Source organism: Hypanus sabinus, chromosome 16 (genome assembly GCF_030144855.1).
Source record: "Hypanus sabinus isolate sHypSab1 chromosome 16, sHypSab1.hap1, whole genome shotgun sequence".
In the NCBI taxonomy this organism is placed as follows: Eukaryota; Metazoa; Chordata; class Chondrichthyes; order Myliobatiformes; family Dasyatidae; genus Hypanus; species Hypanus sabinus.
Genome location: NC_082721.1, coordinates 28489692 through 28561780, shown reverse-complemented (window position 1 = coordinate 28561780; position 72089 = coordinate 28489692). Strand labels below are relative to the sequence as shown.

Here is a 72089-nt window from a genome sequence, read left to right as displayed (position 1 = left end):
ACACACTCAACAACCCCACACCTCACACACTCAACAAACCCACACCTCACACACACAACAACCCCACACCTCACACACTCAACAACACAAAACCACACACACTCAACATCCCAAAACCTCCCACACTCAACAACCCCACACCTCACACACTCAACAAACCCACACCTCACACACTCAACAAACCCACACCTCACACACTCAACAAACCCACACCTCACACACTCAACAACCCCACACCTCACACACTCAACAAACCCACACCTCACACACTCAACAACACAAAACCACACACACTCAACATCCCAAAACCTCCCAGACTCAGCAACCCCACACCTCACACACTCAACAACCCCACACCTCAACACTCAAGAACACAAAACCACACACACTCAACATCCCAAAACCTCCCACACTCAACAACCCCACACCTCACACACTCAACAACACCACACCTCACACACTCAACAAACCCACACCTCACACACTCAACAACACCACACCTCACACACTCAACAACCCCACACCTCACACACTCAACAAACCCACACCTCACACACTCAACAACACAAAACCACACACACTCAACATCCCAAAACCTCCCACACTCAACAACCCCACACCTCACACACTCAACAAACCCACACCTCACACACTCAACAAACCCACACCTCACACTCTGAAAAACCCAAAACCTCCCACACTCAACAACACAAAAACTCACACACTCAACAACACACACCTCTCACACTCAACGACACAAATACTCACACACACAACACACACCTCACACACTCAACAACCCCACACATCACACACACAACAACCCCACACCTCACACACTCAACAACACATAACCACACACACTCAACATCCCAAAACCTCCCACACTCAACAAACCCACACCTCACACACTCAACAACCCCACACCTCACACACTCAACAAACGCACACCTCACACACTCAACAACACCACACCTGACACACTCAACAACACCACACCTCACACACACAACAACCCCACAGCTCACACACTCAACAACACAAAACCACACACACTCAACATCCGAAAACCTCCCACACTCAACAACCCCACACATCACACACTCAACAAACCCACACCTCACACACTCAACATCCCGACACCTCACACACTCAACAACCCCACACCTCACACACTCAACAAACCCACACCTCCCACACTCAACAACACCACACCTCACACACACAACCCCACACCTCACACACTCAACAACACAAAACCACACACACTCAACATCCCAAAACCTCCCACACTCAACAACCCCACACCTCACACACTCAACAAACCCACACCTCACACACTCAACAAAACCACACCTCACACACTCAAAAACCCAAAACCTCCCACACTCAACAACACAAAAACTCACACACTCAACAACACACACCTCTCACACTCAACGACATAAAATCTCACACACAACACACACCTCACACACTCAACAACCCCACACCTCACACACTCAAAAACCCAAAACCTCCCACACTCAACAACACAAAAACTCACACACTCAACAACACACACCTCACACACTCAACAAACCCACACCTCACACACTCAACAACACCACACCTCACACACTCAACAACACCACACCTCACACACTCAATAACCCCAGACCTCACACACTCAACAAACCCACACCTCACACACTCAACAACACCACACGTCACACACTCAACAACCCCACACCTGAGACACTCAACAAACCCACAGCTCACACAGTCAAAAACCCACACCTCACACAATCAACAACCCAAAATCTCCCACACTCAACAACCCCACAACTTACACACTCAACAACACCACACCTCACACACTCAACAAACCCACACCTCACACAATCAACAACCCAAAATCTCCCACACTCAACAACCCCACAACTTACACACTCAACAACCCCACACCTCACACACTCAACAACCCCACACCTCACACACTCAACAACCCAAAACCTCTCACACTCAACGACACAAAAACTCACACACACAATACACACCTCCCACACTCAACAACAGAAAAACTCACACACACAACAACACCACACCTCACGCAGTCAACAACCCCACACCTCACACACTCAACAACACAAAACCTCACATACTCAACATCCCAAAACCTCCCACACTCAACAACCCCACACCTCACACAGTCAACAACCACACACCTCACACACTCAACAACACAAAACCTCACAGACTCAACATCCCAAAACCTCCCACACTCAACAACCCCACACCTCACACAGTCAACAAACCCACACCTCACACAGTCAACAAACCCACACCTCACACACTCAACAACCCCACACCTCACACACTCAACAAACCCAAAACCTCCCACACTCAACAAACCCACACCACTCACACTCAACAACCCCACACCTCACACACTCAACAAACCCACACCTCACACACTCAACAACCCGACACCTCACACACTCAACAACCCCACACCTCACACACTCAACAAACCCACACCTCCCACACTCAACAACCCCACACCTCACACGTCCAACACACACCTCTCACACTCAACAAATCCAAAACCTCCCACACTCAACAACACAAATCTCACACACACAACACACACCTCTCACACTCAACAAAACAATAACTCACACACACAACACAAACCACCCACACTCAACAACACCACACCTCACTAACTCAACAAACCCACACGTCACACACTCAACAACCACGCACCTCACACACTCAACAACCCCACACCTCACACACTCAACAAACCCAAAACCTCCCACACTCAACAACACAAAAACTCACACACACAACACAAACCTCCCACAGTCAACAACACAAAAACTCACACACACAACACACACCTCCCACACTCAACAACACAAAAACTCGCTCACTCAACAACACACACCTCTCACACTCAACGACACAAAAACTCACACACACAACACACACCTCACACACTCAACAACCCCACACCTCACACACTCAACAACCCAAAACCTCCCACACTCAACAACACAAAATCTTACACACTCAACAACACACACCTCTCACACTCAACGACACAAAAACTCACACATACTATACACACCTCCCACACTGAACAACACAAAAACTCACACACTCAACAACCCCACACCTCACACACTCAACAACCCAAAACCTCTCACACTCAACGACACAAAAACTCACACACACAATACACACCTCCCACACTCAACAACAGAAAAACTCACACACACAACAACACCACACCTCACGCAGTCAACAACCCCACACCTCACACACTCAACAACACAAAACCTCACATACTCAACATCCCAAAACCTCCCACACTCAACAACCCCACACCTCACACAGTCAACAACCACACACCTCACACACTCAACAACACAAAACCTCACAGACTCAACATCCCAAAACCTCCCACACTCAACAACCCCACACCTCACACAGTCAACAAACCCACACCTCACACACTCAACAACCCCACACCTCACACACTCAACAAACCCAAAACCTCCCACACTCAACAAACCCACACCACTCACACTCAACAACCCCACACCTCACACACTCAACAAACCCACACCTCACACACTCAACAACCCGACACCTCACACACTCAACAACCCCACACCTCACACACTCAACAAACCCACACCTCCCACACTCAACAACCCCACACCTCACAGGTCCAACACACACCTCTCACACTCAACAACACAAATCTCACACACACAACACACACCTCTCACACTCAACAAAACAATAACTCACACACACAACACAAACCCACACTCAACAACACCACACCTCACTAACTCAACAAACCCACACCTCACACACTCAACAACCACGCACCTCACACACTCAACAACCCCACACCTCACACACTCAACAAACCCAAAACCTCCCACACTCAACAACACAAAAACTCACACACACAACACAAACCTCCCACAGTCAACAACACAAAAACTCACACACACAACACACACCTCCCACACTCAACAACACAAAAACTCGCTCACTCAACAACACACACCTCTCACACTCAACGACACAAAAACTCACACACACAACACACACCTCACACACTCAACAACCCCACACCTCACACACTCAACAACCCAAAACCTCCCACACTCAACAACACAAAATCTTACACACTCAACAACACACACCTCTCACACTCAACGACACAAAAACTCACACATACAATACACACCTCCCACACTGAACAACACAAAAACTCACACACACAACAACACCACACCTCACTAACTCAACAACACTAAACCTCCAACACTCAACATCCCCACACCTCACACACACAACACACACCTCACACACACAACATCCCCACACCTCACACACTCAACAAACCCCACACCTCACACACTCAAGAACACACACCTCTCACACTCAACAACCCCACACCTCACACACACAACACACACCTCCCACACTCAACAACCCCACACCTCACACACACAACACACACCTCCCACACTCAACAACACACACCTCACACACACAACACACACCTCTCACACTGAACAGCCCCACACCTCACACACTCAACAACCCTACACCTCACACACTCAACAACCCCACACCTCACACACTCAACAAACCCACACATCACACACTGAACAACCCCACACCTCACACACTCAACAACACCACACCTCACACACTCAACAAACCCACACCTCACACACTCAACAACCCCACACCTCACACACTCAACAAACCCACACCTCACACACTCAACAACCCCACACCTCACACTCTCAACAACACCACACCTCACACACTCAACATCCCAAAACCTCCCACACTCAACAACCCCACACCTCACACACTCAACAAACCCACACCTCACACACTCAACAAACCCACACCTCACACACTCAAGAACACACACCTCACACACTCAACAAACCCACACCTCACACACTCACAACACCACACCTCACACACTCAACAAACCCACACCTCACACACTCAACAACACACACCTCTCACACTCAACAACACCACACCTTACACACTCAACAACACAAAAACTCACACACACTCAACAACACAAAAACTCACACACACAACACACACCTCCCACAATCAACAACCCCACACCTCCCACACTCAACAACACTAAACCTCCCACACTCAACAACACAAAATCTTACACACTCAACAACACACACCTCTCACACTCAACGACACAAAAACTCACACATACAATACACACCTCCCACACTGAACAACACAAAAACTCACACACTCAACAACCCCACACCTCACACACTCAACAACCCAAAACCTCTCACACTCAACGACACAAAAACTCACACTCACAATACACACCTCCCACACTCAACAACAGAAAAACTCACACACACAACAACACCACACCTCACGCAGTCAACAACCCCACACCTCACACACTCAACAACACAAAACCTCACATACTCAACATCCCAAAACCTCCCACACTCAACAACCCCACACCTCACACAGTCAACAACCACACACCTCACACACTCAACAACACAAAACCTCACAGACTCAACATCCCAAAACCTCCCACACTCAACAACCCCACACCTCACACAGTCAACAAACCCACACCTCACACACTCAACAACCCCACACCTCACACACTCAACAAACCCAAAACCTCCCACACTCAACAAACCCACACCACTCACACTCAACAACCCCACACCTCACACACTCAACAAACCCACACCTCACACACTCAACAACCCGACACCTCACACACTCAACAACCCCACACCTCACACACTCAACAAACCCACACCTCCCACACTCAACAACCCCACACCTCACACGTCCAACACACACCTCTCACACTCAACAAATCCAAAACCTCCCACACTCAACAACACAAATCTCACACACACAACACACACCTCTCACACTCAACAAAACAATAACTCACACACACAACACAAACCTCCCACACTCAACAACATCACACCTCACTAACTCAACAAACCCACACCTCACACACTCAACAACCACGCACCTCACACACTCAACAACCCCACACCTCACACACTCAACAAACCCAAAACCTCCCACACTCAACAACACAAAAACTCACACACACAACACAAACCTCCCACAGTCAACAACACAAAAACTCACACACACAACACACACCTCCCACACTCAACAACACAAAAACTCGCTCACTCAACAACACACACCTCTCACACTCAACGACACAAAAACTCACACACACAACACACACCTCACACACTCAACAACCCCACACCTCACACACTCAACAACCCAAAACCTCCCACACTCAACAACACAAAATCTTACACACTCAACAACACACACCTCTCACACTCAACGACACAAAAACTCACACATACAATACACACCTCCCACACTGAACAACACAAAAACTCACACACACAACAACACCACACCTCACTAACTCAACAACACTAAACCTCCAACACTCAACATCCCCACACCTCACACACACAACACACACCTCACACACACAACATCCCCACACCTCACACACTCAACAAACCCCACACCTCACACACTCAAGAACACACACCTCTCACACTCAACAACCCCACACCTCACACACACAACACACACCTCCCACACTCAACAACCCCACACCTCACACACACAATACACACCTCCCACACTCAACAACAGAAAAACTCACACACACAACAACACCACACCTCACGCAGTCAACAACCCCACACCTCACACACTCAACAACACAAAACCTCACATACTCAACATCCCAAAACCTCCCACACTCAACAACCCCACACCTCACACAGTCAACAACCACACACCTCACACACTCAACAACACAAAACCTCACAGACTCAACATCCCAAAACCTCCCACACTCAACAACCCCACACCTCACACAGTCAACAAACCCACACCTCACACACTCAACAACCCCACACCTCACACACTCAACAAACCCAAAACCTCCCACACTCAACAAACCCACACCACTCACACTCAAGAACCCCACACCTCACACACTCAACAAACCCACACCTCACACACTCAACAACCCGACACCTCACACACTCAACAACCCCACACCTCACACACTCAACAAACCCACACCTCCCACACTCAACAACCCCACACCTCACACGTCCAACACGCACCTCTCACACTCAACAAATCCAAAACCTCCCACACTCAACAACACAAATCTCACACACACAACACACACCTCTCACACTCAACAAAACAATAACTCACACACACAACACAAACCCACACTCAACAACACCACACCTCACTAACTCAACAAACCCACACCTCACACACTCAACAACCACGCACCTCACACACTCAACAACCCCACACCTCACACACTCAACAAACCCAAAACCTCCCACACTCAACAACACAAAAACTCACACACACAACACAAACCTTCCACAGTCAACAACACAAAAACTCACACACACAACACACACCTCCCACACTCAACAACACAAAAACTCGCTCACTCAACAACACACACCTCTCACACTCAACGACACAAAAACTCACACACACAACACACACCTCACACACTCAACAACCCCACACCTCACACACTCAACAACCCAAAACCTCCCACACTCAACAACACAAAATCTTACACACTCAACAACACACACCTCTCACACTCAACGACACAAAAACTCACACATACAATACACACCTCCCACACTGAACAACACAAAAACTCACACACACAACAACACCACACCTCACTAACTCAACAACACTAAACCTCCAACACTCAACATCCCCACACCTCACACACACAACACACACCTCACACACACAACATCCCCACACCTCACACACTCAACAAACCCCACACCTCACACACTCAAGAACACACACCTCTCACACTCAACAACCCCACACCTCACACACACAACACACACCTCCCACACTCAACAACCCCACACCTCACACACACAACACACACCTCCCACACTCAACAACACACACCTCACACACACAACACACACCTCTCACACTGAACAGCCCCACACCTCACACACTCAACAACCCCACACCTCACACACTCAACAACACCACACCTCACACACTCAACAAACCCACACCTCACACACTCAACAACCCCACACCTCACACACTCAACAAACCCACACCTCACACACTCAACAACCCCACACCTCACACTCTCAACAACACCACACCTCACACACTCAACATCCCAAAACCTCCCACACTCAACAACCCCACACCTCACACACTCAACAAACCCGCACCTCACACACTCAACAAACCCACACCTCACACACTCAAGAACACACACCTCACACACTCAACAAACCCACACCTCACACACTCACAACACCACACCTCACACACTCAACAAACCCACACCTCACACACTCAACAACACACACCTCTCACACTCAACAACACCACACCTTACACACTCAACAACACAAAAACTCACACACACTCAACAACACAAAAACTCACACACACAACACACACCTCCCACAATCAACAACCCCACACCTCCCACACTCAACAACACTAAACCTCCCACACTCAACAACACCACACCTCACACACTCAACAAACCCACACCTCACACACTCAACAAACCCACACCTCCCACACTCAACAACCCCACACCTCCCACACTCAACAACCCCACACCTCACACACTCAACAAACCCACACCTCACACACTCAACAAACCCACACCTCCCACACTCAACAACCCCACACCTCACACACTCAATAACCCCACACCTCACACACTCAACAACCCCACACCTCACACACTCAACATCCCAAAACCTCCCACACTCAACAACACAAAAACTCACACACACAACACACACCTCACACACTCAACAACCCCACACCTCACACACTCAACAACCCCACACCTCACACACTCAACATCCCAAAACCTCCCACACTCAACAACACAATAACTCACACACAGAACACACACCTCTCACACTCAACAGACCCACACCTCACCCACTCAACAACCCTACACCTCACACACTCAACAACACAAAACCTCACACACTCAACAACCGCACACCTCACACACCCAACAACTCCACACCTCACTCAGTCAAGTTCCCTCCCCTCCTGTATCCTCAGTATTAACTGAACAGCTGTTTTCCAGTGGCGCTCTGTGGTTTAATATCAGATCATTTCTCCAGTTAACATCGTGAAATTTTTACTTGTCACAGACATCCACAAAACTGAAGAAAATACCCCAAAGAACGGATGAAAGAAGACATTAAAGCCCCAATGCCCCCTCGCTGCCCGTGTCAGCCTGGGTGTGGTTGGTGCTGTGCTCGGACTCTGCCCTGTCAGTGCTGTTGTTACCATGGAGCGCCTGGATTCCTCTGTGTCACCGGAGCGGCAGTGAGCACCACGGTGACCTGTCCATTGCTGATCAGCTGGCGGGCATTCTCTCCAGTGGTGTGGCACATTTCACTCCTGGCCACGTTCTCTCTGTGACTGTGGGGTCCTCTGGTTTTCCCCAAAAAACGTACTGATTGATCAGCAAATTTGCCACTGGAGCTGACCTCTAACATAGTTGGGTGAGAGGAAAATGAGGCTGGAGAGTTGATTGGCAAGTGAGAGGCCATGTTCTGGAGAAACAAACAGGGAAATGGGATGGATGGGAAGTCCTGAGAAAGGGTAGCTGACTCCCCTTCACGTCGTAAGAAAACGTGGGAAATTCTTAAACTCCCTAGTCCAGTTCTGCAACAACAATTTGCGAGATTAGATTAAAAAACAATAAATACATATTTATGTTATAAGAAAAGTGAAACATTACACAGTCTGTTTGCACTTCTGAATTTGGCAAACTTCCTAACAACTTCAGAGTTTACATTCTGATCCACTGCTACTCTGTCTCAGATCTTCCCCTTAAGGTCTGATTTTCTCGTGAGCCCACTGAGGCCTGTAGTACATCCTGTAGTGAACCCCCCCCCCCCCCCCCACCAGATCCATAGTACATCCTGTACTCCTCCCACCGAGGCCTGTAGTACTGTACCTCCAACAAGGACTATTAGCTGTACAATATACCTCATTATGATCTTGTATATTTTCAATAGCTTTTACACTTTATTGGCTTGTTATTGTTTTTCCTTTTTCTTGTTCACCATCAGTGGAGAACCAAGTCTGGATGCTGCACAAGATGGCAACAGATGACATACTGATCTTTATGTGCTGAGGCTGTGCAAAAACTGTTTATACCTTGAATGGTTGATGATAAAATAATATACTACAGGTAGATGTTTCTAAAATGGGTGTTGGCACATTGGTTCTGCAGAAGGATCCGCCAAAGGCATTTGCAGGGAGACCCCTGACAAACACAAGGACACATGAAACCAAACTGAGAAGCAGCTGTGACCTTTGGACTCGAGTATTCCACCAATAGGCAACTGGACATGAATATTGTTACGCCTGTGCTCCCCCCCCTCCTTTTTGAGAATCGCAAGATCACTATTAAGTCAGGTCAGGAGATGCAGGAAATGAGAGAAAGACATGCAGAATCCACAAAGAGTTTGGAATGTGTCCTGGCCTCCGAAAGGCGGAAACATTGATAACGGCTATTGTCTCTTGGAGACGGAATTGTGTATTGAGCTCTGTGCTATTCATCGATGCCCTCAAGGAATCAGGCAACGTGGGCTGGTTGGGGGATGGCATCCTCCCCAACCTGATTGACATCTGAGACCCCTTGAGTGGGGATAAAAGAGGGTCTGTGGGAACAGCCCCTCAGACGCACCAGAAGAAACGCTCGAAATCCTGTAACAGCGTAATAGCGAAAGCCACATGCGTCCTTCTCCATTTGCCTTGGAATTGGTGGGCCTTGCCACGGAAGCACAGCTTTAGCTAACAACAAAGGGGAAATCAGCCCCCAATGACTCTCGAAGGATTGACATCATAAAAGGAATGGGCAAGTTAAACCTCCGTCTTTCTCTCCAACCAAAAGCTGCAGCTTGAATGAACTTGAGTGACTTTTATATTAACATCGGACAATACATTATCCCCTAGACAACGATAGAGCTATTTCTTATTGATGATTATTATACCTGCGCTTTTAGATTTAGTATTGACGACGTATATTATCTGTATGTTTGCATTGATATTATTTTTGTGTATTTTTATCAATAAGTACTGTTAAAAATAGTACCATCAGACTTCAACGGACCTCTCTATCTTTGCTGGTAAGTGACCCAGTTACGGGGTACGTAACAATATAATGATCAGAAGTCACTAGGGACCGATGCTGGTAAGTTCATCCCTAATGGCAAAAGAGTTGGCGGAGGAAGTTTGAGAAGATGAACAAAAGCTATGTGAAGATTCAGGCAAAGACAAGCAAGTAGTCAACATGCTTAGTTGAACCCAACCTGAAAGACAAGACTGGTGCCAGATGTGAATTTGGGACGAAGAACTGGAGTCCAGGCTTCCGCACTGCACCCAAAGCCCAGCCACGTGGACGGATGACGAAAGACATCTGCAGATTTTGGGCTGCCCCAAGCTAGTGGTTTCCGTGTGAGCAGGAGACATGAGGACAGTGAGCCTGTAAGTCTGGAGTTCGGGGTCCCATCATGAGCTAGTGGTTTCCGTGTGAGCAGGAGACATGAGGACAGTGAGCCTGCAAGTCTGGAGTTCGGGGTCCCATCATGAGCTAGTGGTTTCCGTGTGAGCAGGAGACGTGAGGACAGTGAGCCTGCAAGTCTGGAGTTCGGGGTCCCATCATGAGCTAGTGGTTTCCGTGTGAGCAGGAGACGTGAGGACAGTGAGCCTGCAAGTCTGGAGTTCGGGGTCCCATCATGAGCTAGTGGTTTCCGTGTGAGCAGGAGACATGAGGACAGTGAGCCTGCAAGTCATGAGCTAGCCCGGGGAAATACTGAAGATCGAAGCCCAAAGGTTGATTAGAAGTCCGGGGGATTGCTGAAGCCTAGAGACTGGAGACTGGGGGTCATGAGGTCAGGGGTTGGAGGTGTGTGGCTGGGTAGGAGGTAGGAGGAGGGGTTTGATTTGCAGTGCTGTTTATTCACTCGTTGGTGTTGTGGTTTGGTGTCTTCTGTGTTGTTTTGCCAAGTATAGTGGGGTGCTATGTTGGTGCTGGAGTGTGCAGCAGTACTCGTGGGCTGCCCCAGCACGTCCTTGGCTGTGTTGGTTGTTCACGCAAATGTTGCATTTCACTGTATGCTTCGATGTATATGTGATAAGTAAATGAACCCGATTACTTTTTCAGAATTTGAGATTGGCTCAACAACATAAAGAGACACATTCCAATCATTCAGCTACTGATGCCGGAGCCTCTGAACTTTGCAGATAAAAGGGTTATTGTTCCTAAGCTACAAAGGAATAAAACAAAACTGTAAGCACCTTCACGAACACCACCGCCCCTGATGAACTTGTGATTTCAGCCTCTGAGGCTGACATGCAAGCGGCCTTTGGGAGGGTGAACCTACAAAAAGCATCCGGCTATGTACTAAAGACCTGTGCTGATCAACTGGCTGGAGTGTTCACCTCTCGCTTCGGCAGTCTGAAGTACCCAGCTACTTCAAGCAGGCTGCAATTCCACCGGTGCCTAAGAAGAACATGGTAACCCGCCCCGGTGACTCTTGTTCAGTAGCAATTACATCCACTGTGATGAAGAGTTTTGAGACGTTGGTGATAACACATATCAACTTCTGCCAGAAAAACTGACTTGGATCCACTCCAATTTGCCTACTGTCGCAGCAGACAATAGCAGATGCCATTTCATTGGCTCTTCATTCAATCCTGGACAGTGAAACATCTAGAGAGTGAAGATCAGGATGCTCTTCATTGACTACTGCTTGGCATTCAATACTATCAAGCCCTGCAGACTAACCAATAAGCTTCAAGTCTGAGGCCCTGATTCCTCCATGTGCAACTGGATCCTCAATTTCCTCTCTTGCAGAATACAGTCAGTTCAGATTGGCAACAAGATCTCCTCTACAATCTCCATCACCAAAGCTGCACCACAAGGATGTGTGCTTAGCCCCCACTCTGTTCACTTCGTACTTATGACTGTAAGCCATGAACTCTTCAACAACAACCCTCTTAACAAGTCAGTAAGCCAAGTCAAAGTCAGCCATGAAGCTTCTCAAACTGTAGCTCCTCAATCCTTTGCCTCCTGTAGAAGACAAATTTTGGTTATAGACTTGTCCAGAGAACTGGTCTGGTCTTGATGTGCACCTACTGCATAAATCCTCTTCTGTTTGGAAAGACTTGAATGACTCTTCCCAAAATCCACGAGTTTCAAGATGCCATATCATCAACTATGATAATGTCTCCTGGGAGGAAATTTCGTTTTACACCTGACCATTTCTGACATTCCTGTAAATACTCCTTGACCTACTCTTTCCAAAACCAGTTTAACATGTATTGGGCCTCCTGAGCATAAATGTATTCCTTTTGGAACTCTCCTGGTGGTAAAGACAGTGAAGCCTTCAGAAAGTTTGGTGTTAGTGCTTCCAAATCATTGGGATCGGATGATGCTTTAGTAATTGGATGACCATTGATAATAGCTCCTACTTTGCAAAGGACTGTGTGGGAATCCTGTTTGTTACGATTCTGTACCTTCATGGAAGAATGGAGGATCTTTCACACTGACCTGATCAACCTTTCCCTTGTTCATCCATGATGTGAATCAGCCAAGGGTTAAAATCCACTTCATTCCTCTTTGAAGGACGTCACTGATCCGTGAACAATTTCACTTCTCAATTGCTTCTCGCAATTCATGTTCCAACAGAGTCTGTTGCACGAACCTGTCCTCCTCTCGCTATAAAGCGTTGGTGCATGAACAAAGGAATCTGTGTCTAAAGAAGATGCCACTTCAATGTGAACAGTTGGTATAGCTAGACAGGTAAGTGTGACCTTACACCTCTTCACTGTACTCCTGCTCTTCACCCCTAAAGGGCCTACACGTGTAAACTGAGGTCCATCTGGAGAGACCCGGTCCAGAGGTAGATTTGCCATGCACCAGCACCCTGGATCTGCGTGCAATGTCGACAAACAACACTCTCAGAAAGGATTCTTCTTACAGCTGTACTAGCACCGGGAATCTGGTATTTCTGGTGCAACCTGAACAACATGTGGTTATGGCCACCATATCCCACCTTTTGATGTATATGCCTCAGAATGATGTCTGACATATGGAGATAACAGAATGTTTAGACTCTTCAGCCATCCACCAACTCTCAAGGTACCATCTTCAAGTACTGTGTTGTTCTTCAAAATATGGCTGTTTCTTTTCACACTTTCTCCCCTTTGCAAACTTAACAATTCATCTGGAAATCCCTTTATTTGGCAAAACCCAATTATCTCCATTTCAGCTTTTCAGTGCTCCTCCACTGAGAGACAATCTCAGCCATTTTGACCTTTGGCCTCTCAATCTCTCTCTCTCCAAAGAATACCCTTGATCTTCATCCAGGACTGACTGAGCAAGAGCAATGTTCATCTGCTTCCTCTACTGATGAAGAAACAAGATCAGGTTCTTAAATCTAAGCCACTATCCATTGTCTTGCTCAAATGGGTCCGAGACGAGAAGTGATGTATTACCCATGTTATCACATGTATGGCATTCATTGTAGCACTGCTCTTGACATACGGATCATCTGGCAGAAGTTCTCCAGAACAGCTGGAATTCACAGGTCACTCCCTTTCAGGCTGAAGAAGATACTGAGATACTGATACCCCTATCTCATTCTTTGGGAATGATTTCACCTTCAACCCTCTAGAGGCCATATCTGTCAGTTTGTTTGAACTGTTTACATTCCTCCATTGAGATGATTGTGAGACCTTAAGAATTTCTGAAACTCTGTTTGCAAAGAAGGTTCAGAGCCTGGATGTTTCATTCTCAATATACTTCAACACAGAAGTACTATCAGTTCAAAACACTGAATCATGAAGTTGCATGTGCAACTCCTTCCTCCACAATGAGTCCATATGACTTGCCATTGTAGCAAAGTGAGCTCCATATGAGAGATGGAAACTGGTGTCAATGGAGCTACTCTAGATTTTCCAATGATAAACACACCGTGCACTTGACACCTCATGATGTGCAACAATAGCCATCTTCGCTTACATCTGCAAAGTGGTGTAAATGTGCAGTAGTAACTTCTCCAAAATCTAGGGGTTTCATGCATCTGACAAACTTGAAGTCTTCCAACAGGCAGAATTCTCCTAGACAGCTCTTCTACCCATAAGTAACTGATGTTAGTACTATGACATCCCAGCCAAACCCCTTCTTACATAGATCTCGTAGGATCTTCTGATCAGATTGCACCACCGGACTCAAGATTCCTGAAGGATCTCAGATGGAACTAACTGTGGGGAGCATCCCCCTTCTGGTGAGCGGTCTATCTTGGAGCCTGATCTTTGACTTGAAAGCATCAGACTGAATGAACCATTGCCTGTCCAGAACTCTCTCTACTGAAGATATACCTTGTCCTAAATCCAAATCCTTCATGTATTTCACTCTTTGCTCTTTTCTGATGTTACGTACCCTGTAACTGGATGTTTAACCAGCAGAGAAAGAAGAATCCGTTAGAGTCTGGTGGTACTATATTTGAAGGTGTTTATTAATAAAAATAAGCAAAACCATATCAATAATGCAAATATACATATAAAACAAGTTAGCAGTAATAAACCTAAAAGTGTAGGAATAGTAATAATCAATAATAAACAAGCTCTATCAATGTCTAGGGGTAAACGAATTGTCATAGAAAAGCATAAAGTTCAGTTCAGTTCATAAGTGCTGATGTAGTTATAGTTGTTGTATTGTAATCATTGGAGAGAGAGAGAGAAAGAGTGAGCGAGAGGTAACAGCTACAGCAGCCAAACCTTCCTTTGCTTTCTTAATCCGTCGTATCTTTGTAGTCATTCAGCTATGACCTCTTCGTCCTTCTGCTAGACCGTTCTTCTGCGGTGGACTCGTCACTCTGGCATGAGTGGACACGCACACCGGCCCTGCTTTAACACTGATAGCCTTAATGACCGACCTCCTGGTTTGGTCTTCGAAGCCCCCACCTTTCTTGTGGGTTCCAACACTCAATCGGTATCCACTGGCGTGTCTGGGGGGTGTCTCTCCAGACCTGTCTTTTATCCCTACTCACGGGGACTCAGCTATCCATCACTCCTGAATGACTGTGTCCATCAAATAAGGCCACTCCTACAGTCCACTGAAGAATGTTTATAAGCAAACTATTGTCCTTGCAGCAAAACAGTAAATAATTCAAAAAGGAGTCACAATACGGTTAATCAGCAATTTTTCCCCCTCTCTTATCTGTTGCCGATGTTCTTGCTTGTTTTTCCGTCTCTCTTTCTCATGGTCAGCATAGCAACAGTAATAGTTTGTGTTTCTCAGGAGGGAAATGGTTAACTCTGTACCCCATTGTCCATCAGGTCTGTTCATCACTCATAACACTGATATCACAGCTAGTGCAATATGTCTGTTGGTTATCCACTTTGTGAGTCAAATGCTACCTTTAGCGCAAATACATAGGGAGATACCCACCACTTCTTCCTCAGAGAACACTGAAACAACATAGAAACAATGCAAAACCTTATCTACCTTCTTGTAACTGTATTGTTCTTCATTGATTTCTGCACGTTTCCTAAGTTGGCGCAGCTCAGTGATGAAGTTGCTCTAAAGAGATGTACCACTATTCTAAAGTCCACCATCAGGCCTGCAGAGCAACCTCAGCAGATCTGCATCTTCCACTGATACTTTAACCTGTTGGAACGTTGATTCAATTCCTGCCATGATCACCACTGGTTCCTTTTGGAATCCGGTTATAACTCTAATCAGTGAGCTAGTAAGATTTGGTCCCTGTAAAAGCTGAGCATTAAGCAATGTTCCCTGAAAAGTCACACCACAGTCAAACACAACAGGAAGTTTCCCTTTTCTGGGGTGATAAACACTATGATGTGGAATATACCAGACTTTCCATTCACTGCATTCCAGATCCTCCGCTGGCACCCTTAGGGCACGACCTTTAGCGATGATGTCTTTCATGAAAGTTGTGTAGTCAGTGTGAAATTACAAATCCTTCTTAAACCTCTTCCTCACATTTAGAGCTTGCTGATCAGCAATCTTCCTATTACTTGACATGTTAACCTTTTTCTTTCTCAAAGGTAACCTAATCTGGTCGAGGCCATCCACCAGTTTTACGGAATTCAATGCCAACTCCTATAATTTGTTATCTTCTCCTGACTTCATCCTGGACGCATTCAGGGAAATCTGCCCTGAAATGCTGCTGCCAAGCTCATCCACCATCAAAACTGGGATCCTGTTAACTATCAACTCTGAATGTGCACCGTCTCTTCCATCACCATGGGCTCCTGTTAACTATCAACTCTGAATGTGCACAGTCTCTTCCATCACCATGGGCTCCTTTCAGTGGCCCACTCGCAGTCCAACCCAATGTTGTTCAAGTTGTATAGAGTCCATTATTAATGCTATGAATCACTGGCCATGGCTCCAGTGCTTTAGACACATTTGTCCCTGTCAGCAGCTCAGTTTCTGAATCAATCTCTGGCAAATGGACATGTTTCAGGTGAGACCATTCCTGGAGATCACTCTGTTGAGGAATGTTCCATTTGTGAACTGGTATACTTCCCTGCTGATAGATGTTAGGTAGTTCACAATAGTTTTCATTATCTAAGCCAGCCACTCCTGGAGCAATGTAGCTACTCACAATCTCCTTTTGACCCATGGTGTGTAAGAGTGGGCGCACCCTTCTTCCTGTGAGGTTGAGCTTGTTCACGAGGCCCCCTGCACAGAACACTGCTGTACTTCCTTGATCTAGGAAAGTGTAAGTAACTGCTGTCCTTTTACCCTTCTTAGGCTTCACTTGTACTGGGGCTGTGGGAAGTTTACAAGCATGATCGCTAACCTCGGTAAGGCCATTGGGTACAAGGTCACTACTCACTGCTGTGTCGGATTTCTTCACGGCTTGTTTTGAATCTGCACCCTTTTCATTAGAGTGAACACGAAGTACACTGGGATGCCTACCACTGCATTCCTTGCATGAAAGACGCTTCCTGTGATCCTTGCTGTCTTGTATACAAACAGCTGAAGCAGACACCATTTTCCTTGATTTGGAAGCACATCATACAGTGTTGATCTGCTGGCTTAGTCTCTCAGCAGTTTTGATTTGTTTTAAAGTAATTTTGTCAAGAAAAAAGTAAATTATACCAAGCAAACATCAGTCTATGGGTATAAGGTTGCCTTGGACTCATGGGCAAAATTGGAATCTCAGCACTGAGAACAAGTTAGGGACAGGAGCAGCTTGCGGTAGGATTGTGATTCATGCTGTGTGTTTGTGGTTTGAATACAGCTTTGAATGGACAGGGCTGCCTGTCCACTGGGGACTATTGCTTGATCATGTGAGTTGGCCCAAGGGTTCATTGCTTTGTTTTATTGAAGTGCTGAAATATTCCGATTGTGGACATTTGAATTGAAGACTGTTTGTTCGGTCTGGTTTAAGTGCCGTAGACACACAGACAGTTTGTTTGTTGATTACATTTATTGGATCAAATGTAGTTGGTGCTGCAGGCAAACAAAGAGATAATTGCAAGTTGTATAATTCACAAGGGAACGAAGGAAAGTAACATGAGTATATAGAAGAATGAAGTCGGTGCGAATGACCCCATGTTGGGGCTCGCAAAAGAGAAATTAAAGCTGAAGCTAAAGCAAATCTAATCAGAAAACTTCAAAAGAAGCATGAAACAAAGGTGAACAAAATTAAAGGTTTAATACAATCAATTAACGATTTTATGAAAATTAAAGAAAATGCCTTACAAGTGCAATCTCATCGTGAGGGCTTGAATCAATGTGAAGCTGTTGCTAAGCAACATAACATGCCAATCTCATTACTTCCCACGGCCAAACAAGAAAAGCAGAAGCAAAGTTTTCAAAAACATTAATCCCTATTGCAGTGAATTCATAGAGGATATGAAATGATCGTTGGCCCAAATATGCTATATTGAAAGTCACATTTCTGCTACAAGTAATCAAGTGTTTCATCTTTCAACAATGTTTCTCAAATTCCAAGGCATGTTTCGATTATGCATATAACTGGCAACCGACAAGATGATGTGAAACCAAATGACAGTGTGTCAGCTATCAGCACTCGAAGCTGTGTTACAGGAAGAAAATCTTCTGTATCTACTACCTCCTCTGCATACATTAAAACAGAGGCTGATTTAGCTGCATTAATAGAACATTAACGATTATTGAAGGACAAACATGCACTAAAAGAGCAAAAGGAAAGAAGAACATAAGTTGGTTGAAGAAATACTACAACCATATGGCTAAAGTTGATGTGCTAAGGGCTTCATGTGTGGTACATGCTAAAAGTGCTCTAGCAGGATAGTCTTATGGTGTGAATTCTTATATTGAAAAACGAAACCCCTCAATATCAATATTGATTCACTTATTCCTCAAGTGTTTGGGAAACATGAACTAAACCCCTAAGAGGTAGGTCAGAGTGTTTACTCCCAGTCTGCACTAACGTGTCACTCTGAATCTACGTCATTTCCCTCCGCTCAAAGTGCTCGTGCGGACATTCACTTCCAGCATGGAAACACTCTTGTTTCAGGTGACAGATGTCAGGATAGTATTATTGATATTAAGAGGAAGCAAAATGAAATAAAAATCTTAAAGAAACAGTGAAGGATTTCATCTTTACCTAAGAGAGAGATTCAAACCTTCGACTGAGATCTGAGCACGGGGGCCCCCCAGGGCTGTGTGCTCAGTCCACTGCTGTTCACTCTGCTGACCCACGACTGTGCTGCAACACACAGCTTGAACCACATCATCAAGTTCGCCGATGACACGACCGTGGTGGGTCTCATCAGCAAGAACGACGAGTCAGCTTACAGAGAGGAGGTGCAGCGGCTAACAGACTGGTGCAGAGCCAACAACCTGTCTCTGAATGTGAACAAAACAAAAGAGATGGCTGTTGACTTCAGGAGGGCACAGAGCGACCACTCCCCGTTGAACTTCGACGGCTCCTCAGTGGAGATCGTTAAGAGCACCAAATTTCTTGGTGTTCACCTGGCAAAAAATCTCACCTAGTCCCTCAACACCAGCTCCATAGCAAAGAAAGCCCAGCAGCGTCTCTACTTTCTGCGAAGGCTGAGGAAAGTCCATCTCCCACCACCCCCCCCCCATCCTCATCACATTCTACAGGGGTTGTATTGAGAGCATCCTGAGCAGCTGCATCACAGCCTGGTTCAGAAATTGCACCATCTCAGATCGCAAGACCCTGCAGCGGATAGTGAGGTCAGCTGAGAAGATCATCAGGGTCTCTCTTCCCGCCATTACAGACATTTACACTACACGCTGCATCCACAAAGCAAACAGCATTATGAAGGACCCCACGCACCCCTCATACAAACTCTTCTCCCTCCTGCCATCTGGGAAAAGGCGCTGAAGCATTCGGGCTCTCACGACCAGACTATGTAACAGTTTCTTCCCCCAAGCCATCAGACTCCTCAATACCAGGGCCTGAACTGACACCAACTTACTGCCCTCTACTGTGCCTATTGTCTTGTTTATTATTTATGCCATCCTGGGTAGGTCCATAGTCTAGTGTAGTTTTTTTCTGTGTTGTTTTTACGTAGTTCAGTGTAGTTTTTTGTACTGTTTCATGTAGCACCATGGTCCTGAAAAATGTTATCTCGTGTTTACTGTGTACTGTACCAACAGTTATGGTCGAAATGACAATAAAAAGCAACTTGACTTGACTCGACTCTGCAGTCTAATGCACTTGTGAATGCTTTTGAAATCAGTGCTGAAGGCAGGGCTGTCAGCTATAGTCACTGCCTCTGTTTCCTTGATTAGTACAATAGAGGTTGCTTTCAAAAGGGCACACTCACACCAGTGCCCAAGAAGAGCACGGTGAGTTGCCCAAACGAATATTGTCCAGTAGCACTCACATCTAACGCAATGAAGTGCGTTGAGAGGTTGGTCATGGCTAGAAACAACTCGGGTGTCTTTGCCTATCACCACAATAGGCCTACAAGATGCGATCTCATTGGCTCTTCACGCAGCCTTGGATCAGCTGGATAATACTAATTCTGTACTTATATTAACTCCAGCTCAGCATTTAACACACTCTGTAGTGTTCTCACTTGGCGTGTAAGATAACGCTGAACTAAACACCAAGTTAAACCTTTGTCAATGACGACAGGATCACAGTAAGATTAACCATTTACTGTTCACTCTTCCACATTAACGTATGGTGAAAACTGGTGATAAAACAATACAAGATTTGTACAGCATTTGTTTCCTTCTTGATACTACATTTACATCGTAAATACTTGCAAAAGTAAAACTACAACAACTACATTACATTAAAGTGCAGCATACAGTCAGAATCTACCTGCGCCATTGACTGCTTTAAATACACTTCAACACAAACTATCCGCAACTCTTTAACTAAAGAAAACATAAACCTTATTGACCGTCGTTACTTTTAACAGGATCGGCGTTAACATTTTAATTCAACATATCGATTATCTCGTGAGTTACAGCGTTGCTCTCACTATTTTTCTGGTGCATAGAAAGAAAACTTTGCTGGCACTTGTGCTGGACTCACACATGTCGGCCCCCACCTTTCCATTTCTCCCAAACCGGTATTTTCCCACAAGATGCGGCGAAACCGGATGTGACATCATCGCATGCCGTGATATATCACAGACAACGAATTTACTTTAAACAATCCTAGCTTTAACTAGAATGCTAACAAACAAATTATTAAGCGAAAATATTATAAACTAAATAACTGCCATAAAGGCAACACACTCCCCGCCTGACCTTCGTAAGGTCACAATGAACATAATATAAAACTTTAGTCTCTAATCAGTCCTTAGGTAGAAGTAGAATGACTTCTGTAACAGGCCTTTGGTAAATTTTCACATCACCTTGGTCGGTAGTTTTCAACTCAACCTTCCTGACATGTCCATTCCTGCTAGGGAATGTGGCAGTGATTCTGGCCATTGGCCAGCAGTTGCGGGTGATTTGCTTGTCCCTGAGCAGGACTAAATCTCCAACTTGAAGATTCCTGCAGGGTTCTGTCCACTTTTGTCTCTGTTGCAACAGAGGTAGATATTCCTGTCTCCAACGAGACCAGAACCGATTTGCCAGAGCCTGGACCTGTCTCCATTGCTTTGTGTACAGGTCGTTATCGGAGAGGTCCCCTGGTGGAGGGGGAGCTCCTGCCTTCTGCGTAAGGAGCATTGATGGTGAGAGTATGAAGGGGTTTTCTGGGTCAGAAGACACGGGTAGGAGTGGTTGTGCATTTATAATGGCTGTGACCTCTGCCATTAGTGTGCACAGTACCTCGCGGGTCAATCGGGTGCGTTGCTGCATCTCAGGTTTCCTTTTCAGGGTTTTTTGCAAGGACGTGAACCGCCTGACTGCCTGCTCTTTGTTGTTTGGCAAGCACTGGCGTGGTTCTCTGAAAGGCAGTGGGGCGACCCCATTATTTGCTTCATCTCTGAAGACCTTGGTGTCCTTTGTTTATAAGAAAATGGCATCTTGAGCTGATTGAGCAAGTTTATTATCATGCTCAGTTTGAGCGAAGACTGACTGACCCAGCGTCTTGTCAGTTACTTTACGTTTATCAAAGCCTTGTCGTGCTTCCTTAATACACGTGACACTTGTGCGGGGTTGAAAAATTGAATGGCGGCCACTCTCTAGCACATTGGTCTTGAGCATGCTAACTGTCGGTTTGTGTACATTGCCAGGACACATCTCTCCTATCACCACCCAGCCCAGAGGGGGCGTCGTGTGGTCCATTGACCTGCTGCCTAACCTTGTGCACCCGAAGAACATCTCTTCCTAATAGCAGGAGTATTTCTGCTTTTGGATTCAGTTCTGGGATGTGTTTGGCGATGTGGCGGAGACATGGCTGGTGTAGCACTGCACTTGGCGTCGGGATCTCAGTGTGGTTATTCAAAATTTCATTGCACTCTAAGAATGGAGGGAGACAGATGACGACTTTACCATCCAGGGACTCAAGCTGGAAGCCTTCTGCCTTCCTCCCATGAGTTTCCACGTTGCCTGAGCAGGTTCTAAGGTAGTAGAACTCTCAATGTTGAACAATTTAAAGAACTCTGGACTGACTAGTGAGCAATTGCTCTGATCATCCAGAATTACATAGGCTTTGATGGCCTTGTCTTTGGCTCCCTTAGGGTACACCTTAGTGAGGCAGATCTTTGAACAAGAATGGCTTGACTGAGCTTGACCACAAACTTCTGTACAGCTCGTGCTGACAACAGTTGTCCTGGAGTGAGCCTCTCCCTCCCCACCGTCCTGTTGTGGGGGTGAAGGAGCGTTGTCGGTTTGCGGTAACGGGCCGGGATGCATGGCCCCATCGTGATTAGTGCTATTACATTCCGGACACTTCATGGCAATCGTACACTCTCTAGCAAAGTGAGAGGTCGAGGAACAGCATTTAAAACATATTCTTTTCTCCTTGAGAAGGGCCATCCTCTCTTCAAGGGGGTTTTCTGAGGAGGCGGGGTTTGTTATGCAATGGACAATTCTTGCTAGGGTTGTGGTTAGTTGTAAAGACTTCAATCTTAAGCACTGAAACGGGTTTATCAAGGTTGAAATTATTCGAAGAGGATTTATCTGGCTTGGTGTAAATTGTACTGCTTCCTTGACCCATGAGGCTAGGGTCGTTTCGCTTCTTCGCCTCCCTGCACACAAACCTAGTGAAATACTCAAAGGGAGGAAATCGACCATTGTGGTCTTCTTTGTACTCTGAGGCAACAGACACCCACCTGTCCTGCAGCCCAAATGGAAGTTTGTCCACGATTTGTCTAATCCTGGATGGAGTATCTAGGTATACTAGACCAGTTGAGTAGCCATCTTCTTTGGCACCTTGAATCTCCATGAGTAAATCTCCGAGCTCCCTTAACTTAATGTGGTCCTTGGCTGACACCTTTGGAAAATTTTCCGGACATTGGTATAGCGCTGCTTCAATAATTTCAGGGGCCGCATAGCCCTCCCGAAGTCTCTCCCATGCTTTGCTTAAGGCTAGCTCGGGGTTGATGATGTACACTGAACGTATGCATCTCACCTGTTCGCATGATTCGTTCCCCAGCCATTTCGCCATGTTACGAACCCCGTAACTGGGTCACTTACCAGCAAAGATCGAGAGGTCTGTTGAAGTCTGATGGTACTATTTTTAAAAGTTTTTGTTTATAAAGGGGCACAAAAATAAGATTAATACAGACATTCAGATAATATACGTCGTCAATACTCAATCTAAAAACGCGGGTATAATAATAATCATCAATTAAGCAATAGCTCTATCGTTTGTCTAGGGGATATTGTATTGTCCGATGGAAAGATAAAAGTCACTGTCCTTTCAAGCTGCAGCTCTTTGGGTTTAAGAGAGACTGTTTTAAACTTGCCCGGGTCTTTTATGAGGCCAATCCGTTGCATCGGGGGAGTTGGTTTCCCCGTTGTTAGTTCCAAGTCGTTTTCCGTGGTACCAGCCACCAGCCCCCAGGCAAGGGAACCGAACGCACGTGGCTTCCTTCAAATGGCTTCCTGCTATTACAGGATCGCTAGCGTTTCTTCTGGTGCATCTGAGGGGTTGTTCCTACAGCCCCTCTTTTATCTTCCCTCGCAGGGTAGTAGATGTCAATCAGGTTGGGGAGAAGCAATCTCTCTCTCAACCAGCCCACTTTGCCCGAGGGCTTGCACGTAGCATAGTCCCCCAATCCACAAACGTGGTCTCCAGGAGACAATGGCCATGTCTCTCTCTCTCATTTCCTGGGTCCTCTGACCCAACCCAATAATGCTCTTGCGATTCTCACAAAGGAGGGGGCTACCCTGCACCCTTCGGCCCCTCAGAGCTGTGGTACATTCATAACACCCCTTTCTTCAAAGTGTTTTCACCAGCGGTGAAAGCGAAGTAGTACAGAGTCTTACAGGGTTTTAGAATCTAACACAATACAAAAGTTTTTTTTTCTCTACAGAGTAATACTGTGATACATTCAATTCAGTATCTAAACAGTTAACAATTTCAGTGTCACTTTCTTTAATATCTTAACATCTTGTACCGTACCAACGTCTTGTAGCATCAGACTTCAATTTAATAACCACCTATTTTATTATTTTTTTTCAGCAACAAAACTAAGGAGGTGTGCTCTTAGCTTATGTGCATCTACAAAAGTTTATGTAAATACTAGTCTTTCGGTCATTTTCAAACTGAACAGGCAGGCTTCCAAGGGAGTTGTCTATATTATTCACAGGCTTTGTCGAAATCCCGTACAACCGGTTTTGCTATTTAAAAATGGCGTCCCCCTTAACCGTCGCCTCTTTTCAGGGGAATTTGAGTAAGGTGGCGAGATAAACCCTCGCCCGCCTGTTCCATAGGAATTATTTTATCAACACCATGTCCCAAACTTAACCCATCTTCTGAATTTCCACCCACCTCTCTGTAATTTTACACAGGTGGCTAACCCTCTCGTCAGGCCCCTTCAGACTATGTGGTTTCAGTTCGACTTCCTTGCTCAAGCAGCATTTCAAATTCTGCCCTTTTACACCACACGCTGGAATAACAATAGTGGTGGTGGGGGGGGGGGGGGTGCCTGTCATATTCCGGCTTAATCTGTAAGCGATCTGCAGGGCTTAGAATTTCTTCATTCGATTTGGGAACTATAGATTTCCCGTTTCCTTCAATGATAATTCTTATCTCCCCATTCTTAAACTCTGCATTAACTTTGAACACACCTTCGAGCACAAACACCTGGGAACTCTCACTTCCCACAGTTACCAAGGTTAACCCTTTTCCCACTGAACCAAGTCTATCTGACCCACAAGGAGGGCCGTCCCGTTCAACTGAATCAAATACCTCAGACTTTTTCTGAGCTCCATTACTAGGTTCAGTACCAAGTGCATCCCCATCTTGGACACACTCAAACGGGACGTTGGCCTCTTCCAGGCTTTCAATACCCGTACCCTTTTCAAATTCTAAGTTCCCCCGATCCTCCCAGGTACTCTCCGGGCAACTCCCTTCCGGAGTAAACTCAACCCCGCGGGCTGAAACAACCTCATCTGCCAACCCAGCAGACTTCTTCGAGGTAATAGCATCCTTTTCCTTTAGGACTGCCCTCATTTCATTATTGGGAACACCTTTAGAATTTTCAACTTCTTCAAACAGTTCTGCCAAACCAGACAGATCATCCATGTCCAACTCCGCTCTAGCGGTTCCTCATCTTTATTTCCGGCCTCTAGGACCTTTCTCCTCGCTAAGGACAGATCTACCTCCGCTTCCTTACCCTCTTTTACTTTACTACTCTTCGTTTTACCACCCTCTAAACCCTCGTGGTACAAGGTCGGTAGAAACGTCTCGGCCAAATCGAAACTGGCCAGATTTAAACTGCTCTCGTTCTCAGCTGCCTTTCTCGACAGGCTGCGAGTGACCGCGCATGCGGGGTAGATCTGGGACTCTAGGGGCGGGGCCACCGCACTCACCGGTGGGCTGGCCATCGTCATGGCTGCCCAAACCTTACCACCTGCTAAATCGTTACTGAGAAGGACGTCCGCGTCCTTCTTCGGGAATTCCGATCGCACCCCTATTTCAACTGGTCCAGATACCAGCTCACAATCCATAATGACCTTATGCAAGGGCACCATTTCTGTTCCTTTACTTATCCCCTTTACAGCTACCATTCTCATCTTTCGACCAAACTCTAGTACCTTACTGCAGATCAACGACAGATCCTGTGTCTCTCCAGATCCGTACGGGAACTGGTGTGTCTCCCTCCCTCACAGACATGGTTCCGTGTGACAGACAAGTCTCCAACCCTTCTCGTACTCTGTCTACCCGGGGCTCTCTTGTCGATCTACTGATTACCACGGCACATCCGATAGGGACTGCTGCTTTCCCCTTTCCTGTTTCTTTCCTCAGAGCAAAGCACTGCGATGCAATATGTCCCACTTTTCCACAATTAAAACAGGTCAAGCCCGGAAATCTCTGGCCATCTGGCCTTTCCCCCTCGACCTTACCACTAGCTCCCGACAGGACCTCTGCCTCAGCCGGCGGACTTTCTTGATCGTTTCCACAGTCTCTCTGGGTACTTTTATTCGAGGAAAACTTTGTCTTGTGGGTTAGGGCATATTCATCTGCGAACCTAGCAAATTCCGAGATGGGCTTATCTGGCTTCTCATTCAGATACGTCCGGATATCCTCCGAAACACACCCTTTAAATTCCTCAATCAGAATTAACTCCCTGAGATGCCCATAATCTTCTCCCACTCTCTCTGCTGTGCACCACCGGTCCAAGAGCACACCCTTCTCATAGGCAAACTCGGTATGCGTCTGATTCCACCCTTTCTTTAAACTTCTAAACTTTTGTCTATAAGCCTCAGGTACTAGCTCATAACCCCGGAGAATGGCCGCCTTTGCTTTGTCATAACTCTCCTCCTCTCCTTCCTCCATGGCCAACGGCGTATATGCCCGCTGTGCCTTCCCCTTTAACACACTTTGTAACAGCGCCACCCACTGACCTCTGGGCCACTTCTGATTCACTGCCAGCTTTTCAAAAAGCAAGAAGTAACTATCGACGTCCGTTTCCTCGAACGGAGGTACTAGCCTCAATTCTTGACTAACATTGAAACGCTCCTCTCGGTCTGACCCCTTGCTCTTGCTTTAACTTCTCCATCTCCAAGTCATGTTTCCTCTGTCTCTCTGCCTCCCTCTCCTTCTCAGCCCTTTCCTTCTCCTTCTCAGCTGCTTCCAGCTTTTTTAACTGAAGTTCATGCTCTCTTTGCTTCTCAGCTCTTTCCTGCTCCCTTTTCACCTCTAATGCCCTTAGCTGGAGCTCCTGATCCCGTTTCACCTCTAACTCCTTTAGCTGGCGCGCCTGCTCCCTTTGTTTGTCGGCCCTTTCTCTCTCTCTCTCTTTCTCGGCTCTTTCTCTCTTTCTCGGCTCTTTCTCTCTCTCTCTCTTTCTTGGCTGCTTCCAGCTGCTTTAACTTAATTTCATGTTCCAACCTTAATTTCTCCAACTCTAACTGAGCCATCCCACTAGCTGGTACCTTTTCAGGGATATTTTCCAATACCTCAGCTGAAAACACATTCCTCACAATATAATACTGAGTTATAGCCCTTCGCACCTCCCGCTTTTTCATTGACAACCTCACCTCTGCGAGGTTTAACCCCTTCGCCAAATTTACCAAGTCCGATTTGGTGGCCACCTCTAGCGCCTCCAGAGTCGGGTTTTCTATAAATTCATCCACGTCCATCTTTGCTGGTTTCCCATCTGGCTACCTGCGTACCAGATCCAAGTTTGGACTTACAAGCCCGATTCACTGGCTCCCCAATTTGGTTTCAAATCTCGAGTCGAGAACCCCAATTTTTGTTACGAACCCCATAACTGGGTCACTTACCAGCAAAGATCGAGAGGTCCGTTGAAGTCTGATGGTACTATTTTTAAAAGTCTTTATTTATAAAGGGGCACTAAAATAAGATTAATACAGACATTCAGATAACATACGTCGTCAATACTCAATCTAAAAACGCAGGTATAATAATAATCATCAATTAAGCAATAGCTCTATCATTTGTCTAGGGGATATTGTATTGTCCAATGGAAAGATAAAAGTCACTGTCCTTTCAAGCTGCAGCTCTTTGGGTTTAAGAGAGACGGTCTTTTATGAGGCCAATCCGTTGCATCGGGGGAGTTGGTTTCCCCGTTATTAGTTCCAAGTCGTTTTCCGTGGTACCAGCCACCAGCCCCCAGGCAAGGGAACTGAACGCACGTGGCTTCCTTCAAATGGCTTCCCGCTATTACGGGATCGCTAGCGTTTCTTCTGGTGCATCTGAGGGGTTGTTCCTACAGCCCCTCTTTTATCTTACCTCGCAGGGTAGTAGATGTCAATCAGGTTGGGGTGATACAATCTCTCTCTCAACCAGCCCACTTTGCCCGAGGGCTTGCACGTAGCATAGTCCCCCAATCCACAAACGTGGTCTCCAGGAGACAATGGCCATGTCTCTCTCTCATTTCCTGGATCCTCTGACCCAACCCAATAATGTTCTTGCGATTCTCACAAAGGAGGGGGCTACCCCGCACCCTTCGGCCCCTCAGAGCTGTGGTACATTCATAACAGCCATAAGATTCAACTCTTGGGTTGCTCTGAGCTGGATTCCGTCGATAGTGTTGGTGAACGTGGAGTATCATGCACGGTAATTTTCAGGTTTGTCGTCGAACTGGTATAGTCCTGAAGTGACGAGATCTTGTCGTGCTAAATACTGTGCCGGGGTTCAATTGCAAGTGGCATGCGGCCTGGGGAAGTATGTCGGCGGGTATATGACCTAGGGCGTACCTCTGTTATGGACTTTGCTGTTCTGAATTCAGCCTTTGCCTCTCTTCTCGCCAAATCTGTGTAAGTTTGGTGTGGAGAAGTATTTGTCATCAGCCCTTTCATTCTTGACTTCATCGCGGAGTTGCAAGGGTAAATTGTCTTCCTCGGATGGATGTGATGCAATTGGATCTCTCTGAGACTCCTCATGACGTGGGGCGTTATCGTGTAAGTATGGAGAGGAAGAACAAATCTTCCAGTCTATTTGAGATTGGACATAGTCGCTTGTGCGTTCCAATCTGGTCTTTTCTGAAGTAGATTTTACGTCAACCAGATCATGCATTTCTTCAGCATCTTCTATGAACTCTGCTTCCACCCTGGCAGCTTCTTCTTCTCATTCCAGCGGCAGCACTTCTAACTCTGCCACTATCCTTGCCCTTTCCAACTGGTTTTGGACTTCTTTGGCAGCCGCTTCCATTTTCAATTTTGCTTCTCGTTTGGCGTAGCGCACTCGCACCTTGGCGGCTTCTGCCTTAGCTCTTGCATGGGCGGCCTTACTTGATGTCCTACTGCCCCTGTCGCTGGGTGACAACAACTTGAAGCTGGATCGAGTTGTCATTGCAGCACTTGAAACACCTGATAATGCCGCTTTTTCACTGGTGTGTTCTCGCTCGGCATGTAAGATCACGCTGAACTAAACACCGAGTTAAACCTTTGTCAATGACAACAAGATCACAGTAAGATTAACCATTTACTGTTCACTCTTCCACATTAACATATGGTGAAAACTGTTGATAAAACAATACAAGATTTGTACAGCATTTGTTTCCTTCTTGATATTACATTTACATCGTAAATACTTGCAAAAGTAAAACTACAACAACTACATTACATTAAAGTGCAGCATACAGTCAGAATCTACCTGCGCCATTGACTGCTTTAAATACACTTCAGCACAAACTATCCGCAACTCTTTAACTAACGAAAACATAATTCTTATTGATCGTCGTTACTTTTAACAGGATCGGCGTTAACATTTTAATTCAACATATTGATTATCTCATGACTTACAGTGTTGCTCTCACTATGTTTCTGGTGCATAGAAAGAAAACTTTGCTGGCGCTTGCGCAGGACTCGCACATGTCGGCCCCCACCTTTCCGTTTCTCCCAAACCGGTATTTTCCCACAAGACGCGGCGAAACCAGATGTGACGTCATCGCATGCCGCGATATATCACAGACAACGAATTTACTTTAAACAATCCTAACTTTAGCTAGAATGCTAACAAACGAATTACTAAGTGAAAATATTATAAACTAAATAACTGCCATAAAGGCAACACACACTCATTCCAACAATTCTGATCGAAAGGCTCCAGAACCTGGGCCTTTGTACCTCCCTCTGCAAATGAATGATAAACTTCCTCACCGGAAGACCACAGTCTGCTCAGATCAGACATAACATCTCCACCTTTCTGACAATCAGCATTGGCGCACCTCGAAGGTGTGTGCTTAGGCCACCACTCCACTCGCTCCATATCTAGGATAGTGTGGCTAGTGTTACGTACCTGTAACTGGGTGTCTAACCAGCAGAGAGAGAAGAATCCGTTGGTGTCTGGTGGTACTATTTTCAAACAGTGTTTATTAGTAAAATATACAAATCAATATCAATAATGCAAATATATAGATAATACATGATAGCAATAATAAACCTAAAAATGTGGTTATAATAATAATCAATAATAAACAAGCTCTATCGATGTCTAGGGGATAATGAATTGTCATTTATAAGTATGAAGTTCCGTTCAGTTCATAAGTGCTGAGGTAGATGTTGGTTGTTGTGTTGTAATTGTTGGAGAGAGAGAGAGAGAGAGAGAGAGAGAGAGTGAGCAGTAACAGCTACAGGCAGGCAAACCTTCCTTTACGTTCTTGATCCGTCGATATGTTGTTGTGGCCATTCAGGTATGACCCCTCTGTCCTTCAGCTGGACCGTTCTTCTATGGTGGACTCGTCACTCTGGCATGAGTGGACACGCACACAAGCCCCCACCAGCCCTGCTATAACACTGAGAGTTAAACTGACCGATCCCTTGTTCGGTCTCCGATGCCCCACACCTTCACGTGGGTTCCAACACTCAAGCAGTGCTCACTAGTGTGTCCCCTGGTGTGTCTGAGGGGTGTCTCCCCAGACCTCATTTTTATCCCTACTCACAGGGTCTCAGTTGTCACTCAATTTTGAATGGCTGTGTCCATCAAACCAGCCCACTCTGGCTGTCCACTGAGGAATTTTAATGAACAGAATGGTATAAGGTAAATAACCCTCTCAGAAGTCATAAGTCTTTCAGAAGTCATAATATGGTGAGTCAACAAGTCTCTCTCCCCTCCCTTATCTCTCTCTTATCTGTAGCAGATGTTCCAGTTCCAGCATGTTTTCTCTTATCTCTCTCTCTCTCATTAGCAGCATAGCAACAGTAACGGTTTGTGATTCTCCCGGGGGGGGGGGGGGGGAACATGGGCAACTCTGCACCCTTCTGCCCATCAGAGCTGTTCATCCTTTGTAACACTAGGCACAGTTCAAATGCCATCTTTAAAGCTGCTGGCAACAGAATTATTGCAGAATTTCAGATGGTGACGAGAAGACATCCAGGAGTGAGATATATCAGCTGGATGAGTGGTGTGGCAGCAACAACCTTGCACTCAATATCAACAAGAGCAAAGAAGTGATCATGGACATCAGGATGGCAAAGAAGAGGGAACACACACCAAGGATCAGAGTAAGCAATTTCAAGTTCTGGGTGTCAACATCTCTGAAGATCTATCCTGGGCCCAACATATCAAAGCAGTTACAAAGAAGGCATAACGGTGACTTTACTTCATTAGGAGTTTGAGGAGATTTGGCATGTCACCAATGCTACTTGCAAATTTCTAGATTTACCAAGGAGAGCATAGTAATTGGCCACATTACCATCTGATATGGGGAGGGGCGTTACTGCACAGTGAGGTGCAGAAATTTGTGAACTGAGTCAGCTCCATCATGGATACATACCCTCCTCCGTAGTATCCAGGATGTCTTCAAAGAGCAGTGTCTCAAAGAAGTGGCACCCATTATTAAGAACCCCATCACCCAGGACGTGACCTCTTCCCATTACTACCATCAGGGAGGAGGTACAAGAACCTGAAGGCACACACTCAATGATTCAGAAACAGCTTCTTCCTCTCTGCCATCCAATTTCTGAATGGACCTTGAACCCGTGAACACCACCCTACTGCTTCTTTTGCACTACTTATTTAACTTAACTAATTTATTTATATATTTAATATAATTCACAATTTTTATTATTATTATGTATTGCAATGTGCTACTGCTGCAAAAATAACAAATTTCATGACCTATGCCAGTGATATTAAACCTGTTTCTGATTCTGATTCCCTAGATAACTTGTCAGAAGGTGCCAGCATGTTGACAGTAAGGAAGGATATCTAAAGGCTAAGGCCTTACTACAGGAATATTTTCATATGGAACAGAAAATTGCATCTGCCTACATGCAAAACGTTCTCTCTTGGGTACTTATCAAATCTGAAGATGTGAAGGCTCTTAGAGGCTGGTGTAATGCCATGGAAGAAGTGCAGTACATGTGTGAATTGGACATGCCTACCAACATGTCGACTGTAAAGAAATTGCCCTGTATGCTCAGGGATAAATGGAGAATGGTGGTCTGTAAACTGCAAGAAAAGCACAACGGTAAGACTACTTTCACTGATGTTGTTGATTATATCGAAAGGCAAGTAAAGATTGCTACGCACCCAGTGTTTGGGAATACACAGGATGCTACATCCCTGTCAGTAAGCAAAGGTGTAAACAAAACTAAGTCACAGTTTTTTTCCCACTACTGGGGCCACTGTGAGAAGTAAAGCTAAAATGAACCAGGAAGTGAAATGGTCTTGTCAACCAAAAGGGTTTGTTTGTTCTGTGAAGGTGAAAACACATTGGATACTCAGAAGCTGAAAAGGATAGGACAATTTTCCCTGGAGCACAAAAGGCTGAACTTAAGTTGCTCAATAAAATCATGAGTGTCACCGACAATTTGAAAGTCTTTCCCCAGGATAAAGGAGTCCAAAACTAAACAGCGTTGGTTTAAAATGAAAGGGGAAAGTGTTAAGAGGACTTGAGGGGCTAACCTTTCCACATAGATAGTGGTCGGTAAATGGAACAAGCTCCCAGAAGAAAAGATAGCACATAAATTTTGGGACACCTGTTAAAGGTAATGAAAATGTCCTGAGCCACCAGCAAGGTTTCCAGAGGACTGTAGGACAGCTAATGTTCTTCTGTTCTTCAAGAATAAGATGGAAAATTATAAGCCATGAACCTGACGTCACTAGTGGGTAAATTATTGGAAGGTATTCTAAGGGACTGGATATATAAGTCTTTGTATAGACAGCGCCTCATTAGAGATCATCAGCATGGCTTTGTACGTGGTTGGTCATGTTGACCAAACTTTTACAGTTTTTTGAGTAGGTTACAAGGAAAGCTGATGAAGGAAAGGCAATGGATGTTATCTACATGGGCTTTAGCAAGGTCTTTGACAAAGTCCCGCATAGGAGGCTGGTCAAGAAGGTTCAGTTGCTTGGCCTTGGGGGAGAGGTAGTTGATTGGATTGAAGATTGGCTTCACAGGAGAAATTAGACAGTAGCAGTATATAGTTGCCTTTCTGGCTGGAGGCCTGTGACTCATGGTGTGCTGCAGGGATTGGTGCTGTGTCCGCTGTCGTTTATCATCCATACTGATGATCTGGAGGATAATGCGGTAAAAAGGATCAGTAAATTTGCAGATGACATCAAGACTGTGGGCATTATGGACAGCAAGGAATGATATCAAAGTGAGCTGGAAAATGGGCTGAAAAATGGCAACTGAAATGTAATGCAGACAAGTGTGAGGTGGTTTACTTTGGGAGGACAAACCAGTGTAGAACATAGCCAGTAATGGTGAGGCAAAGAGGAGGGCGATAGGACAGAGAGATCTGAGAATATAGATTCATAATTCCTTGAACGTGCACTCACAGGTAAATAGCATTGTAGAAAGAGTTCTTGGCACATTACCTTTCATAAATCAGTGTACAGAGTTATGAGTTAAGATATTAAATTGTATAAGATGATGGTGAGGCTGACAGTTCTGGTCACCTACCTGCAGGAAAGTTATCAATTAGACTGAACGAGTACAGAGAAAATTTACATGGACTTTATTCCCTAGAGTGTAGAAGAATGAGCGAAGATTTGAGAGAGATAAATGAAATTATGAAGGGTATTAATGCTGTAAATGCAAGCAGGCTTTTCCCACTGAGTTTGGATAAGGCAAGATCTGCAGGTCAGAGGTTAAGTGTGAAAGCTGAAATATTTAAGGGGAATCTGAGGGATTTTTTCATTCAGAGGATGGTGTGAGTATGCCATGAGCTGTCGGTGGAAGTGGTGGATGTGGGTTTGATTGCAATATTTAGGAGAAGTTTGGATTAGTAGCACACACAAAATACTGGAGGAACTCAGCTGGTCAGACAGCATCCATGGAAATTAATACAATCAACATTTGGGGCTGAGAGCCTTCATCAGGATTGGAAAGGAAGGGGGAAAAGCCAGGAAAAGAAGGTGGGGGAGAGGAATAGTACAAGCTAGAAGGTGAAGGTGAAGCCTGGTGTGTGGGGAAGTGGGGATGAAGTAGGTGATAGGTGGAAGAGCTGAAGTAAAAAGGAATATGAAAGGAGAGGAAGGGGACCATGGGAGAAAGAGAGGGAAAGGGAGGCACCCGGGAGAGATTATAGGCAGGTGAGATGGAGAAAAGGTAAGGTGGGGGGCTGAGTGAGAAATTGAAGAAGAAAGGAGGAGAAAGGGGGTACAGTAACCAGAGGTTAGAGAAATTGATGTTCATGCCATCAGGTTGGCTGCCATCCAGGCTGAAGATCAGGTGTTTCTCCTCCAACCTGGCAGTAGAGGAGGCCATGAACCAAAGTGTCAGAATGGTCACTGGGAAATCCTACTTCCTGCAGTCAAGTGGAGGTGCACGATAAAGCAATCACTAGTCTCCATTGGGTCTCACCAGTGTAAAGGAGGCTACATCGAGCACCTGATACCATCGAAGACCCCAGCAGATTTGCAGATGAAGTGTTGCCTCAGTTGGAAGGGCTGACTGAGGCCCTGGGTGGAGGAGGTGAGTGGACAGGTGTAACACTTTTTCCACTTGCAGAGATAACTGCCAGGAGGGAGATCAGTGGGGAGGGACTAAAGAACAAATGAATGATTAGTAGGGAAGGAAAAATGGACAAGAGGATGAGTGCGGAGGGACAAAAGGACAAGAGGATTAGTAAGGAGGGTCAAAGGGGCAAGTGAATCATTAGTAGAGAGGAACAAATGGACAAGTTTGGATAAGTACGTGGATGGATTGAGAATGGAGGGCATTAATCCAGGTGCATGTTGATGGGTCTATCCAGAATAACAGTTAAACACAGACTAGATGGGCCAAAGGGCATGATTCTGCTCTCAATTACTCTACAACCAAATACAATTACGATATCTAAGTCTTTTGGACAATTATATGCATAAGAATGGTTCAGGTGGATATGGGCCAAATGCAGACAAATGGGATTAGCTCAGTCATGCAACTTGGTTGGCACAGATTGTTTTGTAAACTCACAGAAATCCAAAAATGCAGGCGTAACTTTGAACTTACTTTAAGTGAGGCGTGCACGTATCACATTGGTAGCGTGATGATGTTTGCATTTCACATATCTGTATGCTCAACCCATAATGAATTATTTAAAAACAACAATGCTTAATCAATTTATATATATACATATACATACAATATAGTACAACTATGAGGGATGATTGATAAGTTTGTGGCCTAAGGTAGAAGGAGTCAATTTTAGAAAACCTAGTACATTTATTTTTCAACATAGTCCCCTCCTACACTTACACACTTAGTCCAGCAGTCGTGGAGCATACGGATCTTGGGCCTCTAGAAAGTGTCCACATATGGGTGATTGATAAGCTCGTGGCCTAAGGTAGAAGGAGATGAGTTATACAGCTCTCGTTACATGCACATGCAAGTCAATTCTGATTAATTATGCAGACAGTTTGAAGTTAATAACTCATCTTTTACCCAAGGCCACAAACTTATCAATCACTCTTGATGAGTTATTAATGCTTTTTAAAGCATTTAAAACTTTTAAAATTGAGGCATTGCTTAACTGGACAACAGTAAACGTCACTGAGCACAGAATCATGGATTTATGAGACCGTGCAAGAGAAGCTGTTTAAAATTGGATGATTATCTATTCCTCAGATGCTAGAGACAGGGGAACAAGGGAGACTCGGTAGCGGAACCTATGGTGAAAAGACCAATGCTGGAAGAACTCAGTAAGTTGGTTGTTGGGGAGGCTTGGGAGTGTGAGGGGTGGCCAAGTCATTGGGCATATTTAAGGCAAAGATAGATAGGTTCCTGATTAGCCAGGGCATCAAAGGGTATGGGGAGAAGGCAGGGTGTGGGAAGAATTGGATCAGCCCATGATTGAATGGTGGAGCAGACTCGATGGGCTGAATGGCCTACTTCTACTCCTGTATCTTATGGTCTTATGGTCCCAGCTATGCTACTACCTGGTCAGCTGGAACTGCTCTCGGACCCAGGGCCCGAGGTACCTCTCTGGAGAGTGTCTGTCCCACATAACGTGAGCCGTTTGCAGCGCTGCCCACCCTGCCTTTCCATGACACACTGAGACCGCTGTTGTTCTGCTCGTGCACACCTTTCACTTCCTTGCTTTCGGCTGCTGACCAGACTCACCACGGCGGCAGGGCAGCTCCGCAGTGGAACTCTCTTTATGCAGGGGTCCTTCCTATGTCCATCGGGAACCTGGGCGGAGGGGGTGGGCAGTACTGTGCAACAGGATTTTAAATTGGTTCACTGACACACCGTCCATTCGGCGGCCGGGAGGACTCAGTGTGTCACGTTGATATGGAGTGTGAGAGGTTGCTGCCCCTGTCTGCATATCTGAAAGGACTGCTAATCAGAGCTTGTTTACACTTCAGCCCCACGCTCCTGATCCTGTATATGGGCACGCGGTACAGAAGGGCATGGGTCACTCAGAGGATCTACTGGTAGGCTTGGTCCTAGGCATGGCCATGGTGATCAGGTGATGGGCAGTCGAGGACTCTGCCCTGGCCGACTGCCTGCCCTTCTTCTGGGAATACGTTTGTGCCTGGGTGTCCTTGGAGAGGGAACATGCAGTCACCATGGGTACAGTGGGGGGGGGGGGATTTTCCTTCCCAGGGAATTGACTGCTTTTAGACAGTAATAATCATATCTTAATTTGAATTTGTTCACTGTCTTGACGTTTGCATTTTGTGTATTTTTGTGTGAATAAACTTATGCTCTTTTGTTTAAAAAATAACTCAGAAGGTCAAGCAGCATCTGTGAGGGGCAGGCAGTCGGCCCGGGCAGAGTCCTCAACTGCCTAAAGATGTAAATCAACATCAACGTAACATCAACCAACGTCAACTAACATCAACCAACATCGACATAACATCAACCAATATCAACTGGAATCTGAAGGAAGAAACAAAATGCTATCAGAACTCAGCAGGTCAGGCAGCATCTGTGGCAGAACATCGTCGACATTTCCGGGCAAGACCCTCATCTTGGCATCAGGAAACAACTTCTGTGAGGCAGATATTGATCAATGGGGTCAACCCCAGATGGGGGAGATGAGAGAGAAGCATTAGACTGGATGAGATACTAAAAGGGATGGAGACAAATAGTAGAGTGGGGTTTGATATTAAAGGGTGTTAGGCGAGATGTGAAAGCACAGTTGGATTGGGTGGACTATCACAGGCTTTGGTGAGTCAGGGTTGTGGAGAACATTTAAGGAAGCAGGGAAGAGGGGGAAATAAGGAATAGACTGGATCAGGTTAATGTACTGTATTGTGCTAAGAAAGGCAAAAGAAGATTGAACTGGTGAGATATTTAAAGAAGGAGTGAGGGTGAAATTTCTGACCCCCACCCCACTCCCCATCCAGCACGTCAGTGCTCCCAATTGTCGTGATCTGCAGCCAGAATTCAAATCATTTTTTAGCATTCTGTTTTAGTTTCAGTTTCCATTTCTAGCTCTCTGTGAGCCCAATAGTTTTGTTTCCCCGATGTAAACTGCACAGGGAGCGGGGCAGGACATGAATCAACAGGGGCACACAGCCAGATTGTGGTAGAGCTTCCTCATCCCTGCAGTCTTTAATATCCAAAACTAATCTACTCCCTTGGCCCTCACTCCCCACTGGCTTTAATTCCCCACCAACTCATATCCCAGTCCCCACATGCTTTTGTATGGCACCCCACTCAGCTGCCACACCCTTTATGGCCTGTTTCGTTGTGCACTCTTAGATGTGCAGAACTGGGTGAGCACTGCCTTTGTCTGAGGACTCTCACTCCGATCCTATGTTAATGCCTGACTGTGGGGATTAATACCAGAAACAAGCGTTGCCAAGGTTGTTCTCAGAACAAACAATGCACATGACAAATATCTGATTGTAAGTAGTGTGTTATATTAGACCGAGGTGCCGTGAAAGAATCAGAATTAGGTTTATCATCACTGACATAAATTGTGAAATACAGATTAGCTTAACTTGCCACATGGGCATCGAAACATACAATGAAGTGAATGGTTTTGAGTCAAATCAAATCAAATCAGAGAAAACTGTGCTGGGAAAGTTTCACGATGCTTCCTGCACCAACTTGAAGCCCAATCCTACAGCCGCTGCTGTAATGTTTTCTGTTAACCACTTCATTACCATGTCAATTTTGTGTGGTATGTCAGCAATACAGTGCAGGCATAACAAATTACTATATTGTTATATTACTATAACAAATTACTACACTGTACTTTTATTTCAATAAAAATAAATAAATGGTAAAAAAAGGGAAGTGAGGTAGAGTTCATGGATTTGTGGACTGTTCAAAACTCTGAGGGCAGAGGTGAAGAGTCTGTTCCTAAAATGTTCAGTGTGGGTCTTCAGGCTCCCAATACTCCTCTCTGATGGTAGTAATGAAAAGAGGACATGTCCCAGAGAGTGAAGGTTCTTAATAAGGGATGCTCTCTTGTTGAGGCACTGCGTTTTGAAGATGTCCTCAATGGCGGGGGGAGCTTGTGTCCCTGATGGAGCTGCCTGAGCCTACAACCCTCTGAAGCCTCTTACGTTCCTGTGCATTGGCCCCTCCATATCAGATGCTGGAGGAACCGGTCAGAATGGTCGTGATGGTATACCTGTAGAAATTTGCTAGAGTATTTGGTAACCTACCGAATCTCCTTACACCTCTCATAAAGTAGAGCTGTTGGTGTGTTTTCATCGTGATTGCATCAATGGTAGCCCAGGATAGATCCTCAGCGATATTAGCATCCAGGAACTAAAAGCTCTTCTTCCTTTCCACCACCGACCTGTCAATGAAGATTGGTGTGTGTTCTCCCATCTTCCACTTGCTGACATCCACAATCAGTTCCTTGGTCTTGCTGACATTGAAAGGCCTCAATGTGTTTTGAAATTACTCAGTAAGTCAGGGATCATCTACAGAGAGTTAATGGTTTAGGTTTTGAAATATATATCCAATACAAGAACAAGATGCTGGGTCACACTAATTAAACTCATACAACGTGAGGACGCCAAGCTGAAAATATTCACACCCAGTGAGACCACCTTCCACATTGTGCCACATTTTTTCCCACTGTCATGGGGACCACATACCGATTCGGGGATGATGCCGAATGGATTTGTTAGACTGAGTCCTGGCATGAGGGATTGAGGAAAATTACCCTGTACTCAGTGAAACTGAGAACAATGTGAGGTAATGTAGATGAAGTAGAAGCGTAAGGAGGTTTTTCCACATGCTGGAGAGTTTGAAACCAGGATCAATCCCAGGGCCGACATTAAAGACTGAGGTAAGATGAAGTCATGGTTAAAATGTATTCTGGAGTTGGGGGATTTAGCCAATATTAATTCCACCAGCAACCAATCTTTGGATTTAAAGGTGGATTACAGATAGAATTTAAGATGCAGCTGGGAACAATTGGACTGCAGATGCCTGCGTATGCATGAATGCAACCTAGAGTCAGTGGGGATTAACATTCATTTTGGGTGTCTGGAGTGTGGGTGCAAAGAAAAAAGTGTTTGACAACTATATGTAATTCAAAGAAAGCACTGTAGATACTTTATAACTATAGAATTGTCCTGCTGTTTCCTTTGATCTCTAGCATATAAAAGTGTTATGTAATATTGGATTGACACCTAATGCTTATTTTTGCTGAATAAAACACTTCTTTATCCACTAGCTCAGTGTTTCTCTGGTGACGTTATTCACAGTTACAATAGTCCTTTGCACTGAGAGTTGAGAATCTTCAGAATTTTCAAAGTATTGAGCATGCTTAGTCAATAAGGATTGAGATCAAATGATTTTTGGACATGCCTGGGATCATGGGAACCAGTGGAAAAGTGGATTCCTGTTTAATCAGTTGTAATCTTAACGAATGACCCAGCAGGCTCAGGGGACTGGAGATCTCCTGTGGATTTTCCAACATCACACAGAGTGCCAACAGTCATTGCTTTCAGAGAGCCCTGCTGGCGTGTGGGTCAAGATCAGTTTAATTGACCATTGATTTCCACATGGGATGTGGACTAGTTTTTGAACAATTATCTAGTTCAGCGATCAGGAGGATCAGGGTATTGGTAAACCGCTGTGCGATGGCAATCAGTGGCTGCCATTAATTCTTTTTGTTGCTCCAGTTGACGTCAACATTATCCAATCACTCCTCATGATCAACACTTCACTTGTGAGTCTGTTGGGGTAATCTATTGCATCCGATGCTCCCGGTGCGGCCTCCTCTACATCGGCAAGACCCAACGCAGGTTGGGGGACCGCTTCATCCGCCACAACAGACAGGATCTCCCGGTTGCCACTCACTTCAACTCTGCTTCACATTCCCATTCAGATATGTGCACACATGGCCTCCTCTACTGCCATGATGAGGCCAAACTCCGGTTGGAGGAGCAACACCTCATCTACCGTCTGGGTAGTCTCCAGCCCCTTGGTATGAACATCGAATTCTCCAACTTCCGGTACTTCCCTCCCTCTCCCTTCCCCCATCTCACTTTCACTCTGTCTCCTCTTCTAGCTGCCTATCACCTCTCTCATGATTCTGCCTCCTATGGGTAGTAACCCATAGTGCTTTCCCCTTAGTTTCCTTCTTCACCTCTCCTGCCTATCCCCACCCCCAACCCTTGATCTTTCCTCTGATTGGTTTTTCACCCTTCCCCCCACCTTCTTTATAGGGCCCCTGCCACTTCCTTCTTCTGTCCTGACGAAGGGCCTTGACTGCTCCTTCTAACGGATGCTGCCGACCAGCTTGTTTGTACGTCTCGCTCCCCGTGATCACTTGGCGCTGAGTTCCAGCCAGGGAGGAGTTACCGGCCGCTCACGACTTGTTGCTGAGGTTCCTTGTGGCCAGGCAGGATGCAGAGGAGTTTTCTCTATCGGCAGTACCCCTTGCCCCTGCTCCTAGCCGTCGTCTTCGTCCTCGGCGTCCTCGGATGGACGCTCTTTCCCTCCAGTCTGGGGGATGACCCCGAGACGGTGGGGCTGCAGAGGATCAGAGAGTTGCAGAGGGAGAAAGAGAGCCTGCGGGAGGAGAACGGGAAGCTGCGGAAGGAGAGAGACGAGTTGCAGCGGGAGAGAGACGAGCTGCGGAAGGAGAGAGACGAGCTGCGGAAGGAGAGAGACGAGCTGCAGCGGGAGAGAGACGAGCTGCAGCGGGAGAGAGACGAGCTGCGGAAGGAGGGAGACGAGTTGCAGGAACGTCGGCAGAAATGCGAGGTGAGACACCTGGATCTTGGGACAGAGCTGATGAGTAGGACCCGGGACTGGGTAGAGAGAGGTCGATCCCTTACCCGGTGAAAATGAGGGATATTAACTTCGCTGGAGGAGTTGGAGGGCAGTGCGGAGCTCCAGGCGACTGAAGAAGTGGTGCACCATTGGACGGGCAATGTTGAGGGACTGCCCTTCTGGTCGTGGAGATTTGGGAGGTGTTGTCCAGGTGAACTAGGCATAGCTCACAGAGGTGACAAGTGTCTTAAGTTGGCTGGTAAGATGCCATCCAATTGGCTGCATTGCCCACATGGTGTGGAGCTTCCTGAGAGCAGTTGGCGCCTCACTTACCCACTGCTTTCCTGTCGTGTGCCTTGTCCATGGCGAGTACTGGCTGAACACCCCTTCTCTGAAAATCCAACATGCAGAATTTTGTTCAGTGCTTCCTCCTTGTGCTGCCCCTCCAACTCCCCCAGTTTGGTTCACCTCACCCAGGCACCTCTGACAGGGTGGCACTCCCTCGCTTTCACTGGGTATGGGGTCGGGCTCTCTCTGCCTTGCCACATTCCAGTCCAGTACCTACTCCCCATCCCCAGCCCTCGAGCGTTTCTGCACCAGGTGATCTCGCTAACACGACACCACAACTGGACTTTGCGCACCACAGACAACGCTGAGAAGTGACCTCACAAACCCGGTGTGGGACATTGTTGGTTCCAGTTTGTTTTCAACAGAAATCATGCATTAATCACGGTGATTACCATGTGTTTTATTCTCTGCTCCATGAGTGAGGATATTGCCGAAAATGTCAAAACGACCGGCAGTTATCCCTATAGGAGCTTAAGAAATAGTAGCAGGAGTAGGCCATCCGGCCCATCGAGCCTGCCCTGCCATTCAATAAGATCATGGCTGATCTGTCCATAAACTCAGCTCCTCAGCTCCAACTACCTGCCTTTTCCCCATAACCTTGTGCTCTGTGTATGAACATTCGGGAAGCAGAGACAGTAATAGATTGGAGTTTCAGGGAGACAGGTAGCTGGGTGACTGTCAGCAGAGGGAAGGGGATTAGACAGAATGGGCAGAGCACCCCTGTGGCCGTTCCCATCAACAATAAGTATACCGTTTTGGATACTGTTGGGGATGACCTACCAGGGAGAAGTTGTAGTGGTCGTGTCTCTGGCACCGAGACTGGACCCTCAGCTCAGAAAGGAAAGAGGGAAAAGAGGAGAGCAGTAGTGATAGGGGATTTGACAGTTAGGGGGACAAATAAGAGGCTCTGTTGGAGAGATCGAGAATCCCAGATGGTCTGGTGCCTCCCTGGTGCCAGGGTCCGTGATATCTCGGATTGAGTTCTTGGTATTCTCAGCTCAGGAGAGAGGATGAGCAGCCAGATGTCGTGGTCCATGTGGGGACCAATGACATAGATAGGAGTAGGGATGAGGTCCTGAAGAAGGAATATAGGGAGTTAGGAAAGAAGTTAAAAGAGCAGGACCTCAAGGGTGGTAATTCGGGATTGCTGCTTGTGCCACGAGACAGAGAGGGTAGGAACAGGAAGCTTTGGCAGATGAATGCGTGGCTGAAGAGTTGGTGCAGGGGGCAGGGGTTCACATTTCTGGATCATTGGGGTCTCTTCTGGAGAAGGTCTGACCTGTACAAAAAGGATGGGCTACACCTGAACTGGAAAGGAACCAATATCCTGGCGGGCAGGTTTGCTGGAGCTGTTGGGGAGGGTTTAAACTAGTTTGGCGGGGGTGGGTGGGAATCAGAATGTGTGTGCAGAGATTAGGGTAGAAGGACAAGGGCATAATGCTACGTGTTCTGAGTTGGTGAGAAAGGACAGGCAGGGGACAAAAAATAAATGTAACCAGTTAGAGGGGTTGAAATGTGTCTATTTCAATGCTAGGAGTATTAGGAATAAAGGGGATGAACTTAGAGCATGGATTAGTATGTGGAACTACAATGTTGTGGCCATTACTGAAACTTGGCTGGAGGAAGGGCAGGATTGGCTGTTGCAGGTACCAGGGTTTAGGTGTTTTAAAAGGAATAGGATGGGAGGTAGAAAGGGGGGGGGAGTGGTATTGCTGGTCAAGGATAGTATCATGGTTATAGAAAGGGAGGACGCTGCAGAAGGAGTGTCCATGTAGTCAGTCTGGGTGGAAGTCAGAAATAGGAAGGGATCAATCACCGTGCCGGGAATAGTCTATAGGCCCCCAAATAGCCCTCAAGACACCGAGGAGCAGATAAACAGGCACATTTTAGAATGGTGCAGGAAATGCAGGGTTGTAGTTATGGGTGATTTCAACTTCCCTCATATTGACTGGTACCTCCTGAGTGCAAGGGGGAGAGATGAGGCTGAATTTGTCAAATGTGTTCAAAAAGGATTCCTGACACAGTATATGGACCAGCCAACGAGAGGAGAGGCCATACTGGATCTAGTTCTGGGTAATGAACCTGGTCAGGTGACAGACCTCTTGGTGGGGGAGCATTTTGGTGAGAGTGACCACGATTCCCTTAGCTTCAGCATAGCTATGGAAAAGGGATAAAAACAGAGAAAATGGGGAAGTGCTTAGCTGGGGAAGGGCGAACTATGAAAGGATGAGGCAGGAACTAGTGAGAGTAAATTGGAAACAGATGTTCAAAGGGGAAAGCACAGAAGTAATGTGGAGGAAGTTTAGGGACCACTTGTGCTGGGTTCAGGATAAGTTTGTCCCACTGAGACAAGGAAAAAATGGTAGGAAAAGGGAACCATAGTTGATGAAACCTGTGAGGCAACTCATCAAGAGGAAGAAGGAAGCACATGTTAGATATAAGAAGCAGGAAGCAGGAGGGGCTCATAAGAAATATGGGGTAGCCAGGAAGGAGCTTCAGAAAGGACTTAGGAGAGCTCGAAGGGGGTATGAGAAGGCCGTGGCATGTATAATTAAGGAGAATCCCAAGGCATTTTACGTGTATGTGAAGAACAGAAGGATGACAATAATGAAGGTGGACCGCTAAAAGATACAGAAGACAACATGTGCCTGAAGGCAGAGGAGGTTGGGGAGGTCCTAAATGAATACTTTGCCTCAGTATTCACAACTGAAAAGGACCTTGATCAGGGTGAGGTCAAAATAGAACTGGCCTGTGTGCTGGACAATGAGGAGATTAAGGAAGAACAAGTGTTGGATCTTCTTAAAAACATTAAGATTGATATGTCCCCTGGGCCAGATGTGACATACCCCAGGTTGCTGTGGGAAGTGAGAGAAGAGATTGCTGGAGCAGTAGCTATGATCTTTGAATCCTCTTTGGCTGCTGGGGAGGTGTCGGAGGATTGGAGAATAGCAAATGCAGTTCCCTTGTTTAAAAAAGGTAATAGGGAGAATTCTGAGAGCTACAGACTGGTGAGTCTTATATCGGTGGTCTGCAAACTATTGGGAAGGATTCTTAAGGATAGGATCTATGAGCATTCTACTCAAGGATAGTCAACATGGCTTTGTGAAGAAAAGATCATGCCTCACGAACCTAATTGAGTTTTTTGAAGAGATAACAAAAGAAATTGATGAGGGTAGGGTGGTAGATGTGGACTACATGGACTTTAGCCAGGCATTTGACAAGGTTCCCCAGGAAAGACTCATCCAGAAAGTCATGAGGCATGGGATCAATGGAACCTTGACTGTTTGGATAAAAAAATTGGCTTACAGGAAGAAAGCAGAGGCTAGTAGTGGAAGGAAAGTATTCTGCCTGGAGGTCGGTGACTAGTGGGTACAAGGATCTGTCCTGGGACCCCTGCTATTTGTGATTTTTATAAATGATCTGGATGAAGAGGCGAAAGGATGGGTGAGTAAGTTTGTGGATGACATGAAGATTGGAGGAGCTGTAGGTTATCAGTTACAAGAGGATATAGACAGGATGTAGAGTTGGGCAGAAAAGTGGCAGATGGAGTTCAATCTGGACAAGTGTAAGGTGATGCATTTTGGAAGGACAAACCAGAAGGCTGAGTACAGGGTTAATGGTCGGTTACTTATGAGTGTGGATGAACAGAGGGGCCTTGGAGTTCAAATCCATACATCCTTCAAGGTCGCTGAGCAGGTTGATAGGGTAGTTAAGAAGGCCTATGGGATGCTAGGCTTCATTAATAGGGGGATTAAGTTCAAGAGTAGAGAGGTCATGTTGCAACTCTACAAGTCTCTGGTGAGACTATACTTAAGAGTATTGTGTTCAGTTCTGGTCACCTCATTATAGGAAGGATGTGGAAGCTATGGAGAGGGTGCAGAGGAGATTTACCAGGATGTTGCCTGGATTGGAAAACAAGTCTTATAAGGTAAGGTAAGCAGAGCTGGGACTTCTCTCTTTGGAGCGTAGAAGAATGAGAGGGGACTTGATAGAGGTCTACAAGATTATGAGAGGCATAGATAGGGTGGATAGCCAGTACCTGTTTCCCGAGGGCAGATATACAAAGTTTAGGGGAGACACCAGGGGGTAAGTTTTTTTTACACAGAGGGTTGTGGGTGCCTGGAATGACTTGTCAGGAGTGGTGGTGGAGGCTAAAACATTAGGGGTATTTAAGAGCCTCTTGGACAGGCACATGGATGAAAGCAAAATAGAGAGTTACGAGGTAGTATGAGTTTAGTACTTTTTTAAAGGAATATATGGGTCAGCACAACATGGAGGGCTGAAGGGCCTGTACTGTGCTGTAGTATTCTAGTGTCTAGTGTCTAACCCTTAATTCCCTTACTATGTAAAAACCTATCCAACTGTATCTTAAATATATTTAGTGAGGAAGCCTCAACTGCTTCCCTGGGCAGAGAATTCCACAGATTCACCACTCTCTGGGAAAAACAGTTTCTCCTCATCTCCATCCTAAATCTTCTCCCCTGAATCTTGAGGCAATGTCCCCAGTTCTAGTCTCACCTACCAATGGAAACAACTTTCCTACTTCTATCTTATCTATCCCTTTCAAAATGTTGTATGTTTCTATAAGATCCCCTCACATTCTTCTGAACTCCAGAGAGTACAGTCCCAGGTGACTCAATCTCTCCTAATAGGTTAACCCCTTCATCTCTGGAATAAACCTGGTGAACCTCCTCTGCACCGCCTCCAAAGCCAGTATATCCTTCCTCAAGCATGGAGATAAGAACTGCACACAGTACTCCAGGTGCGGCCTCACCAGTACCCTGTATAGTTGCAGCCAGACCTCCCTGCTCTTGAATTCAATCCCTCTAGCAATGAAGGCCAACATTCCGTTTGCCTTCTTAATAACCTGTGGCTAACAGTGAAATGAAAACAGGAAGCATTTATGTTCATCTGTAACACTGAAAGTCAAGTGGTTGGGAAAACGTCAAGGTGTAAATATGAAGCACCTACCACAGGATGGGAGGTACAGGAGCCTGAAGTCCCAGGTTCAAGAACAGTTACTTTCCTTCAAACATTCAGTTCTTGAAACAACTTGTAAACAGGAAACACTACCTCAGTACATAAACACTATGACCACTTTACATACTATAGATATTTTGTTCCAATTCTTTCCTTTCTCATTTAATTCTGTATAATATACAGTTATATTTATGTTTTTCTTGTGAACATAAACTCTCTAATGCAAAGTGTTTGTGATGCTACTGCAAGTAAAGTTTCTCAATGCACTTTTGCCTTTGACAATAAACTTGATTTTGAGTTTGATCCAGAGAAAGACATTCTTTGCTTTTCTCTCTTTAAACAGACATTACTGGAAAAACAGAACGTAGCTCAGGATGAAACCGTCAAAAAACTGAGTGAGAAGAACCAGGGCTTATATTCCAAAAAGGAGGAACTGGAAGGTGAGGTCAACAATAATTACATTTGTATAGCTGCTTCAGGAATGTCCAGAGCGCCCAAGAGAACGGTATCAGGGTGGTATTGGACAGCACGTAATGGGCAGCAGTTCAAGATCAAAGGGATGCAGGAGAGGGCAGGAAATGGGAGAAGTACGAGCCCAGGGCCGTACAGAAATGTGGTTCAAACTCCGCTAGACCCAGGGCAGCTCCTCCCACACCAGGCGCTTGTCGACTGCTTCCTCCAGTAATTCCCTCTTCAGTGAACTAAGCCTGAACAAAAAAAGCAAATCTTTATCATCCTTGTCGACACTAGATGGATGGCAGCAATGTTGCTGTCAAAATGCTGGAGGGACTCTGTTGCTCAGGCAGGTGATGAAAGGCCTCTGCGCAAGATGTCAGCTGCTTATTCCTTTCCAAAGATTCTGCCTGACCTGAGTTCCTCCAGCAATTTTTGTGGATTTTCAGCGTCTGCAGAATCTCTTGCCTGGGTAGCCTGTCTGCTTGGGCTTGGGCACTATGACATTAGATGAGCCATCTGGCCTTGCATTCCATAAGGGGTCACTCCATTCAGTGGAAGAGGGTAGAGAATTAAAGAAACTGTTGCATTGTACCATTGATAATCCTTGTCCCTACAAAGCACTTCCCAGCCAATGGAATATTCTGAATTGTTGTCATAGAAAACAGGAGCAGAAGTATTGTGATGTGGAAGACGTGTTTAACATGCTAATGAGAGATGTCAGGAATGCAGTGGGAAGTGAAGATGGAAAGTAATGACAGAAGTTATAGAAGAGATGAGAAAGGATCTCGTGCTTTCCCGGTGTATTTGATGAATAAACTCTTCCTGGTCTTCCAGACAGGTACAGCTATTAATTTTAACTAATGTTTCAATGACAAACTCTGCCACCTTTATTAGGAGAAATGTATATTCCGATGGTATTTATACCCCCATCGTCCATCCCTCTTGATTGGTTAGTCCTCATCCAATCAGGTTTCTTCTCTCCTACCTTGCTTACAATTGATTTCCAGTCTTACTTAGAGCAAGGCCTTCGTCCTTGTTAAAATTCTTTTCCTCCAGTTTTATTTGAATGGTTTCGTCCACTAGGCGGTCCGAAAAGCCACTGGCGCGACACAGTAGTTCTGTGCCGTCGAAGTCAATCCAATGGCCATTATGGATGCAGTGTTCTGCTACTGCTGATTTCTCTGGGTAACGCAAACAGATACACCTCCTGTACAATTGATGCGGGTTTCCACGATACGCCCCTTCTGACCAATATATACGCTGCTCGGCATTCGCAGGGAATCCTGTAAACGCCAGCCTACCTGAGTCCCAGGTCATCTTTAACCCACATAAACTGTGATTTTGAGCTTCCTTGCGGGATTGTGGATGGAGTTAATCCTGTATTTCTTCAGGATCCTGGTGACTACATACAACATTCCTACAGAATGGCTACAAGGTAAAGAAAACCAATCGAGTCCCTAAATAGGCCGATGGAATACCCAGGAAATCTAAAAACAAGGAGGAACCCGTTGTGACACCCTGTCTTCCCTATACTTCCATGGTTTCTGGAAGGATAGCTAGGATCTTGAAGAAAATCCACGTACCCGCAAGGAAGCTCAAATCACAGCTTACGTGGGTGAAAGATGACCTGGGATTCAGGACGGCTGGGGTTTACTGGATTCTGTGTGGAAGCAGAACAGTGTATCTCAGCCAGAGAATGGAAATCTGCATGAAGGAGCAGAGGAGTTGTATCCATTTGGCTTACCTAGAGAAACTGGCGGTAGCAGAACATTGCATTTGCAATGGCCGTAGGATTGACTTTGATGGCACAAAACTGCTGTGCCATGCTAATGGCTTTTGGGACCATCTGGTGAAGAAGCCATTGAAATAAAACCAGAGAAAAAGAATTTTAGCAAAGACAAAGGGCTTACTCTAAGTAAGAACTGGAATTTGATAGTAAATAAGGTGGGACAGTGGAAACCTGATTGGATGAGGACTAACCAATCAGGAGGGACAGACAGTGGTATAAATACCACCGGACTAGACATCATCCCTGATGAAGATGACAGAGTTTGTCATCAGAATGTCGGTTAAAATTGATATCTGCACCTGGCTAGAAGGCCAAGAAGAGTTTATTCATTACAGAAGGGGAGTTAGTGATAATTTACCTGTGTTCTCTGGACACTGGGCAGGTCCTGGCAGATTGGAAGACAGTGACTGTCATGCCACTGTTTAATCAAAAGGCAGGTAACTATAGGCCAGTTTGATCAACGTCTGTAGTTGGGAAAGTCCTTGAAGCTGTCACTAAAGAACAAATAACAAGACACCTGATAGGCAGACACAGCAGGGATTCATGAAGGACATTCCTGTCTGACAAATTTAATGGGTTTTTTTGAGGATATAATGAACCTTGTGGATAGAGGAGAATAGGAAGATGATGTGTACTTAGATTTCTAGAAGGCATTCAGTACAAGATTGTTTACTGCCAGTAACCATCTCCTTTGTCTTGTTGGCATTGAGGAAGAGGTGTTTTACCTGGCATCAGTCCTTGAGCTCCTTCACCTCTATCAGTAGGCTGCCTCTTTGTTTTTGGTGATGAGCCCCACCACTGTCATGTCATTGACAAAGTGATCACTCGGTTGTTTGGCAACGTTCAGGTGCTGAATACAAGACTTATCCATAAAATAAGGATGTATGGAGTTATGGGTAATGTATTAGCATGGATAGATTGGTTAACTGACAGAAGGCAGAGAGTTGGAATAAATGGGTATTTCTCTGGCGGGTAGCCGGTAGTGAGCAGACTGCCACAGGGGTCACTGCTGGGCTCACAGTCCTGTGCCTTCACGATTTGGGTGAGAGGACCAAGTGTGGCATGTCTAACTTTGCTGAAGACACAAAATTGAGTGGAAAATCAAAATGCTCAGAAGATATAGAGAGTCCTTAAGAGATATAGATAGGTTAAGTGAGTGGACAAGTGTCCGGCAGATGGAGACTATTATTTAAATGGTGAAAGAGAGCAGAGGGTCTTGAAATTGCAAAAGGTTGGTTTCAGTGACAACGAGTTATCAAAAAGGCAAGTGGAACATTGGACATCATTGCTAGAAGGATTGAAATTAAGAGTAGAGAAGTTAATGCTGCAACTGTATAGCATACTGTTTGAGATGCACTTGCAGTAGAGCATGGAGTTTTGGTCTCATTACTTGAGAAAGGATGTACTGGGTTTGGAGGTGGTTCAGAGGAGCTTCACTAGATAATTCTGGAGTTGATGGAGTTAATCTATGAAGCTATAATCTGGAGCTATATTTAGTGAATTTAGAAGAATTATGAAAGGGATATATAAAACAGAGGCAGGAATGATGTTTTCACTGGTAGGTAAGACTAGAATTAGGGTCATAGCCTCAAGATTAAGGTGAGAAAATTTAAGATGGAGACGAGAAAGAACTGCATTTCCCAGATGGTAGTGAATCTGGGGAATTATCTGCCCAGTGAAGCAGTTCAGGCTGCCCTGGGTGAATTCCTCTCTTGATAACTATTCAGAGCTAATACCTAGTTTTAGAGCGCCTTAGTAATATTGGTAGTGTTCTAACTTGTGCACTATGTCATTTAAATAGATAATTTGTTATTCAGCTATTTCCATGAAACTTTGGCTAATTGGGGCAACCATTTAATTGGTCCAAAATGTCCTGGTCCTCATGTATAACTAATAGTTAACTGGAATCCACTGAGCTTATTAGGCAGGGGGAATGAAGGGTTATAGAGAATCGGCAAGCAGGTGGAGCGAAGCCCATGGTCAGATCATCCACGGTCTTATTGAATGATGGAGCAGGCTCGATGGCCAGACGGCCTCCTGAATCTATTTCTCATGTTCTTCCTTGAGCCTGTTCTGCTCTGCAATATCATCATGGGGGAGCATCTAAATTAAGTAACCTTTCTCCCTACTGACTTTGACTCCCTAAACCCAAAGAGGAACATCCAACTTCTTGAATATGCTGAATATATTTACTGCATACCTAGGCACATGGATGCAAGGAAGATGGAGGAATACGGGCATGGAGTAGGTAGGAGGGATTAGTGTTTGGATATTTTTGATTTGCTCTTTAGCTGGTTTGGCATAACATTGTGGCCAGAGGGTCAGTTCCTGTACTTTTCTATGTTCTATGTTCACACTGCCTTCTGTGCAAGGAGAGCTCTCGTAGGAAACATATTATGTTGCTCCGTACAGCAAGATCTCCCAGGTTGCAATCAGGTCATAGCCGGCTCATGTGTTTTAGGACTGCTAACTGGGGAATCAGTGTTGGTGCATTGACACAGAGTGAACTTCAAAGCAACAGGAGCATATCTCTGATATTCCTCAACTAAAGTAAACGGGCCCAAACTTAACACCCTATGTAAGAGAAGGTGTTTCACTCTGTCATTCCCACACGTGTCAGACTAGATTAGAACACAGAGGGATCTTTCAAATATTATTCACGTAAATTATGAAACACAGGCACAAGGTTTTAATTTGCATTGTTTTATCCGTTCTCCCCAGTTCACCAATCTATAACTCTTATTTTTAAAGGTAATCTTCAGGATTGTCAAGAGGCACAAGAGCGTTACAGCCGTGAGATGCAGAGGTGCAAGAAAAATAATGAAGACATTCTGGAAAGGCATAGGTTTGAACTGAATCATGCAGGGTGAGACCTTGTGCCTTTTAAAAGAATTTTATTTGAGGTCCTATAGGGGATTGTATGGGGCCCAGAGATGGGTGCGTAGATTAAACTCGGGTGGGGATTTAGAGATACGTGTGAAAGGGAAAAAACGCTGCATTTCTCTGGGGTAAGTGTGGTGGAAGCAGAAGCAATTGGAAAAGGGACGCCACTGACACAATGAAAGACAGAATTACATTTTTCTGTCCTGTATCGGTCTATGGGAGAAACTGGAAAGGCAGATAATCTTGCTCTGGGGTAAATCCAACAATTGTCGCACTATCCCAAATTTCTGGGCAGTTAAATATTTTTGAAGCCAAAAATGAAAGTGTGGGAATCATTCAGGTTGATGGAGAGTGAAACGGAGTTAACATTTTATATTAATCACCTTTCATCAGAGGTTAGAGGTGAGAAGTGAAGCAGGATATCCATAACATGCACAAAATGCTGGAGGAACTCAGCAGGTCAGGGAGCGTATATGGAAATGAATTAATACTTGATGTTTTGGGCTCAGACCCTTCATCAGGACAGGATATCGGTATATTGGTAACTGGTTTATTAAGGAAGATCTATCGGGTATAAAGAAACCAAACTTAACACAAACAGTAGTCACAGTCCTCCCACAAAACCTCAGGGACTTGCCGTCGGAGTGGGTCTCATATGGTCTCTCCTGTTTTCTCTTCCTTCTTGTCATACTTGTCCTCTCTCTCAGTATCAGAACCCTTCTTTCATACACTCACTTCCAGATCTGTTTTACTCTGCCACTTTGATAGTTTCCATTTCCCTGCTTGGAACTGGCTCGTATTTCTCATTCAGCCAGTCAGTTTATATTTCCTTTTTCTCACCATGGCTACCTGTGGGCCCTTTGTTTTTTCCCTGAATACAGGGCACACCAGTTCCTTCTACAAATGCAGTCTTTTGCATCACTGAGCTTGTTCTCACTGTGTGTTGTACAAGATTTCCAGCATCTGCAGAATCTCTTGATTTTGTTTTCAACTCCAGAGGCTCTAATTGACCAACTGGCTATTTCCCACCTTTCTCCTTTTTAGTCTCTTGTTTTGTGTTTTTCCCTCCTCCAATTTGGCTAATACAAGAGGGCATAGTTTTAGTGTGAATTATGAAAGTTATAGAGGGGATGTCCGAGGTACACAGAGAGTGGCGGGCTATGGAACACCCTGCCCTGCCAGGGGTGATGATACTTCAGGGGCACCCCTGAATCTCTTTGGAAGGCACGTAGATGATAGAAGAATTGACCAATGTTGGAGAGAGAAGTTTTTTGATCTTATAGTAGTTTAAGAGGTTGGCACAATATTGTGGGCTGATGGGCCCATACTGTGCTGGAGTGTTCTATGTCCTATGCTCTAATTTCCTCATCAACATCTTGCCCGAAGGCAGCTTTGTAAACTGTACTTCTCCATGGCAAACTTGTCTTCAGCTATCAAACATACACAGTGTACTGGAGGAACTCAGCAAGTCAGGCAGCATCTATGGAGGGCAACAAATTAGCAGCGGACCAATTGATCTGACGAGAGAGTGAGCTTTGTATGGTTGGGGAGAAGAGTTTTTTAAAAAGTGCATTTCACGGGGATTGGCGCATTAGTGGTGGACCGATCAATTCGCAATTCATTAGCAGGAGCAAATAAAAGTAAAGCAGGGTCAAAGCAGAGTGGCCATCGTGTGAGGGGACCAGTGTAGGAGTGGGAACTTGAGGCTTTAGCAAAGATGTACAGGTAAGTAGCAGGCAAGGCTTTTGTCATGGTTGAATAAAAAGTCACTAAATTAGAGCTAATTAAATAAAGTAGGGATGATGCTGGAGAAGGTGATGTGCAGTAGCTGCATGATGTGGGAGCTGGTGGACCCATTGTGGTTCCTAGTGACCACATCTGCTGTCATACGAGGGGGCATTGGGAACGGACCCAAATGCAAGACACAGACACTGAAGTACTGGGAACTGGACTGGACTAGAGTTAGGGACGGGACTGGACACAGACTAGGAGCTGGGACAGGAACACAGACTTGGGCTAGGACTTTGGCTAGGAAAGCAGAAACAAGACAAGGAACTGGGAACCAGGAGCCTGGGCTTGGACTCCGAACCAGAGACTGGACAAGGACCCAGAACTTGGGTCTTGACTCGGGCTTGGACCCCGGAACTAGGCATGGGCAGGACAAGGCATTCCTTCTTGGAGCACAGGGCTGGGACCCTTCCTAGGATGCAGGGCCAGGCCCCTTTCTTGGACACCGGGCTGGGATGATTGCTGAGGTAAATCACTGAGGAAACTGTCAGGGATTCAGATAGGGAGGGGAAGAGAACAGTCCAGCCTCAGGGTAACGGCAAAGACAGCCTGACTTACCCAACAGAGTCAAGGACAGGAAGGGACGACCCAACCACAGGATAACAGCAAGGACAGCCGGACTTGCCCCACAGAGGCAAGGACAGGAAGGGAGCTCAGTCCAGGGTGGCTCAGAGTCTCAGGGCGGCCAGCAACCTTGGCTGGCACCAGAAACAGCCAAATCCATCTCCAGCTCGGAGTGGCAGACAGCTGGCCCCGGAAACGGTCGAATCCATACCCCGATGACCACTCCGACTAGAGACAGCTGGGCTCCATGAAGCGGTGGTCCTCCAACCAGGCCTAGAGATCACGAATGACTGCTCTAGCCTTCCACCAGCAGGTTGCTCCAAGGGGATACTGACAAGAAGAAACAGCACGCACACTCGATCCCAGGGCCACTTATATTCCCAGCCCCAAGATGACAGCCAGAAGACCCGAAGTCCAGAATTCACGGACTGGACCGTGAACTGGAATGCGGATATCACAAACCAGACTGTGACATCTGCAGTGAGTGTTGACCGATCGGGGAATTCAGGCTCAAGGTTGCTGACCTGGAATCTGAGCTTCAAACACTGTGCCACATCAGGGAGGGGGAGAGTTACCTGGATTCTCTGTTTCAGGAGGTAGTCACATTAGATTAGCTGCCTCAAATTTGGTCTGTGGTCAGGGACAAGAGGGTGTGACTGCGAGTGAGGCGGGTGGTGGGATCCAAGCCACAGTGCTGGAGAAGCCTCAACCCTTGAGCTTGTCCAACAGATCAGAGGTTTTGCTCCCTATGTGGATGAGAGTGGGGGCTGTAGGAAGGATAAGCATCCTAATTGTGGCGTTGTAGTTCAGGGAGCCATTCAAGAGGGGAGGATGAGAAGAGAAATGTAGTGGTAATTGGGGATAGTATAGTCAGGGGAATGGACATCTTATCTGACTTGCAGAGGAATTTGCAGTGGGAGGGGAAAGATCCAGTCATCATGGTCCATGTGGGTACCAATGAGATAGGTAGAATGAGGAAAGAGGTTTTGCTGAGGGAATTTGAGCTGCTAGGGACTAAATTAAAAAGCAGAACCAAAAGGTAGTAATTTCTGGATTACGACCTAAACCACATGCAAATTGGCAGAGGGTGAAACAGATTAGAATTAAATGCATGGCTCAATGATTGGTGTGGGAGAAGTGGGTTTGAATTCATTAGAAATCAGCACTAGTATTGGGGAAGGAGGGAGCTGTACCAATGTGAAGGGCTCCACCTGAACTGTGATGGGGCCTGGATTATAGACAATCACATAACTAAGGCAGTGGATAGGGTTTTAAACTAAATAGTAGGGGAGTAGGTTCAACAGATTGCAGAAGTATGCATAAAGTAAAATGAAAAAATGTGGATAAGAATAATGAAAAAAACTAAAGATAAAAAAGGGAAAAGTAAGATTGGAGTGAAGAAAAGTCAAGTGCAAATGAGTAAAAGATTACAAGATTTTAAAGGCACAATGTGTGTAAGGGCACTTTATCTGAATGCCCATAGTAATCGAAACAAGGTCAGTGAACTTGTGGCACAAATCAGTACAAAGGGGTTTGATTTAGTGGCCATTACAGAGACGCGGTTGCAGGGTGGAGAGGAGTGGGAATTAAATATCCAAGGATATCAGATAATACGGAAGGATAGGCTGGAAGGTAAGGGAGGTGGAGTAGCGCTCTTAATTAAGGATGAGATCGGGGTGATAGTGAGAGATGATATAAGACCTAAGGAGCAGAATGTTGAATCCATCTGGGTAGAGATTAGGAATAATAAAGGGAATAAATCACTGCTGGGAGTTGTCTATCAGCCGCCGAATAATAACACTACAGTGGTACAGGCAATAAACAAATATCTGAGGCATTTAGGATGGAACAGCAGTTATCATGGGGGACTATAACTTGCATATAGATTGGGTGAATCGTTGGATGAGGCAGTCTTGAGGAGGACTTCTTAGATTACATCCGTATAGGAGTAACGAATCAAAACACAAAAATACAACTGCAGATGCTGTGCATCACAGAATACGTACACAATGCTGGAAGAACTCAGCAGGTCAGGCAGCATCCGTGAGAAAAGAGTAGACAGTGTTTCAGGCCAAGACCCTTCATCAGGAATGGGGGAGGGAGAGAGGGCTGAAGCCCAGTAATAGAGGGAGAGGGAGGGGGTAGGGCCTAGAGGCGCCAGGTGGAAAACCAATCCGTATAGCTTTCTTGAACAGCGTGTTACTGAACCTACAAGGGAACATACTATCTTGGATCTGGTCCTGGCAATGAGACGGTAAAATTAGTGATCTTGTAGTTATGGATCATCTTAGAAAGATATGATTGTATTTCTCTTACAAATGGAGGGTGCCATAGTTCAATCTAAAACCGGTGTATTACGTCTAAACAACGGGAGGAGGGAGGATTTGGCTAGTGTAGGCTGGGAACACAGGTCATGTGGTGGGACAGCTGAGGAACAGTGGAAGACTTGCAAAGAAATTTTTCACGGTGCTCAACAAAAGTATAGTCCAGTTAAAAGCAAGGACAGTAAGGGTGGGGAGAGCCAGCCTTGGATAACTAAGGAAATAAAAGAAGACATCAAACTAAAAGCTCGTGCACACAAAGTTGCCAAGAATAGTGGGAAACTGGAAGACTGGGAAAACCTTAAAAAGTACCACTAAGTGAGCAATAAAGAAAGGGAAGCTAGGTTATGAAAATAAACTGGCACAAAATGTAAAAACAGATAGTAAATGTTTTTATAATTATATAAAGTGGAAAAGGGTGGCAAAAGTGAATGCAGGGCCCTTGGAGGACAAGAAGGGGGAATTGATATTGGGAAATGAGGAAATGGCTGAGGCTTTGAATGACTATTTTGTGTCGGTTTTCACAGTGGAGGGCACATCTAACATACTAAAGAGAGATGTTATGGATACGATGGGAGCTGAGGATGTCGATACAATAGCTATCACTAAAGAGGTAGTGCTGAGCAAATTTGTGGGCGTGAAGATAGCTAAGTCCCTTGGTCCAGGTGAAATGCTTCCCTAGGTACTGAAAGAAATGGCAGAAGCTATCGAGGCTTTGGTAATGATTTACCAAAATTCTATGGATTCTGGACAGGTCCCAGCAGATTGGAAGATGGCGAATGTCATGCCACTGTTCAAAAAAAGGATGTAGGCAAAAGGTGGGTAACTATAGGCTAGATAGTTTAACATCTGTCGTTGGGAAAATGTTTGAAACTATCATTAAAGGAGAAATAGCAAAGCACCTTGAAAGAAATGGATCCATCAGGCAGACACAGCATGGATTCAGCAAAGGCAGGTCATGTTTGACAAACTTATTGGAGTTCTTTGAGGATATAATGAGCACAGTGGATAGAGGGGAACAGATGGGTGTTATTTACTTGGATTTCCAGAAGGCATTCAATAAGGTGTCACAGAAAAGACTTTTCCATAAGATAAAGATACCTAGATTTAGACGTGATGTTTTAGGACGGATGGAGGATTGGTAAACTAATAGAAAGCAGAGGGTTGGGATACATGGGTGTTACTCTAGTTGGCAATCAGTGGTGAGCGGTGTACCACAGGGGTCATGCTGGGCCCGCAACTGTTCGCGATATACGTTAACGATCTGGAAGAAGGGACCGAGTGTAGTGTGTCTGAATTTGCTGATGATACTAAATTGAGCAGAAAACAAATTGTGCAGAAGATAGAGAGTCTGCAGAGAGATAAAGACAGGAGGGGTGATTGACAAGTTCGTGGCCTAAGGTAGGAGGAGTCAATTTTAGAAAATGCAGCACATTTATTTTTTAGCATAATCCCCTCCTACATTTACACACTTAGTCCAGCGGTCGTGGAGCATACGGATCCGTTCTTTACAGAAGTCGGCATCTTGGATCTCCAGGAGTGGTCCATAGAGGAGGTGATTGATAAGTTCGTGGTCTAGGGTGAAAGGAACTGAGTTATTAACTTCAAACTCTCTGCATAAACACTCCAAGAGTTGAACTGCACGTGGATGTAACGAGAGCTGTATAACTCATCTCCTTCTACCAGAAGCCAGAATAGAAGGTGGGCTGAGTGGGAAGGGAAGGTGGCAAGTGATTGATAAGACCATGCGAGGGGTACAGTGAGTGGTTGGGGGAGGGTGGATGAAGTCAGAGGTGGGAGGTGATAGATTAATGGGGTATAGGGCTGCAAAGAAAGAATCTAACAGGAGAGGGCAGTGAACCTCAGAAGAAAGGGAAGGAGGAAGGGGACCAGAGGGAGCTGATGGGCAGGTGAGGAGAAGAGAAGGGGTGAGAGACTTTATCTATCAGAGAAATTCCTTTTGTCCAATTCAATCCTCCTCCCCTCTCTCGATAACTTGAAACCAACTTTTTTCTCACTTTTCTAATTCTGAAGAAGAGTCTCTGAGCGGAAGCATTAACTTTGTTTCTCTTTCCACTAACCATACTTGGCCTCTGAGCATTTCCAGTATTTTATGTTTTTATTTCAGTCTTTAGACATATGCTGTATTTTGTTAACACAAGATCCTTCAGATGCTGGAAAACCAAAGCAACACACACAGAATGCTGGAAGAACTCAGCATGTCAGGCAGCATATGTGGAAATGAACAAACAATTGAAGTTTCAGTCCAGGACTGTGTGTTGTGGCATTTCTGTGTGTTTTGCATTTCTGGTAGTATTTTGTTGTTCTATATAAAACCCCTCTTCAAAGGTTCATCTTAGTGTCAAAGTATACATGTACAATACAACTCTCATATTCGTCTTCTCAAGATAGCCATGAACTACATTGAGTCATTGAAGGAAAAATCTCTCCGCTCCCCTTTCCCACATGGAAAGGAAAAAGTCACAAAACTCACAAACCCCAAACACCCAACACCCTCCCTCGCCAAAAAGAACAACTGCTTTGTAGGCATATTCCAGGTAAATTTAATGTACTTTTTTTGTCCCTGCTTGAAACAACATTTCACAGTCCACACGTTTCACACATTTTTCTGTTGCAGTACATTCCACGACTAACCATCATACTTTGCAGTTTGATCTAAAACTATTTCAAGACCATTAATACTGCAGTAGTTGTGTTGTCACACTGTTCCATTGCTGCAAGACAAACACTGAAATACACCAGAAACACTTCTAAATAGGCTTTTACATTTGCAACATTCTATTAATTGGTTTAAACTAGTTCTTACAAAAGCCTGGTGATAAGATGGGCAGTGGGAAAGGATTAAATGGGGTGTAGAAGGGTAGGATGGTAGATATAGGTGCAAAGGATGGGTGTGTAGAGATGTGGGGGTCAAACACCCCTGGGTTGTGGAGAGAATTGCCAGCGAATTTGAACCACTAATATTTGTACTATACCTGGGCCTCAGGAAGGCCTTTTATCATTCTCTGTTTTAAAGACAATTAGAAATTAATTCTTAATTACCTGAACTTGTTTCTTACAGATACAACTGTCGGAGTAAATCATGTGACAATCAGGAATATAACATTTGGTGGTTGATTTTGTGTTTTGTTTTGGGTTTTTTCCTGGCTTGGTGCTGCAGAAGCAGTGATGGGTAAGTTGAAGCTCTGAAAGGAAAGTCATAAACTGTGAAGAAGGGGAGGACGTGTGTGGTAATGTAGGGTGGAGCTGAGGAATGTGGGAGATGGTGTAGGACGTGTGGAGGAGAGGAATGGGAGAGGGTGGGAGGAGTGAGTGGAGAACATTGCAGGAGGGCTGGTGTGGGGTGGTGGCATCTGAGGGAAAGGTGCTGAGATGTGGAGAAAGGTTATGGGATGGAGTCTGGAGGATGGTTTGGGTGTGGAGGTGTGAGAGAGAGGAAGTGGGAAAGGGTTTGTATTAGGAAGAAGGAGTGTTATTTGAGAAAACATGAGGGAGAAACAAAGGAAAGAATGAAAGAAGGGGCTGTACAGTGAGAGATAGGGGAAAGGTTGTGTATGGAGAGCAAGTGGGGAATGAGGCATGGAAGGTGAGGTGTGCGGAGCAGGTGACAAGTCGAACTGTGGGAGAGAAGAGAAGGTGACTGGGGGAGGGCTACAGAGAAGGTTGTGTGTGGGGACTGGGCAATGAGGGGAAGGGTGAGGGAGAGGGTTTAGGCTGTGGTGTCCTGATGTGGAAAAGGGAGAGAGGGGTTAGAGGATGACAGTGGATGAGGAGTTTGGGATGGGGTAGTGTGTGAGGAATACGTGTAGATGAAGAGGGGTGGGTGAGGGTGCCCTGGGTTCAGCAATGGAGAGTAGGTATGGGGAATGGCGAGAGGAGGGTGGGGTAAGAGAGGTGTGGAGCTGAGCTGTCTGTTGTTAGAGCTTCAGGCATTATGCCGGAGTACGGAGAAGGGATATGCAGAGTGTGTGTTGGCGATTCTCGTGGGTGGTGGGCTGAAGGACAATAGACATGTCTGAGGATTTTTGTTGTGTCCTGAAGGTGTCAATGAAGAAAGGAAGACCCTAGTGTGAAGGGAATGATTGCTGGTTATAAACCGAAGGAAACATGCATTCTGACCCTCTGGACACAGTCCCCTAAAGGAATCTGAGCTGTTACCCTGTGATGAAGCAGCCGCTCCCACACTCCCAGGGTGCTCATGTGGAAATAGTGGGTGTGAAGATCTACAGCCCAGCCGGTGATATAACCCATAACAATAACATGTAGGGCACTGAATGTAAAGTATTCCCCTCCTATTCCTCGGCTCACATGGTCTGCCCTCTCATGGACTTGAAACCTCCTCCCCAGTTTTGGACCCACCACCCCCCTCTCCACTGTGCATTGTCACATCAATGAAGCACAACGTACCCTCCTGTCCTCACTCTCATCTGGTGATCTCTTCTGCTACCTCTGTACAAAGTGGGAAATGTCCCTGGTCTATCCCTATTTTGGCTATCGAGTTTGTGTGTGTTTTTATTAAATTTACAATAAAATATAATTGCTAAATGCAGCTGTCAAATCAGATCCTGTTGCTTCCGTTGGACTCCTGATAGTTCGACACCGTCTGGATATTTTTTATTTCATTTGTAAAATGTGGAATTCGGCAGCCAGTCTTGCTGACCATTTCAGAGGGTGTTGTTTCTTCAAGTCACACAGAGACTGGACTCATAAGGATGACGGATTTCTGGATTGGAAAGCAAGTGGCTTTTTGAAACAACCTACTAATGATACAAGCTTTTGATTCAAAGTTTACTTCTTTACCTGGGATTAGTTAGAAGGTTACCAAGTAGTTACCAAGGCTTTGTTATATCTCACAGTGGGATTTGAACTTGCATCTCCATATTAACTGACCAGATACCTGGGTACTAGCCCAGTAATTTAACCACTGTGCACTATACTGCATTGGAGCAGAGCACCAAACAACAACACAGGAGTCCAGCAGGACTCGGTGTAACCATCTGCTTTGTCTGCACTGAAACCAGTAACAGAAGCTTAGCACGATTGCCAACAAGAATCTTGGCACACCTCCATACAAATCAGTGAAACTGTGGCATGTGTCCAAGGGTTGGATGGCCCTTGTAAACCATCGATAGACTATCATTAAAAAACATACTCATTACCATTATTCTCAATCAAAACTCCAAAGCCTTTCCATTAGATACTAGCCTGTAACCTAGTCCCAGATATTGGTTATCCTATTTATTACACTAACCTCTGAACCTTTCAATTAGATTCCAGCTGGTAGCTTACTCAAACTGTTCACTATTGGTATTGTTACGTACCCATGGGTATCTTGACAGTGACAGTGGTGTTGAAGCTATACTGGACTTAAGGTAGTGGTCTTGTGATGGTGGAGTGACATAATTTTCCTGCCAGTAGAGCTCATGTGACAGGTTTTTTTTACAGGGTATAAAAGGAGGACCCCTCCTTGTGAGGAGGCGCAGTTCGTGGCTGGATTTGCCATTTTGACTCCATGCCACTGTGTGGTCCAATATAATGATGCAGTTTGGTTGAAAGGTGGAGTTTTATTTAATGCCTAAAGTTTAAAAGGTCATTGCCAGCAGTTTCTTTATAATACTGCCAGTTAAAAATCAGTGGAGAGTGAAGATCAGAGTTCGGGAGTTAAAAGATCGAGGAAAGTCGATTTCGATGGTGAAACAGGTTCGACCTTGTTTGATCTTCATTTGGAAGGAATTCATTGGCTGTCTCCGTGGTACCCCTGTGAATAATAGCAGAAAGGCTTGGGTACACTCTTGTCAAGGAAAGGTCAGTGCCTTTAAGCCGTTTCATTTTCATCTTTGTAAATTCTCCTGGAAAATATAGTTCAACTGGGAACCGCAACAACACGACGTGAAAGAGAATTTAAATTGTCTAAAAAGTCTCTCCTTTAATGGACTGTAAGCATTTTGAACTTTTGCAGTACTACTTTGAAGATCTGTTTTTGCAACATTGCTTTAAGAACTGTTTAAGCTGCTGCACAGCAGCTGATTTCTGGTTACATTAGTCGTTTGTTTACTTTTTGGGGGTTTGTTTTTCAGTGTTTAATAAATGTTTTATTTGTTATAAGAAACCCTGCCTCACTTATATATTTATTGTTGGTGAATCCGTAACTGTATACAAATACCTTGACCACTGCCTTTACATGTCTCTAAGTCCTTCCCAGGTGTCTGTTATACACATGTTCATTAAACTCTTTGATTAGCCTCCAGCCTGACTATGGCATACGAGTAGATACTATTGCATCAATAAACCCCCTAAACTCATTAAGTTGCAGGTATTGCTTACCATTAGATATTGGTTACTTTATATTTAAGTTTACTTTCCCCTCACTCCAAACCCCAAGCGCAATGTCAGAACCCTTCTACTACATGTAATCTAGAATAAAGATAATTACAACCCAATACAGGCCCTTCAGCCAATGATGTTGTACTGTCCTTTTACACTAAGATCAATCTAACCCTTCCCGCCCACATAACCTTCCATTTCTCTTTCACCCAGGTACCGATCTAAGGGTCTCTTAAATGCCCCTAATGTACCTGCCTATACCATGACCTCAGGCATTGCATTCCACTCTCTATGCAAAGAATTTACCTCTGACTTTCTTCCAGTTACTTTAAAATTATACCCCCTCATACTAGCCATTACCAACCTGGGAGAAGATATCTGGCGGCCCACCTGACCAATGCCTCTTATCATCCTGTACACCTTTTTGAAGTCACCTTCCATCCTCCTTTGCTTCAAAGATAATTACTCTAGCTTGTTCAACCTATCCTCATAAGACATGCTCTCTAATCCAGTCAGCATCCTGGGAAATCTCCTCTGCATCCTCTCTAAAGCTTCTACAGTTTTCCTACAATGAGGTGACCAGAAATGAGCACAATACTCCCAAGTGTGGTCTAACCAGGGTTTTATTGATCTGCAACTTTGAAGCTTAATCCATCAACTAGTGAAGGCCAACACACCATACACCTTCCTAACAACCCAATCAACCTGCATAGCAAATTTGAGAGATCTGTGTTTGTGAACCCAAAGATCCATAAGTTCCTCCACACTGCTTACCAGTAACTCTGTATTTTGCCTTCAAATTTGACTTTCCAAAGTGAATCAATTCTCATACTCCCAGGTGTCTCTTAATCTGCAATAAATCTCCCAAATGCCTGAATTAAATCCCAAAATAACCCTTGAGCAGGTATCTGTTACATTATGTTTTGACTTCATTTCCACCCAGATTCCATTGTTATACAATAGTGTGTTTATCAATTCATGACAAAATAACAGATACTTCAACTGAAGCAACGATTGCTGTGCATTAGGTGATGATCTTTGTGCCTTCACTGGCCACAGGAGAAGTGACAGGTTCAAAGTTGAAAGTAAATTTTATTATTGAAGTACATATATGTCACAATATAGAGCCCTGAGATTCATTTTCTGGTGAGTGAGCATACTCAATAAATCTGTAGAATAATATCCATAACAGAATCAATGAACAACCACCCAACTGCAGCGTTCAGCCAGAATGCAGAAGACAACAAACTCTGTAAGTACAAAAAGAGTAAATAATAATAATAATAAATAAACAAGTGTAACCCCCTGGGTCGCCTCAGGATGGCTCAGCTCATTCTCGTCTAGGGGGAGCAGCCTTCGGCCCCGCCAAACTGGGTAATCAGCTGGTGTGGATGCTGTGTGATGTCCCCGCCCCGCCCAAAAACAGACAGTACACCATAAGCGATTAAATGAGTACAATTTATAAAGGTTACTATAACTAAGTGATTAATAACGATACAGTATATATGAAGAGAAAATTAAAGAAAAGGCGCCAAACTTATCAAAGTCCAAACCACTTCGCGCACAGCCGTTGGAGCTCAATTTCTGAAGTCTTCTGGCCACCATTCGATCCCCTCCGAACTCCTCGACTCGCAGCTCAGGACCCTCCGAACTCCTCGGACTCTCCAAACAGCTCAGGACCCTCCGAGTGGTCAACCAAGCACATCTAGCTTCACCCCCCCCCCCCTCGGAGAATCTCCCGGCCTCGGACCCCCCTTTGGGGTCCGATCCTCGCCCAGCTTAGAGCATTGCGTCCTCTCTCTCGACCCCCTCGCGCCGATCTGCCCAAAAGCCCGTCAACAAAAGCTTACAGACTCAGAAGAAAGAACATTAATCCCCATTTGGTTTACAAAGGAATACCATTCTCGTTATCAGTAAATTAGCATTCCTGCTAGTTAACAAAAAGAAGAAACCCTCTTTACACAAGCAATAAATATCAAGAACATGAGATGAGGAGCCCTTGAAAGTGAGTCCATTAGTTGTGGGAACATTTCGGTGACGGGGTGAGGGAAGTCGAGTGAAGTTATCTCCTTTGGTTCTAGAACCTGATGGCTGAGGGGTAGTAACACTCCTGAACCTGGTGCTGAGTCCTGAGACATTTGTACCTTCTTCCAGCAAGAGCATATCGTGGATGGTGGGGGTCATAATGACGGGTGCTGCTTTCCTGCGACAGCGCTCCATGTAGATGTGCTCAGTGGTTGGCAGGGCTTTACACGTGAGCCATATCCACTACTTTTTATAGGATTTTCCATTCAAGTTGTTTGGAGGATGGCAAATGTTATTCCTTTAGACCATAGAACCTAGAAATCTGCAGCACATTCCTGGCCCTTTGGCCCACTATTTTGTGCTGACCATGTAACCTATTCTAGAAAATACCTAGAAATTCCCTACTGCACAGCCCTCTATCTTTCTAAGCTCTATGTACCTATCTAAGAGACTCTTAAAAGACCCTATTGTATCCACCTCCACCACTATTGCTGGCAGTGCATTCCAGCACCCACCACTATCTGTGTGGAAAAACTTACCCCCTACATCCCCTCAGTACCTATTTTCAAGCACCTCATAGCTATGCCTAGTCAGGTTAGCCCACTCTGCATAGCCCTGGGGAAAGGCCTCTGGCTATCCACACCATTGATGCCTCTCATCATCTTATACACCTCAATCAGGTCACCTCTCATTCTCCGCCACTCCAAGGAAAAAAGACCAAGTTCACTCAACCTATTCTCATAAGATACGCTATCCAATCCAGGCAACATCCTCATAAATCTTCTCTGTATTCTCTCTATAGTACCCACATTCTTCCTATAGTGAGGTGACCAGAACTCAAGAGAGTGGGGTCTGACCAAGGTCTTGTATAGTTGTAACATTACCTCACAGCTCCTGAACTGAATCCCATGGTTAATAAGTACCAACACACCATACGCCTTCTTAACAACACTATCAACCTGCACAGTAGCTTTGAGTGTGCTAAGAACAAAGCCCCCAAGGTCCCTCTGATCCTCAATGCTGCCAAGCATCTTAACATTAATATATACCATTAATACCCCCATTAATTCTATCTTCAAATTTGACTTACCAAATTGAACCACTTCACACTTATCTGGGTTGAACTCCGTCTGCCACTTCTCAGCCCATTTCTATATCCTGCCGATGTGCCACTGTAACCTCTGACAACTCTCCAGACTATCCACAACACCCCCAACTTCTGTGCCATCAGCAAACGTACTAATCCACCCTTTTACTTCTTCATCCAGGTCATTTATAAAAATCACAAAGAGGAGGGGTCCCAGAACAGATCCCTGTGGAACAGCATTGGTCACTGACCCCCATGCAAAATATGAACCATTTGTAATCACCCTTTGCCTTCTGTGGCAAACCAATTCTAGATCCACAAAGCAAGGTCTCCTTGGATCACATACCTCATTACTTTCAGACAGAGCCTTGCTTGGGGAACCGTATCAATTGCCTTACTGAAATCCATATACACTACATCCACTGATCTACATTCATCAATGTGTTTGCTACATCTCAAAGAACTCAATCAGACCTGCCCTTGACAAAGCCAAGGAGTAAGAATAACTCTTTGAATTATAGATCAGTGAGCCTCTACTTCAGAGTGGGCAAGTTATTGGAGAGGATTCTTAGAGACAGAAATGATGAGCATTTGGGGAAGCATAGTCTAATTAGAGATAGTGAGCATGGCTTTGGGAGATGTAGGTCACACCTCACAAACCTGACTGTGACAAAAGCAGGTTGATGAAGGTGGAGCAGTGGATGTGGTGTGTGTGGATTTTACTGAGACCTTTGACAAGTTCCCTGTGTTAGACTCATTCAGAAAGTCAGGAGACAGGGGATCCAGGGAAATCTGGCTGTGTGGACTCAGAATTGACTTGCTCATAGAAGGAAGAGTGTGGCTGTGTATGGAGCATATTCTGCCTGGGGGTTGGCGACCAGTGGTGTGCCGCAGGGATCTATTCTGGGACAGCTGCTTTTCGTGATTTTCATAGATGACTTGGATGAGGAAGTGGAAGGGTAGGTCAGTGAGGTTGCAGATGATATGAAGGTTGGTGGAATTGTGGATAATCTAAAAGGTTAGACCACACTTGGAATATTGTGTTCAGTTCTGGTCACCTCATTATAGGAAGTATGTAGAAGCTTTAGAGAGGGTGCAGAGGAGATTTATCAGGATGCTGCCTGGATTAGAAAGCCTGTCAGGCTGGTTTAGTGAGCTGGGGCTTTTACTTTGGAGTGAAGCAAGATGACAAGTGACTTGATAGAGGTGTTACATAACCCGTAACTGGGTGTCTGACCAGCAGAGAAAGAAGAATCCGTTGGAGTCTGGTGGTACCATATTCAAAGGTGTTTATTAATAAAATAAGCAAAACAATACCAATAATGCAAAAATATATATAACACAAGTTAGCAATAATAAACCTAAAAGTGTGGGAATAATAATAAGCAATAATAAACAAGCTCTATCGATGTCTAGGGGTAAATGAATTGTCATAGAAATGTAGAAAGTTCAGTTCAGTTCATGCATGCTGAGATAGTTATGGTTGTTGCGTTGTAATCGTTGGAGGGAGAGAGAGCAAGCAAGATGTAACAGCAACAGCTGCGGCAGGCAAACCTTTTACTCCCTTCTTAATCCATCGTGTCGTCGTGGCCATTCAGTTATGACCCCTCTGTCATTCAGCTAGACCATTCTTCTGTGGTGGACTCGTCACTCTGGCATGAGTGGAGACACACACAAGTCCCCACGGGCCCTGCTGTAACACTGTGAACTTTAACTGACTGATCGCCTGGTTCGGTCTCCGAAGCCCCCACCTTTCCTGTGGGTTTCCAACACTCAATCAGTGTCCACTGGTGTGTCTCCTGGTGTGTCTCTCCAGAACTGTCTTTTATCCCTACTCACGGGGTCTCAGCTATCCATCAACTCTGAATGACTGTGTCCATCAAATCTGGCCACTCCTGCTGTCTCCTGAGGAATGCTAACGAGCAAAATAGTAAAAGATAAATAATCCTTGTAGAAGTCATAATACAGTAAATCAACAGTCTCTCTCCCCGCTCTTACCTGCAGCAGATGCTCTTGCATGTTTTCCATCTCTCTCTGTCATGAGCAGCATAGCAACAGAAATGGTTCATGGTTCTCAGGGAGGGGAGATGGGTAACTCTGCACCCCATTGTCCATCAGATCTGTGCATCACTCATAACACCCCCATCCTTCTGGGAATTTTCACCAAGGTGAAAATTAACTAATACAGCATATTACTGAATTACAGCGTTTAACAAAATACAAAAGTGGTCTTAACTACAAAAATAATACAGATACACGTTCAAATTAACATCCAGATAAACAATCAGCAATTACATTGTCACTCCCCTTTACATGTTGTATTTTAATATCGAATTCTTGTAACAACAGTCTCCAACTTAGTAACCTCCTATTTTTATTTTTCATGTGAGCTAAAAATACCAAGGGGTTGTGATCAGTATAAGCATTTAATGGTCTCTGTGCTGAACAAATGTAGACCTCAAAATGCTGTATCGCCAAGATAAGTGCCAACAATTCTTTCTCCACAGTGGAGTAATTTCTCTGATGCACATTGAACTTTCCAGAGAAATACGCCACTGGGTGTTCCACTCCATCCCCTGCTTTCTGCAATAAGACTGCATCTGCAGCCTCATCACCTGCATCAGTCGCCAGGGAGAAAGATTTCAAGAGATCAGGTGCTTTTAACACAGGGTGATGGCACAGTATGGTTTTCAACTTCTCAAAAGCTTCCTGACAAGGACTGCTCCACTCAAATTTTTCATCCTTCCGTAGGAGTTTTGTAAGCAGGAGGGCAATATCCACAAAGTTCTTACAAAATTTTCGATAGTACCCCACCATGCCCAAAAACCTTCTCAGTGCCCTCTTATTTGTTGGGACAGGAACCTCAGAAATAGCCTGTACTTTAGCCTGCACAGGAGCCAACTGCCCCTGTCCTACCATATACTCCAGGTACGTGATCGTGGCATGACCAAATTCACTCTTTGCGAGGTTCACTGTGAGATGGGCTGCAGACATTCTTTTAAACAGTTTTCCTACAGCCTCAATGTGCTCATCCCAAGTGTCACTCCAAACTACTACATCATCGATACAAGCTTTTGTGTTTGTCAACCCTTTAATCACGGCATCAATCATCTTCTGAAATGTCCCTGGCGCATTTTTCATTCCAAACGGTGACACATTGTATTCATAGAACCCAGATGGTGTGACGAAGGCTGAAATTTCTCGAGCCCTGTCAGTTTAAGGAACACACCAGTATCCCTTTAGCAGGTCAACCTTAGTGATGTATCTCGCTTTACCCACTTTATCAATACAATCTTCCACCCTGGGGATAGGATAAACATCTGTTTGTGTGATGGCATTCACCTTTCTGTAATCTGTACAGAATCTTATACTACCGTCCTGCTTCGGTACAACCACGCATAGAGATGCCCATGCAGAGGAAGATTCACAAATAATACCAGCAGCTAGCATATGCTCAATTTCTTTCTCCACTAGCTTGCTCTTTTCCAAATTCATCCAATAAGGGGATTGTTTAATCGGCTGGGCCGAGGTAACAATAACATCGTGCTCTGTTACTGTGCACCTCCTAGTAACATCTGGGCATAAACCTGCATGCAGTCAATTAGCTGTGTCAGCTGCTCTCTTTGTTCAGGCTCTAAATGACTGACTTTATCGGCAAAGTTGGCTAAAATAACAGAGTTCTCTAGTCGGGTGGGTACTATGCTTATCTTTTCAAAACGCTCAGGCCCTACTTATCAATCCTTTCTGCCTCATTGGTCTTCACGACAACACTGACCACCGTGGGGGTCGCGTCATGATAACCTTTGAGCATGTTAACATGAACCAACTGGCTCGGCTTTCGTCTATCAGCTGTTTCGATCACATAATTCAGCGAATCTATTTTCTTAATCACTTTGTACGGCCTTTGAAATCTCGCCTGCAGTGGGTTGGTAACTACAGGGAACAGGACCAAAACCTTATCGCCCACTTGAAATTATTGTTCTCGGGCTCATTTATCATACCATTGTTTCAGTTTAGTCTAGGAGTCTTTAAGATGTTGCTTTGCCAGGTCGCATACCTTGTGGAGCCTTTCACGGAACTTCAAAACATAGTCAATCACATTGACTTGCACATTCGGACTAGACCATTTTTCTTTGAGTAAGGTTAAAGGTCCTTTGGGCCTGTGACCAAAAACGAGCTCAAATGGACTGAACCACAGAGATTCCTGAACCGTGTCCCTCACTGCAAATAACAGAAGTGATAATGCATCATCCCAGTCTCGAGTGTTTTCCTGACAGTAAGTTTTAATCATGGTCTTTAAAGTCGCGTGGAATCTTTCCAACGCTCCTTGAGATTCCGGGTGGTATGCAGAGGCTAGAATTTGTTTAACTCCCATCTGTGTCAACATTTGCTGAAATGCACGGGACGTGAAGGTACTCCCCTGATCTGACTGTATCTCTCTAGGTAACCCTACCGTGCTGGAAAATTTAATGAGTGCCTTTACCACCGCAGGAGTCCTAATGCTCCCCAGGGGCACAGCCTCTGGGAATCGAGTAGCAGCACACATCATGGTCATCACGTACCGCTGCCCACTCGCAGTTCTGGGCAAAGGGCCCACAAAATCCACGATGATTCGGGAAAAAGGCTCCCCTAAGGCTGGTATCGGTCTGAGAGGTGCCTTAGGGATAACCTGATTTGACTTTCCTACCACCTGACAAGTATGGCACCTTTTACAATAGTCAACATTATCCTTCCTCATGTTTGGCCAATAAAAATCTTTCATAACCCTATCTACTGTCTTCCTTACTCCCAAATGTCCACCTAGAGGTCCCTTGTGAGCCAGGTTCAAAATTTCATCCCAATAAACCTTCGGAACCACCACCTGGTGTACCACCGCCCAGTCCTCATCGACCGGCAACGTGGTCAGCCTCCACTTCCTCACTAACACTCCCTCCTTCAGATAGTATCCTTCTGGTTCCTTATCAATCTCTACTTCAGAAAGAGCTGATTCGTTCAACGCCACAAGCTCCTCATCATGACTCTTTTCCTTTATAAAGTCCCTCCTTGCTAATGGTAGATCTACCTCCTCTCCTTTACTCTCCTTAGATCCATTATCCTTTTCCTTCTCATCGGGTAACCCCTTTTCATACAAGGTCGGCAAAAACGT

General features: G+C 45.3%; 1 protein-coding gene and 1 long non-coding RNA gene across 2 annotated transcripts; both read left to right on the top strand.

Annotated features, from left to right (window-relative positions):
• Positions 1-32094: 32094 nt before the first annotated feature.
• Positions 32095-39216, top strand: LOC132405805 (uncharacterized). Its single transcript, XR_009515977.1, has 4 exons — positions 32095-32230; positions 32891-33198; positions 36787-36860; positions 37894-39216. It is a non-coding gene; the product is annotated as an uncharacterized LOC132405805 (long non-coding RNA).
• Positions 39217-41659: 2443 nt separating this feature from the next.
• On the top strand, positions 41660-62052 carry LOC132406155 (trichohyalin-like). Its single transcript, XM_059991426.1, has 5 exons — positions 41660-42348; positions 48029-48125; positions 52682-52796; positions 60569-60679; positions 61549-62052. Exons 1-5 carry the CDS (start codon positions 41989-41991, stop codon positions 61556-61558), a joined length of 693 nt encoding a protein of 230 aa, XP_059847409.1. The 5' UTR covers positions 41660-41988; the 3' UTR covers positions 61559-62052.
• The last annotated feature ends 10037 nt before the right edge of the window (positions 62053-72089 follow it).

What these genes read in the sequence shown, in the direction of transcription:
- LOC132406155 (XM_059991426.1), top strand. Translation starts at nt 41,989, where the DNA reads ATGCAGAGGAGTTTTCTCTATCGGCAGTACCCCTTGCCCCTGCTCCTA. An exon ending in AACGTCGGCAGAAATGCGAG is followed by an intron (nt 42,349 to 48,028) that starts GTGAGACACCTG and finishes CTCTTTAAACAG; the next exon opens with ACATTACTGGAAAAACAGAA. An exon ending in CAAAAAGGAGGAACTGGAAG is followed by an intron (nt 48,126 to 52,681) that starts GTGAGGTCAACA and finishes TTATTTTTAAAG; the next exon opens with GTAATCTTCAGGATTGTCAA.